The sequence below is a fragment of the Ranitomeya variabilis genome, chromosome 5 (genome assembly GCF_051348905.1).
Source record: "Ranitomeya variabilis isolate aRanVar5 chromosome 5, aRanVar5.hap1, whole genome shotgun sequence".
NCBI classification, from domain to species: domain Eukaryota; kingdom Metazoa; phylum Chordata; class Amphibia; order Anura; family Dendrobatidae; genus Ranitomeya; species Ranitomeya variabilis.
The window spans coordinates 599,813,873-599,885,961 of NC_135236.1; the positions used below are offsets into that span (position 1 = coordinate 599,813,873).

Sequence of the window (72,089 nt, forward strand, 5' to 3'; positions counted from 1 at the left end):
CCGCCCCAGACGTTCCAGGGCAGACATTACTTTATGTAATTGTTCTAGACAGTGATCCGCAGTTTTACCCACGATAAGGAGATCGTCGAGGTAGGGGATTACCAGAATGTCAGACTCATGTAGGTGAGCCATAACTTCAGCCATTACCTTAGTAAATACCCTGAAGAAGGTGATCTCGCACCGAAACATGCGTTGGGGAGTGAGGTCCGGTGACGCCTGTCTTTGCATTAACATGGGTAAATATTACTTCTTAACCCTTGCTTTTTTGTGGCCAATACGTTAGATGTTGTGAGGTCAAGTAAGTGAGCCATTATGGGTTATCTGGATTCTGTGAACTAGGTCTAGTGGTTGAGGCTGGTGTTGGTGTTATATATCCACTGGGATTTGCATAGTTCAGATGCTTTCTATAAAGGTACCGTCACATTTAGCGACGCTGCAGCGATCTAGACAACGAGCCCGATCGCTGCAGCGTCGCTGTGTGGTCGCTGGAGAGCTGTCACACAGACAGCTCTCCAGCGACCAACTATGCGAAGTCCCCTGGTAACCAGGGTAAACATCGGGTTACTAAGCGCAGGGCCGCGCTTAGTAACCCAATGTTTACCCTGGTTACCAGCGTAAACGTAAAAAAAACCAAACACTACATACTTACATTCCGGTGTCTGTCCCCCGGCGCTGTGCTTCTCTGCACTGTGTAAGCGCCAGCCGGAAAGCACAGCGGTGACGTCACCGCTGTGCTCTGCTTTCCGGCCGGCCGGCGCTTACACAGTGCAGAGAAGTGGAAGGGAGCCCTTTTTCTCTGGCTTTTTCCATTCCCTTTTGATAAGGTTCTGAACCTTGTCATTAAGCGGAAATGATTTACAGTTTTTCGGGTCTAGACCGCCAAACATTAGGTCTTGCGCTGAAAGCTCTGGCCTTTCGTCAGCCACCCCCATGGTGGATCTAACTGATTTAATCAGCTTGTCCATCTGGTCCAGCAGGAAGCAGAATCGATTAGAATCCTCTTCTGAAGAGGACGCCGACGAGACGGAGGTTTCTGAATCATTTTCCTTTCTAGGGCCAGTGGATGAATCGGAATCTGAGACGCTAGGCTCCCCTTCTTCTCTTGGAAGGCTCCCCCCGGGACAAGGATTTTAGAGAATCTTACTTCTTTCCTGATGATCTCTCTAAGGTTTGAAGTAAAATCAGGAGACTCTTCCGCCACCTATGGGAGCGTAAAAAAACAAAAACCCCTATGTAATTTAACTGGTGCTACCGCTACCCAATGTCCCATCGTTTTATTCCCTACCGTCTGTCGCACACACGACTGACAGCCTCTTAGGGTAGGCATCTAGCAAAGGGCAACCGCATAGTGCGCACTCCTTATTCTTTACTTTACCAGCGCATTTTTTCCCCTAAGGAAATAAACATAGGAAAAAACTGCATCAGGGCACGTTCACGAAGATCTCTTACCCAGGCAGTAGCGGTAGGTACCGGATTACTGGGGGAGCGAACCGGATCCTTCAGTCTAGATTTGCGACTGGGCTGGTTACTGCGTCCGTGGGTCTTCGGCTGGGGGTTTGCATGGGACCTTTCTGAGGCTCTGTCCTGCTCCTGCTCCAGCAGACCGATGGCAGCTGCTGGCTCATCCATAGCTGCAGATGGGCTCACAAGCAGCCCTGCAGCATTCTGTTCGGCTATATATAGCCCTTCCCCCGGATCCAGATTGTGTGCAGGTGTGTGGCCAGGGATCCACCCCTCCCTGTGTCTGTCACTGCCCCCCTATGGCCTCTGACCTCTCCCCACGCTGCCATCGTTGCATGAGGCCGCAGCACAGCGGCGTTTCTAGCAGAAGCCGGCCGGCGTTTGACTTCCTGTCCTGGCCCCACCCCCTGTGCATCACTTCTGGTACCAGACAGCGCGTACAGGAATGCGCCGGGAAGCCGGGGTACAGCGCCGTCGGCCGACCCCACCGCACGCCGCCACGCCATCGCTGCATGTGCCGCAGCCTAGCGGCGTTCGCAGCAGAAGCCGGCCTGCGTCCGACCTCCGGTCCCATCCCCTGCCGCGTCACTTCCGCCCGGAAAGAGCGCACAGGGATGTGCTGGGAAGCCTGGGCACGGCGCCGCCGACCAACCCCGCCACACACCGCCCTGCCGGAGGACGATGACCAGATGCAGGGGTAGTAGAGGCACCAGGAGACTGGACGGACCCCCGGGGGGGGGGGGGAGAGAGAAAATACTTACCTCCGCTGGCATCCGGAGACGGACCTCCTCTTGATTCCACTCCTCACTGCACCGCTCACTGTCGTGGAGCCCTACCCGGACCCACCGTGGCGCTTTTCCAGGGACCCGCACTGCCCGAGGTAGGAGACCCCCTCGCTACCTGAATTGGACAGCCAGCCTGGGTATTTACAGATGAAACTGCAGATACAGCTTATGTATCTGTAGGTTTCCTGTTCCTGAAGGGCGGATCCCCTCTCTCCGTGGTGCTGTCATGGACGACCGATAAAAGGGGCATTACCTGTGAGATATGCAGATCACAAGTGTAAACAGACAGTTCCTACTGTAAATTAAAGGGGTTACCACCAGTGAGAGATTAAGATCTATGGGCTGAATGGATCACCCAGAGAATCTGCATCCAGAGCATAACAGCTCATTTACATACAACAAAATAGATTTTTCAAGAATAAGACATCAAATTGCAGTTATCAAGGTATTAGTTCAAATTTCTATGACCTACATGCCCATATAAACTGCTTAGGATAGTGGCTCCTACAGAAATTCTGTAGGAATTAAGCAGCATTTAAAGCTTAGACAGCTCCAACCAAAGGTAGCATCACAACTTGTGATGCTAGGAAGACTAATATTTAACCGCAAGACACAAAAAAGCACAGTGAAGTCAAAAATACTCTGTTGTAAAAAAAATCACATTAATAAGCAAGTGCTAGTCAAAAGATGTAAAGAAAACAGGGTATTTAGTTGATACGTTTTTTTGCAAAAAAATGTATACTAAGCTGCTCCACCAAATCGCCAAGGTATACCCTTATAGAGCAGTCCTAACTAATGTATGCAATCCCTATCTGATGTATTTAAAACCTGATTATCTGTATAGTACCTGTATAAGCAGGGTTCAGAGAGAAAAAAATATACATGTGGACATGCAGGATGGAACAGCTTAACCCTCCGTCACATACAACTGATCTGACAGGCGCTTCTCTTTTACTTTCATTTCTCCTTCCTCACCAGATTGTGAGGAAAGCCCCTCCCTCCAGGTAGTCTCCTGTCTCTTGAAGGTCTGTGAAACCTGATATCACAGTTGGATTTCAGAGCTTCAGGGGAGAGGATATAGCTGCACAGATCTCTCAGGCTCATTGTATGTGAATACGTCACATTCAGTAAGGTTGGTATTTTATGTTTTTATTCATCACAATAGTTTATTTAGCTTGTTTTATGAATGTATAGCACAAAATGTGAGGATATTTCATAGAAATAAGGGAGATTTTATAAAAGAAAGTGTGCTGCTCAGGCATATACAGTAGTTCCCTAACATATTCCTTCTCTTTCTTCAGATTATCTGCTGAAATGGAGAGGAAAATGTACAATTTATCCAAACAACTTGATGTTGAGGAAGTAACAAACATGCTGTTAGATGATAGAGACCTCACACTGAATGAGGATTTAGGAGAGGAAAGTGAGATTGATTCTCATGATGAGGTGGAAGAATGTGTCCTGGATTCTGAAACAGAGCAAGATGGTGACAGTGGTGAGGATGAAGAAGTTGGATCATATTATATTGGAAAAGATAAAAATACTAAATGGAACAAGAAGCCATTCCAGAAAAAACGTAGGGAACCTTTAAACATTATTACTCACCTTCCTGCAGTAATAGGAACTGCACGTAATGCAAAAACTGCAGTTGAATGCTGGAACAGTATATTTACAGATGACATTCTGGACTCTATTGTCACATATACCAACCAATATATAGACATTATAAAGGACAAGTACATCTGCAACAGAACCATCAAGCCCACAGATGAAATAGAACTGCGTGCTTTTTTTGGATTACTGTACCTTGCAGGAGCTTATAGGGCAAATAGACAAAGTTTGGAGGAACTTTGGGGTAAAGATGGGGATGGAGTTGAAAAATGTAGCCTTGTTATGTCCATAAACAGATTCAAGATTCTAATTCGTTGCCTTCGGTTTGACGACAGAACTACCCGAACCGAACGCAAAACACATGACCGACTTGCTCCAATTCGTGATATATTTCAAAGATTTGTTGTAAACTGTAAACAAAGTTATTACCCTGGAGAGAATCTCACTATTGACGAAATGCTCCCTGGTTTACGTGGTAGATGTGCCTTTCGTCAATATATTCCATCAAAGCCAAACAAATATGGAATAAAAATGTATGCCCTTGATGATGCCAGTAAGACCTACACTTACAACCTGGAAGTTTATGCAGGAAAACAACCAGAAGGTCCTTACTGTGTGAGCAACAAACCCATTGATGTTGTAAAAAGACTGGCTGAACCCTTATTTGGATCGGGTCGCAATATTACAGCTGACAATTGGTTTACAAGTTGTGATCTGATTGATTATCTGAAAATTCAGAAGCTGTCATATGTGGGAACTGTAAGAAAAAACAAAAGGGAATTGCCACCACAGTTTGTAAGTGTGAAAGAGAGACAACAGTACAGCAGTATGTTTGCATTCCATAATGGAAAGGCTTTAGTTTCCTATGTACCACATGCCAAAAAAATCGTACTTCTTCTATCAACACTTCATGATGATGCTGCCATCGATCCTGGGACTGGGGCAGAAAAAAACCCGGAGATAATTACATTTTACAATGCCACCAAAGGGGGTGTGGATACAGCAGATCAGATGTGCTCCACTTTCAACGTCAGCAGAAACATCAAACGCTGGCCAATGGTCATATTTTTTGCTATGTTGAATTTGGGTGGTATAAATTCACAAGTGATTTATCTTGAAAACAAGCTTGAACCACTCCGTAGACGATTGTATCTGAAAAAATTGGCCCATGAACTAGTACTTGGAGAGCTACGCAGGAGAAGCGTGAAAACAATCGGTATCCCCTCTCGCCTTCAAGTTCAGCTCAAAAGGTTCCGCCCAGAAGATGATGGTGAAAAGTCACCATCTGCACCACCTCACAAAAGAAGGAGATGCACCACCTGCCAAACGGAAAGCGGAACCAGAAGGCTTTCAAATTATGAATGTCTCAAATGTCATAAAGCAATTTGCCTGACATATGCAAAAATGGTGTGTAATTCTTGCTATTTGCTCTGCAAGTGTGACTTTTCTGGGGAAACCTCAGCATCTACTTCTGATTGAATATGTTTTTAATAGTACTTAAGGTACCTTAAAATTAAGTTTGTGTTCAAAAATTTTCTTTGTACATTTTTTTGAGAGAGTCGAACTGGGGACTATTTGGCGGGAGTTTTGAAAAGTTTGTATTACATAGTTATTAGTTTTATGTTAAGTAAATGTTTTTTTTTGCAACAGATTATGTGTAGTCTCTTTTATTACATCCCTATGAAGGTCACTGATCACTTTTAGAGCACTGAAATTGCAAACATTAGATATTATAGGTATTTTTCCAGCAGGCGCCTGACAGGCACATTGTATGTGAACTCGTTAGTCCGAATATTGTATGTGACGGAGGGTTAAATGCAAATGACCCACAGAGGAGTGGTGGACTCCCCAGTCTTGTAGAAACAAGAGAACAATTATAGAACCAGAAACACATGGGCTACTTGCACACTGAACAAGTCTGTAGGAACCTGTTCAGACCACCAGAAAACTTGAAGACACAAAAAAGCACAGTGAAGTCAAAAATACTCTGTTGTAAAAAAAATCACAGTAATAAGCAAGTGCTAGTCAAAAGATGTAAAGAAAACAGGGTATTTAGTTGATACGTTTTTTGCAAAAAAATGTATACTAAGCTGCTCCACCAAATCGCCAAGGTATACCCTTATAGAGCAGTCCTAACTAATGTATGCAATCCCTATCTGATGTATTTAAAACCTGATTATCTGTATAGTACCTGTATAAGCAGGGTTCAGAGAGAAAAAAATATACATGTGGACATGCAGGATGGAACAGCTTAAATGCAAATGACCCACAGAGGAGTGGTGGACTCCCCAGTCTTGTAGAAACAAGAGAACAATTATAGAACCAGAAACACATGGGCTACTTGCACACTGAACAAGTCTGTAGGAACCTGTTCAGACCACCAGAAAACTTGAAGACACAAAAAAGCACAGTGAAGTCAAAAATACTCTGTTGTAAAAAAAATCACAGTAATAAGCAAGTGCTAGTCAAAAGATGTAAAGAAAACAGGGTATTTAGTTGATACGTTTAGTTGATAGGTTCCTACAGACTTGTTCAGTGTGCAAGTAGCCCATGTGTTTCTGGTTCTATAATATTTAACCGCTTAGCGCCGGAGCCCATTTTCATTTTGTGTTTGTTTTTCGCTCCTCTTCCCAGAGCCATAACTTTTTTATTTTTCAGTCAATATGGCCATGTGAGATTTTTTTTTTGGCGGGACGAGATATACTTTTGAACGACACCATTGGTTTTACCATATTTTACGGTGAGTACACAAAAATCTCCTTTACTCTGTCGCCTCATTGGGACACAGGACCATGGGACGTCCCAAAGCAGTCCCTGGGTGGGAAGCAATGGACGAATATTGCGCAGACAGGCCACTACACTTGGGGCACCGCCGCCTGCAGAACACATCTACCCAGGTTTGCGTCCACTGAGGACTGGGTATGAACCCTGTAGTGTTTAGTAAACGTGTGTAGGCTAGTCCAAGTGGCCGCCTTACACACTTGTTACACACTTGTGCCGAAGCCTGGTGCCAAATGGCCCAGGAGGCCCCTACCACCCATGTAGAGTGTGCCGTAATACCGGCTGGAAGAGAATTCTTAAGGCGGTAGGCCTCTTGTATGGTGGATTTGATCCACCTGGCAAGGGTAGCTTTGGAAGCTGGCAGACCCTTGCGGCCGCCTTCTGGAAGGAGGAAATGAGAATCAGACCTCCGGAAGGATGCAGTCCAAGACAAATATATACGCAATGCCCTGACAAGGTCAAGGGTATGCAGAGCCTTCTCTATTCTATGAACCGGATAAAAGGAAGGCAGAGAAATTTCCTCATTGAGGTGGAAATTCGACACGAACTTCAGAAGGAAGGATGGGACCGTACGGAGAACTACCTTGTTCTGATGAAAAGCTAGGAAGGGCCTTCTGCAGGAGAGTGCTTCAGTTCAGACATCCTGCGTAGCGAGGTGATTGCCACCAGGAAAACCACCTTCTGGGATAGAAGGCGGAGCGGGACCTCCTTAAGGGGTTCGAAGGGTGGTTCCTGCAATGCTGTCAGGATCAGGTTGAGGTCCCACGTTTCTAGTGGTCGTCTGTAGGGGGAACCAATCGGGAAACCCCCTTGTCACAGATCCCTACTCCGTGGTGTCACTTATTCGTCATGTGCCCGCTCTCACACGTGACTTGGGGTTGTGCCTGCAAGGGTTAATCTATCTCCCCTCTGTCCAGCATTCAACCTCTGTCCTATGCTGTAATGGGAGCATAAATCACACGACCCAGGCCACACACCCACCCGCTCATACACGCTGCCACCACTCATTGAATACACGGGCGATGAGTCCCAGAAAATAATAATACTAATAAAAATATGTCCATCACTCATAAGGCTCACACACCTTAGGCTATGGATTCTTTTAGAACATTCAAGGTTCAACTTGTTAAAGTTTTATGCTTTAATAACAAAAGGTTCAATGCTTACAATAAGAAAAAGGCATAAAAATATGGTAATAAAAAGACATGCAACTTATGCATAACAGTATAAAATAACAGGAGAAAAACTTACAGAAATCATCTAACTGGTAGTTGCTTCCTGCTCCCTGAGGGGGGGGGGGGGGTCTGGAGTTGGTGGAACACATCAGCTTCTCAGGCTGCCCTCACATGTGAACACAATTCTCTGTCTGCAGCCTAATTGTATAACTTTGGTCTGGAGGTCAGGTTAATATCATAATTGCTGGCTTGTTGATTGGCCACGGCCGCTCTACTAATGAATATATTATTTTCCTCTTGAGACACTTGTGACCAGGTTCCCAGGAATAGATCCCCTCAGGCCACAATTAGCATCTCCCCTCCAAGACCTAGAAGGTGCCAAAGGTTCCCTTTCATCTTGGCCCTAGCTAGACCTCCTGGCGAGATATGGAGACACAAGGTCTACTAGTCCCAAGGAAGTACCTGTTAACACCTAGGTGCGACTTGCCTTCAGGACAGATGTTACATTATCACTAGGCACACATAACCCTAGACATATGCCACTACACACAGATATATATAGATATTTCACCACACCTTCCTCCTTATGAACGTGCATGGGGGTTGACTTACAGGTCAGCTCCTGAGCACGTATCTCGTTCTGCCCCATCTTGGCGAGAAAGGCCATCAGCATTGCCATGATCAACACCCTTCTTGTGCTGAATTGTGAAATCATATAGCTGAAGTATCAAACTCCATCTAAGCAATTTCCCATTGTCCCCAACTACTCTGTTGAGCCAACTTAATGGGTTATGATCTGTGATCACGGTGAAGTTGCGCCCATAGAGGTATGGTTGCAGCTTCTGCAGAGCCCACACAATTGCCAAACATTCCTTTTCAATGGTGGCATAAGCCACTTCTCTGGGCAGGAGTTTCCTGCTTAGGTACAGAATTGGGTGTTCCTCTCCTTGTTGGTTCACCTGGCTGAGAACTGCACCTAGCCCATAGGTGCTGGCCTGTCTGCACTACAAACCGGCGAGTGAAATCTGGGGCCTGCAGGACGAGTGAACGAACCAATGCAGACTTTAGGGCAGAAAATGATTCCTCACACTTAGGACTCCAGGAGACAATTTTAGGAAGTCTCTTCCTGGTCAGATCAGTTAACGGTTTGGCCAGAGCACTGTAGTTTGGTACAAACCTCCTTGGCCAGATGCTTCAGCACTTTGCTCCATGTCATGCTCAATCAAGGAACATATCAGCCACTCCCTGGATCTGTCGGCTGTCTATTCCTCTCTGCTCACAGAGGCCAGTCAGAGCCGCTTTGCTCTGCTTCTTGTACTGGGCTGCCATATCGATGAACAGCCTTTGCCAAATAAAAGATAGAAAAGAAAAACGGGGAGGGGAAACTGTTTGCAAGTATGTCTAAGTAAGCACTGAGTTGAACCTTGAAGAACTGGTGCACTACTCCTTGCAAGGATACCAATTCTTTAGTACAGGGAATAATTGCTTAACCCATGCACTAATGCTCTAATAGAAATAATTCTATCCCACCGCTCTGCCAATTGTCACGGATCCCTACTCTGTGGTGTCACTTATTCGTCACATGCCTGCTCACACGTGACTTGGGGTTGTGCCTGCAAGGGTTAACCTATCTCCCCTCAGTCCAGCATTCAACCTCTGTCCTATGCTGTAATGGGAGCATAAATCACACCGACCCAGGCCACACCCCCGCTCATACACGCCGCCACCACTCATCGAATACACGGGCGATGAGTCCTGAAAAATAATACTAATAAAAATATGTCTATCACTCATAAGGCTCACACACCTTAGGCTATGGATTCTTTTAGAACATTCAAGGATCAACTTGTTAAAGTTTTATACTTTAATAACAAAAGGTTCAATGCTTACAATAAGAAAAAGGTATAAAAATATGCTAATAAAAAGACATACAACGTATGCAAAACCATATAAAATAACAGGAGAAAAACTTACAGAAATCATCTAACTGGTAGTTGCTCTCTGCTCCCTGGGGGGAGGGGGGGGGGGTGACTGGAGTTGGTGGAACACAGCTTCTCAGGCTGCCCTCACATATGAACACAATTCTCTGTCTGCAGCCTAAATTTATAACTTTGGTCTGGAGGTCAGGTTTCTGGACTGGCCCCTCAGGTTAATATCATAATTGCTGGCTTGTTGATTGGCCACGGCCGCTCTACTAATGAATATATATTATTTTCCTCTTGAGACACTTGTGACCAGGATCCCAGGAATAGATCCCCTCAGGCCACAATTAGCATCTCCCCTCCAAGACCTAGAAGGTGCCAAAGGTTCCCTTTCATCTTGGCCCTAGCTAGACCTCCTGGCGAGATATGGAGACACAAGGTCTACTAGTCCCTAGGAAGTACCTGTTAACACCTAGGTGCGACTTGCCTTCAGGACAGATGTTACATTATCACTAGGCACACATAACCCTAGACATATGCCACTACACACAGATATACATATTTCACCACACCCCTGAAGGAACGTCCTTACTTGCAGCTTGGTAGCAATGCGCCTTTGAAAGAGCACTGAGAGGGCTGAAACCTGGCTCTTAAGCGAGCCCAAGAACAGCCTGGCCTCCAGACCCGATTGGAGAAAACCAAGTAGTTTGGGAAGGGAATAAGGGAATGGGGTCTGGCCACGAGATTCGCACCAGGTAAAGAAAGCTTTCCAGGTACGGTAATAGATCTTGGCAGAAGCTGGCTTCCGTGCCCTGATCATGGTCCCAATAACGTCCGGCGAGAGCCCTGCCTGGGTTAGAACCCAGGTTTCAAGGGCCACGCTGTCAAATTGAGGGCCCCTGAGTTCTGGTGGTAGAACGGGCCTTGTGATAGAAGATCCAGGCGGTCGGGGAGGCGCCAGGGGGAGTCTGCTGTAAGTTGTACGATGTCGTCATACCATGTACGTCTGGGCCAATCCGTTGCGATTAGGATGGTTGGAACTCGCTCTTGCTTGATCTTCCTCACCACTCTGGATATCAGGGGTAGCGGTGGAAAAATGTACACAGAAGCTGGAACTGGGTCCAGTCCTGAACCAGAGGGTCTGCTCCGAGCGACCGCGGATCGTGTGTTCTGGCCATGAAGTTGGAGACCTTGGCATTGAAGTGGGATGCCATTAGGTCCACATCTGGGGTCCCCCAGCGATGGCAGATCTGACGAAAAATTTCAGGATGGAGAGACCACTCTCCCGAGTCTATTCCTGGTCGGCTGAGGAAGTCTGCTTCCCAGTTGTCCACACCCGGGATGTGGACCGCCGAGTAAACCGACCTTGTGTCCTCCACCCAGTGGAGGATGTGCGACACTTCTCGCATCGCCTGGGCGCTGCAGGCCCCCCCTTGGTGGTTCACATATGCCACAGCCGTGGCATAGTCCGACTGTATTCTGATGTGAGAGGCTGCTAGTAAGTGATGGAAGGGCCTCAATGCCAGGAGGATGGCACGAATTTCCAGGATGTTGATGGGCATGGCCGCTTCCACTGGGGACCACTTGCCCTGTGGTGTAGGTGCACCGCACCCCAACCCCTCAGGCTCGCATCAGTGGTCAGAACCTTCCATTGACCTGTGAGAAAGGATTTTCCCTTTGCTAGCGAGGTTGGCTTGAGCCACCAGTGCAGGGACCTCCTGGTTGACGTTAGCTGGAACTCCCTGTCAAGAGAAAAGGGATTCCTGTCCCAGGACTTGAGAATAGCTTTTTGGAGGCCTGAGGTATAACTGGGCAAATGGGACCATTTCTATTGCTGCCCCCATCCTGCCGAGGACTCATGGCAAACCAGAGAGATCGAGGGGGTTTGCAGAGGAGGGTGCGAACTCCTAGGCGGAGAGCCTTGGGAAGGAGCACTAGACCTCTGGAGGTATTGAATAGCATTCCCAGGAATGTCAGAGACTGACTCGGGGTTGGTGATGACTTTGGTAGGTTGACTAACCAGCCCAAGCAACTCACTGTCGATTGTGATTGAGACGCTGAGCTCGCAGTCCTTGAAGGTTGGAGCCTTGATGAGTAGATCGTCCAAGTATGGAACAACTACTATGCCTCTGGAGTGCAGGATGTCCATGGTGGCTGCCATGACTTTGGTAAACACTCTGGGAGCCGTGGCGAGTCCGAACAGGAGAGCCACAAACTGGTAGTGGTCCTGGTCGATTGCGAACCCGAGAAATCTCTGATGGGCAGGAGAAATTGGTATATGCAGGTATGCGTCTTGTATGTCTACAGAGGAAAGATATTCTCCCTTCTCCATGGACGCAATGATGGACCGGAGGGACTCCATGCGGAAGTGACGGACCCGTACATATTTGTTGAGTTGTTTTAGGTCCAGTGTGGGCTGCACACTGCCTTTCTTGGAGACTACGAATAGATTGGAGTAGAACCCTCGGAAGCGCTCGGCCGTGGGGACCGGTACTATGACTCCTGCTTGAAAAAGCAAGGAAACCGCTTGTTGAAAGGCATGAGCCTTGGCTGGTGGTTTTGGGGGAACAGAGGAAGAATCGGGCCGGTGGGTTGGAGGTGAACTCTCTTGTATCCGGAAGACACTAGTTCCCTGACCCACCTGTCTTCTGTAATAGGTAGCCAGACTTGATGAAACAGCAAAAGTCGGCCGCCTACGGGTGTGGTGTCTTCCAGAGTCCGTGAGTCATGATGAGGAGAAAGTCTGAGATTTTCCTCCTCTGGGCTTAGACTGGCCTGCTTTTGACTGCCAGGTCCTGTCCAACCTTTGCGTCGATCGTGAGTTGTCCCTGCGTGTAGAACGGTTACGATTTTGTGCTGTATGCGAGACGGACCAGCCCGAGGAGTTCCGAAAGGATCGGAATAGAGTTTGGTTACGCTTCTTGTAAGTGCGTTTAGGTTTAAGTTGGGGAAGAGAGGTACTCTTACCCCCGGTGGCGTTGGATATCATCGTGTCCAACTGTTCACTGAAAAGTCGCCCACTGAGGTAGGGGAGGTGCGTGAGGGACATCTTTGAGGCTGCGTCCGCTTTCCATTCCCGCAGCCAGAGGATATGCCGAATTGTGATGGCGTTTGATGGTATCCCCGCTACAGCCCTTGCTGAATCCAGAGCTGCATGAAGCATGTAATCTGCTACTGCTGCTATTTGAACCGCTTGGTCCGACAGCTCAGGAGCGGATGCTTGGAGGCCAGCTTGTAAATTTTGGCAGCCCAAACTGAAGCGAACGCGTGAGCCAGGAATGCCCCTGCAGCTTCGAAAATTGAACGAGCCATGCATTCTACCTGCAGGTCTGCTGCGTCCCTGAGGTTTGAGCTATCTGGCAGTGAAAGGAGAGTCTGTGTTGCTAGTCTAGAGACTGGTGGGTCCACTTCGGGTGGATCTGTCCATTCCTTGGTGTCCTTCTGCGGGAAGGGGTACCTCGCCTCCAGATATTTGCAATTAGCTAATTTTTTCTCAGGCTGGGAGCTGCTTTTTAAGGATCGCCTTAAACTCTGGGTGGTTAGAGAAAACCTTAGGTGGCTTCAGAGGTCCTTCAAAGGAAGTCTTGTGTTCTGGGGCCTCTGGTGGCGGATCAGAAATGTCCAGCACCCGATGAATGGAGACTATGTCCTCAACTAGGGCTGTATTGCTTAGGGGGGATTGGGATCAGGGACCCCTCCGTTTCCCTGTGAGTCGGAGTCACAGATGCCTTCCGAATCGTGTGTATCACTGAGGCATCCCCTGCTGGGTGAGCTGGGGAGGCCGCCTTCTCTGGTCTGGGATTGCGGAGATCTGGATTGTCTACCCCTGGAAGGGGACGGTCTAGATGACATGGAACTACGGTGTCTCTCCCTAGAAGGGGATTACCGTGTGCTATGGGACTTTACCTATGGGTCCGCTTGCGTCCTGACCTAGACGTGGATGTGCCAGGGTCGTCCTGTCCCTGAGTCAAGCTCTTCCTTTGCTGGGTAACGGTCATAGCCAAGGCATGACTGCAGAGCCTGAAGCAATGTGGAGGTTAGGTTATCTATAGACTGCATCATAGATTGCGACATCTGAGTTACCCATTCCGGCGTGGCGTTAGACACTGAAGCATTGGCAGGGGCTTCTTGGGGCTCCGACAGTAGTCTGGATGCAGTCCTGGCAGTGCAGGTACATGCTGCCACTGGGGAGAGCGGTCCTGCAGGCTGTGCAGAATGCATAATAGCAGTCCTGCCTGGTTCTCTTGGACCTTGAGCCCAGCATAGTGCACAGAGTGCAGAAGGGCTGGCTATGCAGAGGACCCTTCAGGGGTAGCTATGCAGAGGAACCTGTAGGGGAGCCTTATAGGGAATATGGATTCACAGCCGAGTAATAACCCCAGCTGTGATCTTACCCCACCAGTTTGCCCCTAGGTCCTGCGCCGAAGATCCACAGTTCTGTGCCCCTCGGAGACTGGCTGGCCTGGTCCGGCTGACCGGGAGATGCAGGGTTAATCTGCAGCAGAAATGGCCGCCGAGAAGACGAAGGGGGAGAAAGGGGGCGGAGAGCTGAAAAAGGCAGCAGAGCTGTGTAAAAACGCGCCCTTTCTGTCTCGATCCGCCCCCTCAATGACACTGTAGTGTCATATTTCTCATTCGGGGGAGAGGAGGCGGCGGCTTCAGCTAGGCCAAAGCTGGGGCCTAAATTAGATGCCTGATGCCCAGAAAGGCTCCAGGCTGGCACGAAAGTCCGGGAGGGGGTCGGATCTTAACCGGACCCCCTGGATTTAATGGCAGGATAGCGGTGGGGCTATAAGAGGAAGGGGGGGCCCGGTGAGGGGTCCCCCTGAGGCAGTATAGAGCTGGTGCTGCCGCAGAGACAGGGGCGCAAGGGGCACTGTGTCTATTGTGCCATGCCTGCCTGCACTCCCCCCCCGGCCCCGACAGGAGCCCGCAGCTGGGCTGGGGTCCCTGATTGCAGGCGCAGTGTGCTGGCCCATTGCTGGGAGCTGCTGAGTGCTGCCTGTACAGGCCCTGAGGCATCTCAACCTAATGCCCCCCAGAGGAGGTTTAGGGAGGGTGCTGCTGTGACCATCAGGGGGCTTTATCCTCGCCTCGACCTCAACCCAGAAACCAAAAAGTAATTGGGGAAGGAGGTGGGGTCTCGACTTCGAACCAGCACCCGAGGGACTGGGGAAGGAGCGACATGTGGAAATAGCCATCTTGACTTCAACCGGGCACCCCATAATAGGGGGCCGAGGAAGGAGCCATGCCGGGAGTCTCACAGGAGACCCACTTTTCTTCATCTGTAAACCGTCGGAAAAAAAAAACGGAGTAGAAAAAAAAATTTGGTGTGCCTCCTATGCGACACTAAGCAAAAACTGGAGAAGGCTGACGCCGTCCAGGGGTGTATAGTGCAGGAGGAGCCACGGTTAATCTTTTCCAGATTATGCATAGTGTCGCCTCCTAGTGGACAGCAGCATAACACCCATGGTCCTGTGTCCCCCAATGAGGCGACAAGAGTCAAAATTCAAAACTTTGTATTTAAAAAAAAAGCACCATTTTCCAATACCCGTAGCGTCTTTTTTGTGATCTCGGGTTGGGTGAGGGCTTATTTTTGCGTGCTGAGCTGACGTTTTTAATTATACCATTTTGGTGTAGATCCAATCTTTTGATTGCCCGTTATTGCATTTTAATGCAATGTTGCGCCAACCAAAAAACGTAATTCTGGTGGTTTGACTTTCTCGCTACGCAATTTACAAATCAGGATAATCCTTTATTGGTCAGGCAATCCTGAATTCGGCGATAAATACAGTACAGACCAAAAATTTGGACACCTGCTCATTTAAAGATTTTTCTGTATTTTCATGACTATGAAAATTGTAAATTCACACTGAAGTAATCAAAACTATGAATTAACACATGTGGAATTATATACTTCACACTTTTTTGTTATGTCTTATATTCTAGGTTCTTTAAAGTAGCCACCTTTTGCTTTGATGACTGCTTTGCACACACTCGGCATTCTCTTGATGAGCTTCAAGAGGTAGTCACCAGAAATGGTCTTTCAACAATCTTGAAGGAGTTCCCAGAGATCCTTAGCACTTGTTGGCCCTTTTGCCTTCACTCTGCAGTCCAGCTCACCCCAAACCATCTCGATTGGGTTCAGGTCTGGTGACTGTGGAGGCCAGGTCATCTGGCGTAGCACCCCATCACTCTCCTCCTTGGTCAAATAGCCCTTATACAGCCTGGAGGTGTGTTTAGGGTCATTGTCCTGTTGAAAAATAAATGATGGTCCAACTAAACGCAAACTGGATGGAATCGCTTGCAGCTGCAAGATGCTGTGGTAGCCATGCTGGTTCAGTATGCCTTCAACTTTGAATAAATCCCCAACAGTGTCACCAGCAAAGCATCCCCACACCATCACACCTCCTCCTCCATGCTTCACGGTGGACACCAGACATGTAGAGTCCATTCGTTCACCTTTTCTGCGTCGCACAAAGACGCGGTGGTTGGAACCAAAGAGCTCAATTTTAGACTCATCAGACCAAAGCATAGATTTCCACTGGCCTAATATCAATTCCTTGTGTTCTTTAGCCCAAACAAGTCTCTTCTGCTTGTTGCCTGTCCTTAGCAGTGGTTTCCTAGCAGCTATTTTACCATGAAGGCCTGCTGCACAAAGTCTCCTCTTAACAGTTGTTGTAGAGATGTGTCTGCTGCTGGAGCTCTGTGTGGCATTGACCTGGTCTCTAATCTGAGCTGCTGTTAACCTGAGATTTCAGAGTCTGGTGACTCGGATAAACTTATCCTCAGAAGCAGAAGGTGACTCTTGGTCTTCCTTTCCTGGGGCAGTCCTCATGTGAGCCAGTTTCTTTGTAGCGCTTGATTGTTTTTGCAACTGCACTTGGGGACACTTTCAAAGTTTTCCCATTTTTTCGGACTGACCTTCATTTCTTAAAGTAATGATGACCACTCATTTTTCTTTACTTAGCTGCTTTTTTCTTGCCATAATACAAATTCTAAGACTATTCAGTAGGACCATTAGCTGTGTATCCACCAGACTTCTGCACAACACAACTGATGGTCCCAACCCCATTTATAAGGCAAGAAATCCCACTAATTAAACCTGGCACACCTGTGAAGTGAAAACCATTCCCGGTGACTACCTCTTGAAGCTCATCAAGAGAATGCCAGGAGTGTGAAAGCAAAGCAAAAGGTGGCTACTTTGAAGAACCTAGAATATAAGACATAACAAAAACGTGTGAAACAACTGAAATTAAGTATATAATTCCACACTTGTTAATTCATAGTTTTGATGCCTTTAGTGTGAATGTACAATTTTCATAGTCATGAAAATACAGAAAAATCTTTAAATGAGAAGGTGTGTCCAAACTTTTGGTCTGTACTGTATGTCTATGTTTGATTTTTTTATTGTTCTATTTTGAATAAGGTGAAAGGGGGGGTGATTTGAACTTTTATATTTTTAAAATATTTTATTTTTTATACTTTTGGCATGCTTCAATAGTCTCCATGGGAGACGAAGCTGCCATACCGTGATCGGCTCTGCTACATAGAGGCAATGATCAGATCACCTATATGTAGCTGAATTAATCACTTGTCATGTATGAGCGCCGACCACTGGGCAGCGCTCGCAGCAGTCAGTGACAACCATAGAGGTCTCCAGGAGACCTCCGGTTCTCATGCCAACCCACCGGTGACCCACGATCACGTGACAGGGGTCACTGGTGGGTGGATTTCCAGCCCGATGGCTGGAAGCGCGTGTTAAATGCTGCTGTCAGTTTGACAGCGGCATTTAATGGGTTAATAGCTGTGAGTCGATTGTGATTCCTCCCACGGCTATTCCGGGCACATATCAGCTGTTCAAAACACCTGACATGTCCTGGAGCCCACATCAAAGGAAGAGAAGTGACATGTGCAGTTCTAGTATGGTGCATATCGCAAAGGGGTTAATTCTCAAATTATAAAAATTTGTGAACACTAAATTTTAACACTCAAACCAACTGTAGTTACATCTAAAATAAATGTTTTTATGCCACAATGTAAGCATGTGAATTTTCAAGTAAAATCGTTTTTATTCAACATTTACAATAGGATAGCTTGACTTTCTTGACAATATTGGGGAGTACAAAAAAGGAGAGATCCATTCCAGACAAAAAAAAAAAAAAAAAATAACTAGCAGTATAAAATTAGAAGGGTAACGAAACTGGAATAAATCAAGTTATTTTAGGTCTTTCAGAGTCTTTCTCCAATTCCAGAGTTCATCAATCATCTGCAAGAGAAAAAAAAATTAACACTAAATGGGAGAATTTTCATACATAGACACCAAAATAAAGTGTTGAAAATTGCTTGTTCCATTATGTGACTAAAATATTCTTGCTGCCTCACCTTCTTATTGTCCATTCTGAAGCAATTCTTCACGTAGTTTGAAAACTTTGCTTCGGCTTTTGGAAGAGACACGCCCTTAAGAGGTATAAATTAGAGACAAGTTAGTTTATCCATAGAGATGGACAGCAAAATAGAATTGTTTTAAAAACAAGAGTGTCACTCCTTTCAGATACTCCATTGCTGAGGCTCCAGCATTTACTGGTCCCCTGCCAGTATACGCCCTGCTTTATTAATGAAAAATTGACAAGTGATTGGCTGTAGCTGTCTGATCCATGCTGGGTTGTCATCCCTGAAGGAGGAAGGAGCCGGCAGGAACCAGAAGATCTGAACCTGAGCCGCTGGAAGATCAGCCAGGTTAGTATGGCTCTAAATTTCCTCTTTAGTAGTTTTGTTTAGCAGGTAAAGTTACGGAACTTTGAAAATCAGCATTAGGGGGATTTGTCATTCCTGTAGAAATATTACATGCAAGTTGCTCCTCCACACATGATTTTCCCATTTATTTTCCTGCCTTCAGCAGCACTGTATTAAAACACTTAATTGGAGTAATTGGCGTACAAATGCTGGCAGTGAAAGTATCAGCACCTGTCTTACTCTGGGCATTCTGCTTATTTGAACAATCTTCTGCAGCAGACTTGACAAATTCACTGCCCCCTGGTAGTATAATCAAAAGGGTATCAATAAAAACCTCAACTTGGCAAGGAAAAATTAAGCCCTCAGTCAACAACCAGATCACGAAAAAAGGAGACTAAATCTTGAATTTTTTTTTTTTTTTTATATACAAACTTTGAATTTTTTTCACCACTAAAAATGAGGTGACATTCCCTTTTATGAGAGTCTGGTGCTCCACTGGAGGGGTCTTCATGTGGTGCTCTGATTACATATTCAGCTGTATGAATCCGATAGCTGCTACTGCACAGACATGGCCGGCACTATTTTCAGACCTTTTTATTTTTAAATTTATGTATACCATCAAAAACAATATATTATATATGTGATCATGCTGCAGTGAAGGCGTTGCCACCTGCCTGCAGGTGGTGATTTAATTTTTTTTATATTTAATATTCATTATGTAAACTAGGGGGCAGGTGACTGGGCAATCAGTGACCTGTGCGAAGCCATACTGGTGAATAGCTAAGCAGAGCACCACAGGTAGGCCCCCTCACAGGCTGTCCCACGTCACAGGCATATCATTAACTGAAAAATAAAGATTAAACAACCACAAGACTGATTTAATCACCCAGGTATCATTTTAATCAGTATAACGGCGCCGACCTGACACTGTCTGTAGGTTACTGGGCACAATCCTGCTGACAGGTTCCCTTTAAGGTCTTATTCACATAACTGTAGCAGAAATTACTCATGTAATTATACTCCAGAAGAGCTTTTATCTTCTTGCGTGCTGGGGACACTACCTGCTCCTTGCCTGAATAGGGGCAGAATTTAGAAACATCGCTACAGCATAGGTTCAGCCACGGATGTAGCACATCGCTGCGCCTAGCATCTTTAGTGCACAAAGCAAACAGTTGATCATTGTGATCACTGCAGTTGTGAATGGATTAGAAATGAAGCACACTAGCAACATCCAAGTCTGGATTCACATTAAACCTGATTGGACTACAGAGACACCGCGTAGATGCCATGTACCTTGTCATGTGTAGCCTGCATTTTTGCCTTCATCGCATCAAAAGTAAGGGGTGTTTTGGGTGTCTTAGGAGATTGTTGCTTGTTTTCTTGTTTCCCTTTTTGTTCTGGTGTCTAAAAAGCAAAATTGAACAATTAAATATCGGTAGCATCTACATAAGCTACAAGGCAGAACCTAGAACTAGTGCACCTAATGTAATTAAACCAAGTAAGCATATACTACCATATTACATTTGTATTTGGATGCATTTTCATTTCCATGTGTTGGAGCCAGAGATGCAAGGGCAAACTATGGTCTCATGCTTCAGATGCATAAAAGGATGTAGAGAGTTCAAGTCAGGAGTCACAAGGCCAGGTTATCTTGGTGTGTACTTGGGACCACAACACTGAAGTAGGCCTTTTTGGGATAGAGGTTTGTCTGCAATGTTAAATCTACTAATCTACAAATATTATCTATCTCCTGAAGTGGGGACAACTATTAGACTGATACGAGTTCCATCACTGGGACTCCCACCATTTGCAAGAATGGGGAACTATTTTCTGATGTTTGGTACTGACCTGCAGCTCCTTCCTGCATCACTCAAGCACTGTCTGACAGGCTTAAAGCACAGCCCTGAATGCAGAGGAAGGACTGAGCCTGCAGCTCTCAGAGCACTCTGAAGTGCGTAAGTGCCATTGCTCACTGTTTCCGTACAGTACACCGACCATGCACAGGACCAGTGTCACCACCTGCTGGAGAGTCTCAGGACAGCACATGCCAGGGGAACAAACTGGGCAGTGATTTATTCATGAGATTGTATAAAAGTCTCAGGATGGTTTGTTTTGTGGAAAGCATGGGCAGATTTGCAGAGGTGTATGAGAAACCACAAGTAATGCCTCCTGTTAGAGGAAAGTTTAAGTAAAGCAACAGCCTGCTTTTGACAACCTAATCAATTTATTTTTTTTGCAGGAAAGATACTCTAAACTTGTCAAGTATTATTAATGTAGATCTCTTCATTGGGCAACACGGCTCAGTGGTTAGCACCGCAGCCTTGCAGCGCTGGAGTCCTGGGTTCAAATCCCACCAAGGACAACATCTGCAAGGAGTTTTTATGTTCTCCCCGTGTTTGCGTGGGTTTCCTCCAGGTTCTCTTGTTTCCTCCCACATTCGAAATACATACTGATAGGGAATTTAGATTGTGAGCCCCATCAGGGACAGCAATGATAATGTGTGCAAACTGTAAAGCGCTGCGGCTGATAATTTACGTAATCACTACTTTTTCTACATCCGTGTGAGAGACCAAGTTTGGAATCGGTGCAATGTCTGGATTGACTGCTGGATTCATTGTAGCACTTAGCAATCTGCCATGGACCTTGGAAGTAAGCACACAGCCTCATCAGGCACTAAAGCCATGTAGTCATGTATATAGCTTGTATTGTGAAATCTGGTTACAGTTCCATTATCTTTAACTATGGAAGCGAGCACAATTCAAACCACTTACTTTTGGAGATTTGGCTGGAGTGGACGGTTCAGAAGCTTTTCCATTGTGACTGGACTTTTGAGCAGATTTTACTTTAGTTACTGGAGCAGGCTGTAAACAGATAGTTAACAGTTTACATTTAAAATTTGTAGTAAAATCTAGACAGTTATTTATTAAAAAGGTGGATAAGCCCAAGTAACTGCTGAGTTATCAGTTAGATATGGCAGTCATATGACTGTTGCCATGTTATGGAATGAGCATAGACATGTCGACCGTTAAACCTGCAGTTTACTAGCTTTTACTTTCTGCTTTTCAGTGCATTGCCAGGGGCATCGGCCGCCTTTGCCGACAGAGCAGCAGCCAAGTGTGCAGTTATTAGACAATAGTTTTATACTGAGGAGGACTGCCTCTCCAGCCACAATTATTTCTACAGCACATCTTGTGGCTGGGCATGGTAACCCTGGAGCAGTTCTATAACTCTGATCATTGTTAGTCCCCACAATTGTTAACTTATGTCAATCTCTGACGCACCCAGGCGCATCAATACCTCCACCCATCGGCGCACCCGTGACGTGATCTTGGTTTGCCACTGGGTTGTCGTGACAGCTGGGGGTCAGCTGCTGACCCCTGTGCGCGCCATTACGGCAACCTGCCTGTGGCCATAATACGAAGGAGACCTTGATTATTGCTATGTGCAGTGATGCTGTGGCATCACTGCTTGTAGTACAAGCGATTGGACGAGCGCATCTTTAAGTTCTTTAAGGGGCTAACCAGAAAAAGCAAAAAAAAAAAAAAGTTTAAAAATAGAAATTCACATGAGGTTTCGCCTCATTTAAAAAAGTCAGATCAAATATAACAATTAATCCAATCGGTAAACACTGTAAACTGGAAAAAATGTAAGAACGAAAAAATTATTTTAGCCTCAATTTTTTCATTTTCACATGGGCAACAGGATAAAATGGATCCTAAATTTTGTTGGGCAATTTCTCCTGAGTACACCAATACCTCACATGTGGGGGTAAACCACTGTTTGGGCACATGGTAAGGCTCGGAAGGGAAGGAGCGCCATTTGACTTTTTGAATGAAAAATTATCTCCATCGTTAGCGGACACCATGTCGCGTTTGGAAAGCCCCTGTGTGCCTAAACATTGGAGCTCCTCCACAAGTGACCCCATTTTGGAAAGTAGACCCCCCAAGGAACTCATCTAGAGGCATAGTGAGCACTTTAAACCCCCAGATGCTTCACAAATTGATCCGCAAAAATGAAAAAGTACTTTTTTTTCACACAAAATTTCTTTTAGCCTCAATTCTTTCATTTTCACATGGGCAACAGGATAAAATGGATCCTAAAATTTGTTGGGCAATTTCTCCTGAGTATGCCGATACCTCATATGTGGGGGTAAACCACTGTTTGGGTGCACGGCAAGGCTCGGAAGGGGAGGCGTGCCATTTGACTTTTTGAATGGAAAATTAGCTCCAATCGTTAGCGGACACCATGTCGCGTTTGGAGAGCCCCTGTGTGCCTAAACATTGGAGCTCCCCTACAAGTGACCCCATTTTGGAAACTAGACCCCCCAAGGAACTTATCTAGATGCATAGTAAACACTTATAACCCCCAGGTGCTTCACAGAAGTTTATAACGCAGAGCCGTGAAAATAAAAAAATAATTTTTCTTTCCTCAAAAATGATTTTTAGCCCAGAATTTTTTATTTTCCCAAGGGTAATAGGAGAAATTGGACCCCAAATGTTGTTGTCCAGTTTGTCCTGAGTACGATGATACCCCATATGTGGGGGTAAACCACTGTTTGGGCGCACGGCAGGGCTCGGAAGGGAAGGCACGCCATTTGGCTTTTTGAATGGAAAATTAGCTCCAATCATTAGCGGACACCATGTCGCGTTTGGAGAGCCCCTGTGTGCCTAAACATTGGAGCTCCCGCACAAGTGGCCCCATTTTGGAAACTAGACCTCCCAAGGAACTAATCTAGATGTGTGGTGAGCACTTTGAACCCCCAAGTGCTTCACAGAAGTTTATAACGCAGAGCCATGAAAATAAAAAATAATTTTTCTTTTCTCAAAAATGATTTTTTAGCCCACAATTTTTTATTTTCCCAAGGGTAATAGGAGAAATTGGACCCCAAAAGTTGTTTTCCAGTTTCTCCTGAGTACGATGATACCCCATATGTGGGGGTAAACCACTGTTTTGGCACACGTCGGGGTTCGGAAGGGAAGTAGTGACGTTTTGAAATGCAGACTTTGATGGAATGCTCTGCGGGCGTCAGGTTGCGTTTGCAGAGCCCCTGATGTGCCTAAACAGTAGGAACTCCCCACAATTGACTCCATTTTGGAAACTAGACCCCCAAGGGAACTTATCTAGATGTGTAGTGAGCACTTTGAACCCCCAAGTGCTTCACAGAAGTTTATAACGCAGAGCCGTGAAAATAAAAAATGTGTTTCCTTTCCTCAAAAATATTTTTTTAGCCCAGAATTTTTTATTTTTGCAAGAGTAACAGGAGAAATTGGACCCCAAAAGTTGTTGTCCAGTTTCTCCTGAGTACGCTGATACCCCATATGTGGGGGTAAACCACTGTTTGGGTACATGCCGGGGCTCGGAAGGGAAGTAGTGACGTTTTGGAATGCAGACTTTGATGGAATGGTCTGCGGGCATCATGTTACGTTTGCAGAGCCCCTGATATGCCTAAACAGTAGAAACCCCCCACAAGTGACCCCATTTTGGAAACTAGACCCCCCAAGGAACTTATCTAGATGTGTGGTGAGCACGTTCAACCCCCAAGTGCTTCACAGAAGTTTACAACGCAGAGCCGTGAAAATAAAAAATCATTTTTCTTTCCTCAAAAAAGATGTTTTAGCAAGCAATTTTTTATTTTCACAAGGGTAACAGGAGAATTTGGACCCCAATATTTGTTGCCCAGTTTGTTGTGAGTACGCTGATACCCCATATGTGGGGGTAAACCACTGTTTGGGCACACGTCAGGGCTCGGAAGGGAAGTAGTGACATTTGAAATGCAGACTTTGATGGAATGGTCTGCGGGCGTCACATTGCATTTGCAGAGCCCCTGATGTGCCTAAACAGTAGAAACACCCCACAAGTGACCCCATTTTGGAAACTAGACCCCCGAAGGAACTTATCTAGATGTGTGGTGAGCACTTTCAACCCCCAAGTGCTTCACAGAAGTTTATAACGCAGAGCCGTGAAAATAAAAAATAATTGTTCTTTCCTCAAAAATTATGTTTTAGCAAGTAATTTTTTATTTTTGCAAGGGTAACAGGAGAAATTGGACCCCAACAGTTGTTGCCCAGTTTGTCCTGAGTATGCTGGTACCCCAAATGTGGGGGTAAACCACTGTTTGGGCGCACGTCGGGGCTTGGAAGGGCGGGAGCACCATTTGACTTTTTGAACGCAAGATTGGCTGGAATCAATGGTGGCGCCATGTTGCGTTTGGAGACCCCTGATGTGCCTAAACAGTGGAAACCCCTCAATTCTAACTTCAACACTAACCCCAACACACCCCTAATCCCAACTGTAGCCATAACCCTAATCACAACCCTAACCCCAACACACCCCTAACCACAACCCTAACCGCAACACAACCGTAACCCTAATTCCAACCCTAATCCTAACCCTAATCCCAACCGTAACCCTAATCCCAACCCTAACCACAACTGTAACCCCAACACACCCCTAACCCTATCCGTAACCCTAACCACAAGCCTATTCTTAACCCTATTTCCAACCCTAGCCCTAATTCCAACCCTAACCCTAAGGGTATGTGCCCACGTTGCGGATTCGTGTGAGATTTTTCCGCACGATTTTTGAAAAATCTGCAGGTAAAAGGCACTGCGTTCTGCCTGCGGATTTACAGCAGATTTCCAGTGTTTTTTTGTGCGGATTTCACCTGCGGATTCCTATTGAGGAACAGGTGTAAACCGCTGCGGAATCCGCACAAAGAATTGACATGCTGCGGAAAATACAATGCAGCGTTTCTGCACGGAATTTTCCGCACCATGGGCACAGCAGATTTGGTTTTCCTTAGGTGTACATGGTACTGTAAACCTGATGGAAAACTGCTTCGAATTCGCCGCGGCCGATCCGCTGCAGATCCGCGGCCGATCCGCGGCCGATCCGCTGCGGATCCGCGGCCGATCCGCTGCGGATCCGCGGCCGATCCGCTGCGGATCCGCGGCCGATCCGCTGCGGATCCGCGGCCGATCCGCTGCGGATCCGCGGCCGATCCGCTGCGGATCCGCGGCCGATCCGCTGCGGATCCGCGGCCGATCCGCTGCGGATCCGCGGCCGATCCGCTGCGGATCCGCGGCCGATCCGCTGCGGATCCGCGGCCGATCCGCTGCGGATCCGCGGCCGATCCGCTCTGTGTGCACATGCCATAACCCTACCCCTAACCCTAACCGTAACCCTACCCCTAGTTCTAACCCTAACCCTAGTGGTAAAAGAAAAAAAAAATATTTTCTTTATTTTATTATTGTCCCTACCTATGGGGGTGATAAAGGGGGGGGTTTATTTATTATTTTTTTATTTTGATCGCTGTGGTAGAACCTACCACAGCGATCAAAATGTACCTGTAACGAATCTGCCAGCCTGCAGATTCGGCGGGCGTACTGAGCATGCGCCCGCCATTTTCCAAGATGGCGGCGCCCAGCGAGGAGACGGCCAGACACCGGGAGGATCGGTAAGTATGAGGGGGTGGTGGATCGGAGCACAGGGGGGGGGGATCGGAGGACGGGGGGAGCGGACAGGAGCACGGGGGAGCGGACAGGAGCACGGGGGAGCGAACAGGGGGACGGAGGGGGGTACCTGACAGAACGGACGACTGGGGAGGAGATCGGGGGCGGTGGGGGGGGGGGGGCCAGTACATGATTTCCAGCCATGGCAGATGCTATTGCAGCATCGGCCATGGCTGGATTGCAATATTTCACCATTTTCATAGGTGAAATATTGCAAATTGCTCTGATTGGCTGTTGCACTTTCAACAGCCAATCAGAGCGATCGTAGCCACGTGGGGGCAAAGCCACCCCCCCCTAGGCTGAAGTACAACTCCCCCTCTCCCTGCAGATCGGGTAAAATAGGAATTAACCCTTTCACCCTATCTGCAGGGATGCGATCATTCCATGACGCCGCATAGGCGTCATGGGTCGGGAAGGGGTTAAAACACTAGACATGCTCGGTATCACCGTAATGGTACTGATGAGAACCAGAAAGCGAGGTCATTTTTACCACAAAAATTACACTTAACATGATTCCTAAAAAACTGTCAGAATTGTGTTGGATTTCACAATTTCACTCAAATTATTTTTCTCGTTTTCAAGTACATCATGTGGTAAAATGAATGGTGTCATCCGAAGTGCAACTTGTCCCACAAAAAAAAAAAAGATTATAAAGTACTTTACACGCAAATGGAAAATTATATTTTATTTGTAAGGCCAAAAAATATTTTTGTAACATTTCAGCCCTACAACATGGGCCTTTTCCATACTGATTGCAAGGAACAGACAAGGTTCCATATAATGTGGTGCACGGGGAAAGGCAGTATCTGCGTAATGTTGTGCATGCCTGCCTTTCACAATGCCACATTAAGAGCCCTGCCTATTCCTTGCATTCAGTTTGAAAAAAGCCCATGAAAGGCCGAAATGCTCACTTGCTATGAGCGCCACCTGCTGGGCGGCACTCACTGCTAACCGGCTATGACAACCAAAGGGGTCTGCTGCAGACCCCAGATTAACATGTTAAACTATTGTCAACCCACTGTCATGTGACACGGGTGCCGATGGGCGGGATTAGTGACATCCTTCTGGCACGAACATGTTAAATGTCAATGTCAGATTCACAGTGGCATTTAATAGGTTAACAGCCGCGGGTGGATCACAATTGTTAGGGGCACATATCAGCTGATAAAATGAGCTGACATGTGCCGGAAGAAGGGTGGGCTCATCGCCTCATCCATCCTATATCCAGACTTATCAGTGCAGAAGTGAACAATGTACGGCACAACCGATGAGATTACTGTCAAATGTAAAGGAAAATTCCAGTCTACTGCCACTGTTTGTAAATCAGTTTCCCCATGTTCATAGCTGAACATGCACAAAACTGTAGACCATTACAGTACAGCGTCACCGATCTAATTCATACTGCAGCCCGTCCTAGTCACACGTCAGGATGGGCTCCAGGCTGAAGAAATACAACTCCGAGACCAGCGACCCAGAGCACAGCTGTCACATGATGAAATCTCCCTCGCTGAGCACAAATGGGTCATCTCCAGCTTCATCCTCCTCAGTTTTTCTGTTGGGCACAGTCAGTCTCTGTGCATGGCTATCAAGCTGTCAGAGGAGGAGGAAGCTGGAAGATCACCCTGCCAAGGATAAAGTGCGTTACAACATTTCACATACAGCAGGATGAATTATACAAGGCGCTCCCATCAAAGCAATACAAATGTTACATCTTAGAAAGAGTAAGTCTTAAGATGAAAATAAAAATAGCTAAAAGGATGGTCAAATTTAATTCTTAAATACTTTTAATTGTGCAAATCACTCATTTTGTCTTGGGAGGTAATATAGCTAAAATGTCTGCTGCTTTTACAGAAGCCTGCCTCATCGTGTTAACAGGACAGGTGCCTGTGAGCTGGTGCAGTGGGAAGCTTGCTCCCCTTCAGGTTTAGGAAGATGGGCTCCCAGTGGATATTCTGTTCTAATACAGGAGACATACTGAGGCAAGAGGCTAGCCACTTCTGCCACCCTGTCTTTCTGAACGCCAGCTAGTGGCTGCTGTGAGCTAGAGATGGGGTGATAGCAGCAGGGCTCAGGCAAGTTTCTGTCAGTGTAATAAAGAGGTCATTGTAAATCTACTGAAATACCCAAATTACCAAATTTTAGCTTTTCAACTTCCTTTTACATTAAATCTGGCAAATATAAAGGTGCATGACAGTCACCAACTTCTCCAGTGTCCCAAGGTATAATTTATTAAGTCTATCTTAAATTCCATATAAATTGTAAATACCTTTTTAACTGGAGTTTCTTCTTCATCTTCCTCCTCATCCCTTAAAAACAAATAAATGTTAAGATCAGACTAAAAAAAGCCTTTATTTCAAGTGATTAGCAGTATACCAAAATACAGCAGGTCGCTGCATTATGGAGGGAAGGTAGAAGAGTGCAGCCTGGAGTCATTATGATGTACTCCAATATTACGTAGTGCACCTCAAAGCAAGCATATAAGAATGAGAGTCATTACAGTAGCCTGGCCATAAAAATATGGTTCAATGGGGCCTGAGATCTGCTTTACATCAGTACCTTTCATATGCCCCAATTCCCCACCTTTGCTGCCGAAATATCTTCGTAATCTCTCAGTTTTCGTTTCTCAATCACCCCAGTCCGATGGGCGGGGCCTAATCGCTGATTCTCCCCACCTCCGGCTTTGCTCTACGAATCTTCTTTCCTGCTGGTGCGTAGTTTTCTGCGCCTGCGCATTCCAGTGGCATCTCGCGCGTGTGCAGTATGTTTTGCCCAACTTTGGGCAAAGCATTCATCTCATTATTGCACATGCGCCAGCATTTTCCTTGACATTCTGTGCCCTGGAAGTCTTTCTATGCTTCCGGGGCACAGAGCATAGGGTCAAAAGCCGGCGCATGCGCAATAATGATTTCATGCTTTGCCCACAGTTGGTCAAAGCACACTGCGCAGGCGCTATTCACAGATCTAGTTACGTCTGACACGCCGAGGAGCGGGGGGAGAGACAGTGATTAGGCCCCGCCCATCAGACCAGGGTGACTGACATACGAAAACACATTACTAAGGTATTTTGGCAGCAAAGGTGGGGAATCGGGGGATATGAAAGGTACTGATGTAAAGCTGAGCTCTGGCCCTATTGAACCATAATTGTATCTCATATTGAAAAAAAAAAAAAACAGGGCGACAGGTTCCCTTTAACTCCATGAATGTGTGCGCCCTCAGCTAAAAAAAAAAAAAAACACAGGCAGCACTTGGGCAGATCACCTGGATTGCTTCACACCACTATTTGTAATCTCAAATAGCAACATTTTATATTGTAAACACAAACAACGGATCTGCTGGAAAACATGCATTTTAACCCCTTCACCACCTTGCAATTTTCTGCTTTTGATTTTATTTCTTCCCAGAGCCCAAACTTTGATTTTTACCATCAATATGGCCATGAGGACTTGTTTACGGGATGAGTTGTACTTATGAATGACACCATTGATTTTACAACAGTGTACTGGAAAACGGATAAAAAAATAATTTAAGTATGACGAAATAAAGAAATAAAAAGTGCAATTCCACAATTTTTTTTGGTTCTTTTACCATGTTCACCAAATTCTAAAACGATTCTACGATTCCCCAGGTCAGTATGAGAACTCAGATAAACATGTATAGGTTTTTTTTTTTTTTTTTTTTTTTTTTTTTAACTTAAGCGGTGAAAAATTTCTTTAAAGTTTGGAAGAAAAAAGAAAAATTCTCTTACGGTACGTTCACATTTGCGTTGTGCGCCGCAGCGTCGTCGGCGCCGCAGCACGCAAACAAAAACGCAGCAAAACGCATGCACAACGCTGCGTTTTGCGCCGCATGCGTCCTTTTTTTAATTGATTTTGGACGCAGCAAAAATGCAACTTGCTGCGTCCTCTGCGCCCGGACGCGGGCGCCGCAAAACGCAAGTGCGACGCATGTCCATGCGCCCCCATGTTAAATATAGGGGCGCATGACGCATGCGGCGCCGCTGCGGTGCCCGCCGCTGCGGCGCCCGCCGCTAATGTGAACGTAGCATTATGTCGTTATTTTCCAAGACACGCAACATCTCCATTTTTTCGTGATCTGGGGCTGGGTGATGGCTTTTTTTTGAGCGCCGAGCTGACTTATTTTGGGGTAGATACAATGTTTAGATCGGTCGTTATAGCATTTTATTGCAAGGTTGTAGAGACCAAAAAAACTTCAGGTAGTCCGATTTTTCTTTTATTGTTACGCCAATTACAGATCTGATTAATTTACTTTATATTTTGATAGATCGTGTGTTTCTGAATGCAATCATACCAAATGTGTATTTTCTTTAATGGGGCAAACGGGGTACGATTTTAACTTGTTTTATTTTTTATATTTAAAATTTTTTAGTACTCTAAACTTGCTTCAATCGTCTTTAGGAGATGAAGCTGTGATCATCTGATCACCTTATGCGACACACAGCGGGGCTTCAGCACTATTGAGGATTCACAATAACTGGCACAGGGGTCTTCAGCAGACACCCTGCTGTTGTGGCATCCCATCAGCTCCCCATCCTGTGATCACATGATGGGCGGATTTATGACACACTTCCAGCGAGCGCAAGTTAAATGCCCGCAAGTTAAATGCCGCTGTCCATGATTGACAGCGGCTTTTAACTGGTTAACAGCAGCAGGTGGATCTCTGATCTGCCCGTGGCTGTTAAGAGGCACACGACCGCTGATGAGATCATCTGTAATGTGCAGGGCAACATTTGGACTCAGCGTCAGAGCTTGCATCAAAGGCATTAACATGACCTTGGATGTACCTATACGTCGAATGTAAAAAAAAAAAAAAAAAAAAAAAGATTTTTTTATAATGACATTTGGGAGTGTTAGTAGATCATCTGACTTGTTTTCTGGTTGTTAACGTGGAAAAAATTGAAGTAAATTTGTGACAATACAATTGCATCCAACTTACCATAAACTACAAAGGAAAAAAAAAAAAAAAAGATGAAAACGCAGTAAACTGCTATCCTGTAAGATTTGTGCACAAGTGTATAGTATGTGAGGCGACTACCCAATTAACAAGTTTCTCCCCCAGTATATTCTATGTAAACATACTTATTTGATTTTTTTGATAGTACAAGCAAATACATGGAGTATGCCAACTATAGTATGGTGATTATCCACAATACCACACTGCTTACAGGGTCGATCTCAAACAATTGGCGGGCTATGAGCAGTCGCAACAATAAAACACACTTAGCTTATGTTCAATCTTAACACTCAAATATGCAAAGTACTTTTAGGAATTATGATACTTACTCATCATCGTCATCATCGTCGTCATCCTCATCATCGTCGTCATCATCATCATCTTCATCCTCCTCATCTAATTTTAGCTTTTTCTATTTAAATTAAACAGGTGGTTAGGTTTTGTAAAAGCACAATAGAATAGAAAGGCGACTAAAAATTGAACACCATCATACCTGTGGGACCTTAGATGGTAAAGCAGCAGGCCTTTTCATATTCTTTGCCGCTTCTGCGTTTTCTTCCTCCTCTTCATCATCCTCATCTGATGAGCCCAAGTCTTCTAATGCTGAAAACAAAGTGCTAAACCCATGAAGAAAACCCATTTTCTACACAACTAATCCCAAAACATTAGGAACTTCAAACAATGACTCCTGCTGCACAATTGTGAAAGTTGGCAGCACTTTAGGATTTCATGCAAACCTATTTCGATTGTTAAAAATTGTCAATTTGTTCAGATTAAAGAATAAAATGCAGTTTTGGTCAGAATAGAAGATTAACCCCTTTACGACATCAGGCGTAATAGTACACCGACCTTCGGACTCCCTCCTCCCCTTTGATGTGGGCTCCAGCAGTGAGCCCACATCTTTCCTGGTACATGTCAGCTGTTTTGAACAGCTGACATGTGGCCCGGAATAGGAGCAGGTGGAATCACGATCCACCCGTGGCTATTAACCCATTAAAATGCCGCTGTCAAACGCAGACAGCAGCATTTAACAAGCGCTTTTGGCCACCAGGCCAGAAATTCACCCACCAGTCGCTTGTCACCGGTTCATTGGTATGACAACCAGAGGTCTCCTGCAGACCTCTATGGTTGTCTCATAGCAAGTAATTTGGCATCACCTGTATGGTGATCTGATCATTGCCTACACGTAGCAGAAACGATAGAGTTGTGGCAGCTTCTAGCCTCACATGGAGACTATTAAAGTATACCAAAAGTAAAAAATGTTTTTAAAAATATAAAAAAAAGTAAAAAGTTCAAATCACCCTCTTTCGCCCTATTCAAAATAACAAAAAATAAACAAAAAAACAAAACCAAACCTACACATTTGGTATCGCCAGTCAGAATTGCCCGATCTATCAATTAAAAAAGGATTAACCTGACCGCTAAACGGCGTAGCAAGAAAACAGTCAACACCAGAATTACTTTTTTTGGTTGCTGCAACATCGCATTAAAATGCAATAACGGGGGATCAAAATAACGTATCTGCAACAAAATGGTATCATTAAAAACGTCCACTCCGCACGCAAAAATTAAGCCCCCACCCAACCAGAAATCAGGAAAAATGGAGATGCTACGGGTATCAGAAAATGGCGCAATATATATATCTTTTTAACAAAGTTCGGAATTTTTTTTCACCACTTAGATAAAAAACCTAGACATCTTTGGTTTCTATTAACTCGTAGTGACCTGGAGAATCATAATGGCAGGTCAGTTTTAGCATTTAGTGAACCTAGCAAAGAAAGCCAAACAAAAAACAAGTTTGGTATGGCACTTTTTTTGCCATTTCACCGCACCTGGAATTTTTTTCCCCGTTTTCTAGTACACGACATGGTAAAACCAATGGTATCGTTCAAAAGTACAACTCGTCCCGCAAACAAGTCCTCATATGGCCATATTGACCCCAAAAAAAAAAAAAAAGGTATGGCTCTGGTAAGAGGGGGAGCAAAAAATTATAAAAAAAACAAAAACCTCTGGTCGTTAAGGCCACTTTCACACTAGCGTCGGGCCCGGCCCGTCGCAGTGCGTCGGGCCGAGGTTACCGATGCTAGCGTTCTCTGCGCCGCACAACGGGGGCAGCGGATGCATTTTTCCAGCGCATCCGCTGCCCCATTGTGAGGTGTGGGGAAGTGCGGGGACGGAGTTCCGGCCGCGCATGCGCAGTCGGAAAAAGCGGACCGTTGGGAGCAAAAAAGTTACATGTAACGTTTTTTGCTCCCGGCGGTCCGCCACAACACAGCGCAACCGTCGCACGACGGTTGCGACGTGTGTCAATCCGTCGCAAATGCTTCGCTAATGTTAGTCAATGCAGAAAAAACGCATCCTGCAAGCACTTTTGCAGGATGCGTTTTTTCGGCAAAACGATGCATTGTGACGTATTGCAGTTAACGCTAGTGTGAAAGTAGCCTAAGGAGTTAAAGGGGTATTCACAAATTAGAAAATTCTACCCCATCTATACGAAAGGGGATAACGTCCTGGTCGCTGGGGGTTCAACTGCTGGCACTGCCGATCCAGAGAACCAAGCCCGTGTGAATGGCACAATAGTCGATCATGCACAGCTCTGCTCCATTCATTTTTATGGGTGAGCTGAAGCTGAACCAAGAGCTCCGCTATTTCCACCGCCCCTTTTAAAATGAATGGTGGAGTGGCAGAGTGCCTGATCGACCACCGCTTAATCCACAAGGGACTCTCTAGAACCTTCGCCTTCAGTATTGGTGAAGGTCACAATAGTCGACACCCCAGAGATCGCAAAAGTTATTCTTTCATAACTTTTAATACTGAGAAAAACCTTATAACACGCGTTTTGCCCAATGATCATTTTCTGTATCTAGACCAAGTCAGCATTTTAGACTAATTTCCAGTGATAATTCAAGTGAGAATGTAATTTGTTAATTGAAATTTCATATCCCTTTGTCCAAAGGAGGAAAAAATATTGCAAGCTACTTACCAACAAGATGCTGCCCACTAACATATACAGGACCAGATCCAGACTTCAGCCGCAAAGTCACAGGGGGTGTAATTTCAAATCCACCAAGAGAAACCTAAAACAGTTTACAAATTATTATGACTTTCACTGTAGGATTAGACCAGCAACAGATTTAATGATGCCCCTCAATTATATAAGCAAGCTCACCAACCCATTGATAAAGAGCACATCTACTTTATTACAGTGCAGGACTCTATGGTATAATTGTGTTTCTAAATCAAGATCTTTGCTGTTCACCCTCAGAACAGGCCATGTCCTGCGTTCATAGCTAGTCTTCAGTGCAGGAGCAAGTACTGTAATGTGCCATGATGCTTGCTCCCATACTGTAATAGAGAAAATAACAAATCTTTGTGTAACTTCTTTAATAAGCAATTCTTTCTGGTGAAATCACATTTCCTTTTTTAGAAAAATAAAGGTTTGGGACCTGCAAGCTGCCTTGGACCCACGAGCACCTGCCAGCACATTATGTTTGCGTATGTTTGGTATGTATAAATGACAAAATTTTCCAGATTAACTCATTTAACCATTAATATATAAATATATGTGTAGTCAATACACAGGACTTGGCACATGACTTATTCCTTCCAAAGACCATATTAAGGACTGGGGGAACTCCTTACAGGTGGAAGAAAGGCGATTCTGACAGCTAAACAGGAAAGGGTTCTTTACAGTTAGGTCAGTCAGACTGTGGAAAGCAGACCACAAGAGACAGTAATGGCAGACATCATAACAGCTTTTCAAAAAGGGCTGGATGATTTCCTCATTGACTATAACCCACAATGTTATATGTAATTTAGTGACAAAATGTACAATTAGTGCAGAAAGGTTGAACATGATGGACCAAAGTCTTCAAACTATGTAACATCTGTAATAAGTGGAATAACTGGAATTCCACGCCTTAACACGTCCAATTATCCACCAACCTTCGGATCCTTCAAACGGAACCTGAAAACCCATGTCTTCAGGAAAGCCTACAGCCGGCAATTACCATTCTGCCGCCTCACCACCACCCGAGCTGCCGCCTCACCAACCACCTGAGCTGCAACACCCCCGAACTTCTGTCTCTTCCCCATTATCCCACAGAATGTAAGTCCGCAAGGACCGGGTCCTCTCCCCTCTGTACCAGTCGGTCATTGTAAACTTGTTAACTGATAACGTTATCTATAACCCTGTATGTAACCCCTTTTCTCATGTACAGCACCATGGAATTAATGGTGCTATATAAATAAATAAGGCTACGTTCACATTTGCGTTGTGCGCCGCAGCGTCGGCGCCGCAGTGCACAACGCAAACAAAAACGCGGCAAAACGCACGCTAAAACGCTGCGTTTTGCGCCGCATGCGTCCTTTTTGGCCGAAAGTTGGACGCAAAAAAAATGCAACTTGATGCGTTTCTTGCTTCCAACGCTTGCGGCCATGCAGCGCAAAACGCAGCACAACGCATGTCCATGCGCCCCCATGTTAAATATAGGGGCGCATGACGCATGCGGCGACGCTGCGGCACCCGACGCTGCGGCGCTGACCGCAAATGTGAACGTAGCCTAATAAGTCACAAAGCAGCAGTATTTAAATTATATTGTTACTGTGTCCTCAAAAAAAAAATTTTAAAAAAAAAATGTATCCCTTTATCAATAGGACAGTAGATATCTTGTTGATCACTAGGGTCAGCTCTGTGGCACCTCTAAAAATACAAGCGGTGGACCCACAAGAACAGCGCTAGAGACCCATCCTGAATGGAGCGGAATAGTGCACGCTTTGCCTGTGCTCCCTTGTTTATGGGACAACCAGAAATAGCTGAACACCTCTGCTCTATTCAGGACAGGGCCCCTTTCTTGGGAGTTCCAGAGCCCCGATCTCTGGAGATCCAAGCAGCAGAAGCCCCATTCAACATATCCTTTAAATGAGCTTGACTTTTAGGAAATAAGCCTGTAAGGCAAAATGATCTTTTACCAAGGTCTGAAAAACAATTCCAGAATGCCTTCAACTGGTACCATGAAGGATTTTCTCTGCATTCACCCAAATATTCTAAGATAAACACAAATCCCAATGTTTTGACAATCATATGACTTATTAGATTAGTTGCTGGAAAACTGGGCTCTCAAAGCTAGTTTCCAAGAACTAAGCAAAACAGTCATACCCACTTGCCATTTTGTGAAAAACAGACGACCATTTAAGAGTTAGGGTGTCATTAAATATACTAATATAGTTTAAAATATGAATCTATACACTTTAATGACCAGATACTCTTTATACACCAATACCCACTGTTGGCTGGACAGATGGTCTCAGGGACGCAAGAACGATCTTCAACTGTTTTCCTTCATAGTTCATTCCTTCTGCCTCAACAATGTGTAGTTCATCTTTAGTGCCGGCACCTAAGCTAACCTGAAAAGCAAATCAAGGCATATGTAGATTAGGGATAAGGCTTTGGGCACTTGTTACGCTCTGTGTACATTACCCTTATGTAATGACTTGGTACTGTATACATTACATGCATCCTTGAGAGGCACCTGCCACTCATGTCCACATGTTTGGAAACAAACTGGCTATTCCAAATTTGGAATTTATCTCTGGTTATCCATAGGATAGGGAATGACTTATTGATTGATGGCTGCTGGGACCTCCACCAATGAAGAGAACTGAGGCTCTGCAAAAGCACTGTGTGAGTGATGGTTGATCAAGCCACATTGCTACTGAAGAGCAGCTGAACACTGCACTTGCCCATCTTTAACAGGCGTAATAAGAATGAATGGAGTAGAGGTGTGCACGATCAATCACCTCTCGCATGGTTCTCCACGAATATATATTTATTCTAACCTTCCCAACTGATGGCTGTCCATGCATCTTTCCCTGCACTTGCAGGCTGATTTAATTAGCCATCAAGTGACTGTCAATCACAGACACTGGCACTTGAACCACACAGACAGGAAATTAGTCTGATCCGCCCATCAGCATGTCTGTCATGTGATCAAGGAGCACTGATGAGTTATGTCAGGCGGGGGTCTGCTGAAGAACCCCATGCCTGTTATCACAATCATTTTGTGAATGCCGGCTTGTGGCCAGCGTTCATAGGAGATTGATCTAAACGTATGCATGAAGTGCCTCCGACAGCCATTTTCTTAAGGCCCACTGCCAGGACACCCCCTCCTAGTAGCCCAGGTTACGTAGCAATGCCCCACTCCTGCCGCAAACAGCTTTTTGCAGCAGCGACCCTGCCTCCAGAGACTAGGCTACACTGCGGCTTCCCGTAGTAGGCTAAATTTAGACTATAAGATGGGCCCTGCACTTGACATTAAACATTTTTTATCTTCCTCCTTAATTTGGGGTGCGTCTTTTTGTCCAGTGCAATTGTTAGTCTGCAAAATATGGTATATATGTTTCAATTTCTTAATTTTTCACATTTTTAAGACAAAATAAGAGAAGTGATGTTAACTCCATTTTTTAAGCTTTAAAGGGAACCAGTCAAAGACATGCCCCCCCCGGACAAAGTACAGGTGTGAGGGGCAAATTATAAAAATGAATATTTCAGCGTTGGAAGGGACCCCAACTAAAAGAGCCACCTTGACAAAATGCAGCATTAGTGCTGCACAAGGTGGCTCTTAGTTAAAAACGCCTGGGGGAAGGGGGTGACAGGTTCCCTTTAAACATTTTTTATTTTTTAGTCTCCTTTGGAAACTTGAACCTGTAATCATTCAATCACTTATACAATATGCTACAATACCAAAGCATAGTATTATTGATATTGCACCTCTCCTATGTAGCTCAGCCTGCTACCAAGCTTAACAGTTTAATGCTGCCATCCGTGGTTGATTTGAGCTCGCTCTGGTTGCTGCTGTTATGATAGGAGATACTCGCTGTGTAACACATGGAGCATCTGCCTAAAGGTACCGTCACACTAAGCGACGCTGCAGCGATAGCGACAGCAATGCCGATCGCTGCAGCGTCGCTGTTTGGTCGCTGGAGAGCTGTCACACAGACCGCTCTCCAGCGACCAGCGATGCCGAGGTCCCCGGGTAACCAGGGTAAACATCGGGTTGCTAAGCGCAGGGCCGCGCTTAGTAACCCGATGTTTACCCTGGTTACCAGCGTAAAAGTTAAAAAAACAAACAGTACATGCTCACCTGCGCGTCCCCCAGCCTCTGCATCCTGACGCTGACTGAGCTCCGGCCCTAACAGCACAGCGGTGACGTCACCGCTGTTGCTTTCACTTTCAGTTTAGGGCCGGCGCTTTAGTGTCAGGAAGCAGAGGCTGGGTGACGCGCAGGTGAGTATGTACTGTTTGTTTTTTTAACTTTTACGCTGGTAACCAGGGTAAACATCGGGTTACTAAGCGCGGCCCTGCGCTTAGTAACCCGATGTTTACCCTGGTTACCAGTGTAAAATATCGCTGGTATCGTCGCTTTTGCTGTCAAACACGGCGATACACGGCGACCTAGCGACCAAATAATGTGCAGCCCTTCTAGCAGCGACCAGCAATTTCACAGCGGGATCCAGATCGCTGCTGCGTGTCAAATACAGCGATATCGCCATCCAGGTCGCTGCAACGTCACGGATTGCTGGCGATATCGCCTAGTGTGACGGTACCTTAAGGGTACCGTCTCACAGTGGCACTTTTGTCGCTACGACGGCACGATCCGTGACGTTCCAGCGATATCCATACGATATCGCTGTGTCTGACACGCAGCAGCGATCAGGGACCCCACAGAATCGTACGTCGTAGCAGATCGTTTGGAACTTTATTTCGTCGCTGGATCGCCCGCCGTCATCGCTGGATCGGTGTGTGTGACACCGATCCAGCAATGTGTTCGCTTGTAACCAGGGTAAACATCGGGTTACTAAGCGCAGGGCTGCGCTTAGTAACCCGATGTTTACCCTGGTTACCATCATAAATGTAAAAAAAAAAACAAACAGTACATACTCACATTCCGGTGTCCGTCAGGTCCCTCACCGTCCGCTTCCCGCACTGACTGACTGCCGTAAAGTAAAAGCAGAGCACAGCGGTGACGTCACTCACTCACTGCTTTTACTTTACGGCCGGCAGTCAGTCAGTGCGGGAAGCGGACGGCGAGGGACCTGACGGACACCGGAATGTGAGTATGTACTGTTTGGGTTTTTTTACATTTACGATGGTAACCAGGGTAAACATCGGCGGCCCTGCGCTTAGTAACCCGATGTTTACCCTGGTTACCCGGGGACCTCGGCATCGTTGGTCGCTGGAGAGCTGTCTGTGTGACAGCTCTCCAGCGACCACACAACGACTTACCAACGATCACAGCCAGGTCGTATCGCTGGTCGTGATCGTTGGTAAATCGTTTTGTGTAACGGTACCTTTATGTAGAATGGGCTCAACTTCTGAGCCTGCTACATACAGCCACTGTTATGTAATATGTCATGGTACAGAAAGCGTTAAAAGTTATATATATCTTGGAAAGGTTTGTCGATTTCACAGGAGAGCTTGTGGTGCTCCTTTATTTTTTTCCGTTCCATGAAAAGTAGAAGACTGACGCAAAATGCACTAGGGTGTGCATAAATAGGCTTGGAAAAAAAAAAGACTGGGGGCAGCGCTTGTGTCTACATGCTGGGTATCAAAGGCACTAACCATGGACTGTTGCCAGATACGGTTTCTGATCAGAGCCAACAACAGATAACTGTCATTCTGCATATTATCCTGCTGACAACACGAGCATCCACTGGAATGGACATCAGATATACTCAGTAGATCAGGGAATAGCCCAGCCCAAAACAAAGATCACAGATGACACTTCGTTTCAGGGTGAGGAAGAGGGTGCGGCAGTGACCGCAGCTTCTCCCCAGATGATGCTTTAGTATCTCAGCATACAGTGGGATTCTCAAAAAAGTCATCAAGAGTAGTTTGAAAAAAAAACAAAAAAAAAACCTGTAGTTCAGGAAAGACTAATTATAGGAAAATAAAAAATAGATTAAATTATGGCATTAAAGCAAACCTGTCATTAGGAATTTACCAAGTAAGCCTACAGGCATGGTCAGGTTGGAGCAGTTAAACTGACTAAAATGTTACCTGGGTTGAAGAAATCAGTCTTGTGGTTGTGTAATCTGTTTGCAGTTTTCAATTAATGAGATTTTCTTGCTTTGGGGCAGGGTTTTTTTTTTTTTTTTAAGGTACTTGTAGGGCTCTGCAGATTAAGAGCATCACTTGCAGATAGATGGAAAGGCAGCGAATGCATAGTATTTAAAATAGGGGCAAGTCACAAGGATCAGTGACCTGTCACTTAAGCCCTAAAGGATGACAATGAGCCAAAGCAGCAAAAAAAAAAAAAAAGACCAGCTCACAGGCAGCCCAGAAGCAAGAGAATATAACTGGAAAATGCAAACAAATTAAACAACCACAAGACATTTTAATCAGTGTAACAGCGCCAACCTGCCAATTCCTGTAGTTTACGTAGCAAAATCCTGACGACAGGTTCGCTTTAAATAGATACATTTTCATTTTAAAAGCCCAATTGTGTTTCAGTTCGTCTTTTAATAAATCGTTAGCAGTAACAAAACAGTCAGGATTAAGGGTAAAAACCATGTACCATAGGTGATCGAAAACAAAAACAGACCTATATTTGTTCATTTTTTAATGATTATTTGCCAGCAAATAACTGTATTCAACAACCAAGCCAATTTGCAAAAACACTTATCGCCCTTTCCATATCTAAAAGTCTATCGGATGTTCCTTTCCTTTACTGAATCAAACATTTGAGACCACTACATAGTAACCCATTCACATCCTTGCACTGACTATAGTTGTATTACATTACAAATTTAAAAAGGAAAAATCGCTTTGAGGTAATCAACTCATACGTACCGTTCTCAATGACAACTGATGCTCACTTTCGTTGTCATCCACTTTAAATGCATACTCCTTTTTGTCTGCCTTGAGTTCACACCCTACAAAGGAAAGAAGTCGGTGAAACAGCGTTTGTACTCTGAAGGACACAGCCAGCATTTGCCTCTAATTGCAGCTATGAGCTATTATAACACTAAGGCTGCTTTCACACTAGCATCGGTACGGGGCCGTCGTGCTGCGTCGGCCCGACGTATTGACGCAAACTGTGAAGAAAATGCCCGACGTTGGCAGCGGAAGCAGTCAAGACGCTTCCGCTGCTTCATTGTAAGGTACGGGGAGGAGGGGGCGGAGTTTCGGCCGTGCATGCGCGGTCGAAAATGGCGGTTCCAACGCACAAAAAAAGTTACATGTAACTGGCGGCGGTGCGCCAAAACACGACGCAACCGTCGCACGACGGTTGCAACGTGTGGCACTGCGTCACAATGCGTCGGTAATGTTAGTCTATGGGGAAAAAACGCATCCTGTAGACAACTTTGCAGGATGCGTTTTTTCTCCACATCGATGCATTGCGACGTGCAGTGCACGACGCTAGTGTGAAAGTAGCCTAAGGGAATGGATCTTCACAAAATTGTTATTTTTGAGCAATTGATAAAATGTAAGGTGGTAGAGGGGATATCCGGGACTTTGTGAGAAACAGAAAATGTGCCTAAGGCTACTTTCACACTAGCGTCGGGCTCGGCCCGTCGCAGTGCGTCGGGCCGAGGTTACCGACGCTAGCGTTGTATACGCCGCACAACGGGGGCAGCGGATGCATTTTTCCAGCGCATCCGCTGCCCCATTGTGAGGTGCGGGGAGGTGGGGGCGGAGTTCCGGCCGCGCATGCGCGGTCGGAAAAAGCGGACCGTCGGCGGCAAAAAACTTTACATGTAGCGTTTTTGTGCCGACGGTCCGCCACAACACGGCGCAACCGTCGCACGACGGTTGCGACGTGTGTCAATCCGTTGCTTAATGTTAGGCTATGGGGAAAAAACGCATCCTGCAAGCACTTTTGCAGGATGCGTTTTTTCGGCCAAACGACGCATTGCAAAAAACGCTAGTGTGAAAGTAGCCTAAGCACTAAGAGGCAGGTTATTGCTACTTACTTGCCTGGTGCTGTTCTTCGCCAGCACAGAGTGGTCACAGACGCCAACGATGGTGGCAAGTTTATTGTAGTCAGGGTGGGGGAATAGGATTTGAGGGCACAGTTTGGGGAACGAAGAATGGATGTATGCAGACAATATGGAGAGGAGGAGAAATTTGAGGACAGTATGAGGAACAAGGGGTTAGATGGGGCATGGGTGCAGACAGTGTGGCAAGTGGGGGGATTGGTGTGAACTCAGTATGGGGAGCCAGGGGGGAATATATGAGGACAGTATGAGGAGCGAGGGGAAGAATGTATGCAAACAGTATAAGGAGAGAAGGTGATGGGATTGGTGCAGAAAATATGAGAAGTCGGGGTGGGGTATGTGTGAGTAGGCAGTATGGAGACAGAGGGGCTAAATATGTGAGAACATGAAGAGGGAGAGGGAAATGTATGAGACTATTGAAGAGAACAGTGTGAGGAGACAGTATAGTGGTAGAAAAGTGTGAGTGGGCACAGAATAGAGACTGCGTAGCATGGTGGGACAGTGTAAGGGCACAGCCCGGAAGGGACAGTGTACCAAGGAAAGGGGAACGTAATGAGGGGACCTAGTATAGAGACTGGGCCCTACAAGTGAGTGGGGAGGGACACTGAAAATGAGGAGTGTGGAGGGCATGCACCATAAGAGGGATAGCGTGGGGGTTATATTTTGTGGAGGGGATAGAGTGAGGGCCAATTATTCAGGGGCTCAGAGTAGTAGGGAAGATATTTTTATTAAGGAACATTATAATGACACTGCTATTTTCAAGGGCATCGTGTGGGGTTGTGCTGCAGAAGACCAGAGAAGATGGAAGTCTGTAGAGATGAGCTGTGAATGTGAAATCTCGTCATGGAGTCTGGACAAGAAGAAAAGAAAGAACTACTCCAATGAGAGAACATCTATAAGGCATAATAAACAGGAGGAAGATGAGTATGCTGTCACTCTTCTTGGGGGCCTCTGACCTGGACAGCCCTATGTGAGCTCATTCTCATGCTGATGCACTTTGTCCTCACCTACAACTTGTATTCAAAGATTCTTTTTATTTGCAGAAATCGCGGCACAGCCATGTGTACGGTCTGCACGGCGTCATATGCCAATCTCTTCCTCGGCTCATGGGAGAGATACCTCTTTGAGGAAGCAGACCATGTGCTGGCTAAGATATATGGACAACATTTTGATTTTGTGATAGTACGGTGCAGCAGCTCGCACTGTTTATGGATCAACTTAATATTAACACTCACAATATCAGGTTCATCTACATATATAACACCAAAAAAAATTGGACTTCCTGGACATCACTCTGGGGATTGACGACAATCATTCCATACAGACAGATGTCTACAGGAAGCCTACCTCTGTCAATGCCCTGATAAATGCAGACAAACCTCACAACCCAGCCACCAGTACGGCCATCCCAGTTGGACAGTTCCTAAGAATGAGGCAGATCTGTTCTTGAATGATAGTTTCGAGAATAAGGCCAGTGATTTACTAAGGAGGTTCACCCAACGAGGCTATAGCCAGAGATGCATCAAGCATGGCTATAACAGGGCACATCACATGCCTTGGAATAACCTCCTGTACGAAAAGAAACCCATAGGGACGACCAATGATAAAATCAGCTTCGTATTGACTTACAACCATGAGAAGAAAAGTATGCGTGATTCTTGCTAAAACATTGGGCATTTCTGCAGACCAATCCTCCCCAGCCCTTTCCCCCTTAATGACCTCTAGGAGATCGAAAAATCTAAATCTCCTAGTTATAAGCCATTATGTTCCAGCCAAAGTCAATCTCTTTGGTTCAAGAGGACCTTGGGATGTTTCCCTTGCAGCCACTGTTTTGCCTTCGCCAACGTCCTCTGCAGCTCCACCCAGTAGATGGCCATAAACAAAATGAGATCAGGCACATTTCATGTTGTAGTACAAACATTATCTACTATGCTACATGTTGCTGCCCACTGATATATATAGGACTTACATCTAGAGAACTAAGGGTATGAGTAAAGGAGCATGTGCAGGACCATTGGCACTGCCAAGACAGTGGCCGATTCATTTGAACTTAAAACAAATCCACAACACTTCAAGGCCCATCATGACCAATTCAAGATCATACATGGTCAGGGGCATTGACATTGCTCATACTGGTATTAGAGGTGAAAATGTTACAAAAAAACTGTTGTCCCAGTGGGAAACCAAGTGGATTGTCACATTTGGAATGCCAACTCCAGATGGCTTAAATTATTCTCTGCTTCTCATTTTCATAAACAAGCATGTTCCCCCCTTGTCTGCCTTGTAACTACCCCATCCCTCTAGCCAAGGCCTCTTGGTTTTTATTATGTATGTAAATGTATACATTTGTTTTATGTCCTGTCTTTAGAACCTGCTCTTACGATTCCACGATCGACCTCTGCGATTCCCGATATTGAGTACTTTCACCGGCAGCTCGGATTTGACTACATCCTGCAGGACCCTCAATAAATGTAATACCAATGTTTGTCACACTTTGTTAAGCACGGTTTTGCACTTTCCATGCACCATGTGGCTTTATATTTATAGGTATTTACTTGCGTGTTGCAATCTACCTTTAACTGAGGCATTGGCTCCAGGATCTTTTGCCTTCAACTGAAATGCAAACTAGTCGTGTCCCATGCTGGCGCTCCAGAGTCTCCATGCCTGCCAAGCATGACCAGGAGCTACAAAATACTTTGCGCGCATGAGCGTCTGGACTTCACAGCCTAGGTGCGCTCCCTGTGCGCAATGACCACGATGCGTATGTGCCAATAAAGCACTGTCAATTGCTGCCCGCAGCTCACGTGACCCAGTAGTAGGGAAATAAGAAGGTCCTTCCTGGTCTCCTTAGGATTATCTCCTTGAGAAAGCGACATACAATACACAAAACTCACGCTGGGGTACTCCTTTCAGCCTGAGTCTCCATCATTTGGGTAAGAGGTACTTTGCTTTTAGTGTGCACATATCAGCATTCCCATATGGTTAGAGACTAACACTTAAGGTACCTTCACACTAAACGACTTTGCAACGATAACGATCCGTGACGTTGCAGCGTCCTGGATAGCGATATCGTTGTGTGACACGCAGCAGCGATCTGGATCCTGCTGTGATATCGCTGGTCGTTGCTGAAAGTCCAGAACTTTATTTGGTCGTCAGATCGGCGTGTATCGTCGTGTTTGACAGCAAAAGCAACGATGCCAGCAATGTTTTACAATGGTAACCAGGGTAAATATCGGGTTACTAAGCGCAGGGCCGCGCTTAGTAACTCAATATTTACCCTGGTTACCATTGTAAATGTAAAAAAAAAAAAAAAAAAACAAAACAGTACATACTCACCTTCTGATGTCCGTCAGGTCCCTGGCCGTCTGCTTCCTGCACTGACTGAGCGCTGGCCGGCCGTAAAGCACAGCACAGCGGTGACGTCACCGCTGTGCTGCTTTTGCTTTACGGCCGGCGATCACAGTCAGTGCGGGAAGCAGACGGCCAGGGACCTGACGGACATCAGAAGGTGAGTATGTACTGGTTTTTTTTACATTTACAATGGTAACCAGGGTAAACATCGGGTTACTAAGCGCAGCCCTGCGCTTAGTAACCCAATGTTTACCCTGGTTACCCGGGGACTTCGGCATCGTTGGTCGCTGGAGAGCTGTCTGTGTAAGGCTACGTTCACATTTGCGTTGTGCGCCGCAGCGTCGGCGCCGCAGCGCACAACGCAAACAAAAACGCGGCAAAACGCACGCTAAAACGCTGCGTTTTGCGCCGCATGCGTCGTTTTTGGCCGAAAGTTGGACGCAAAAAAAATGCAACTTGATGCGTTTCTTGCGTCCAACGCTTGCGGCCATGCGGCGCAAAACGCAGCACAACGCATGTCCATGCGCCCCCATGTTAAATATAGGGGCGCATGACGCATGCGGCGCCGCTGCGGCGCCCGACGCTGCGGCGCTGACCGCAAATGTGAACGTAGCCTAACATAGTAATTAAGGTTGAAGGAAGACTTTAAGTCCATCTAGTTCAACCCATAGCCTAACATGCCCTAACATGTTGATCCAGGAGAAGGCAAAAAAAAACCCATGTGGTAAGAGTAAGCTCCACCATGGGGAAAAAAATTCCTTCCCGACCCCACATACGGCAATCAGACTAGTTCCCTGGATCAACGCCCTATCAAAGAATCTAATATATATACCCTGTAACATTATACTTTTCCAGGAAGGTATCCAGTCCCCTCTTAAATTTAAGTAATGACTCACTCATTACAACATCATACGGCAGAGAGTTCCATAGTCTCACTGCTCTTACAGTAAAGAATCCGCGTCTGTTATTATGCTTAAACCTTTTTTCCTCCAGACGTAGAGGATGCCCCCTTGTCCCTGTCACCGGTCTATGATTAAAAAGATCATCAGAAAGGTCTTTGTACTGTCCCCTCATATTTATACATTAACATAAGATCACCCCTTAGCCTTCGTTTTTCCAAACTAAATAGCCCCAAGTGTAATAACCTATCTTGGTATTGCAGACCCCCCAGTCCTCTAATAACCTTGGTCGCTCTTCTCTGCACCTGCTCTAGTTCAGCTATGTCTTTCTTATACACCGGAGACCAGAACTGTGCACAGTATTCTAAGTGTGGTCGAACTAGTGACTTGTATAGAGGTAAAATTATGTTCTCCTCATGAGCATCTATTCCTCTTTTAATGCATCCCATTATTTTATTTGCCTTTTTAGCAGCTGCCTGACACTGGCCACTGAATATGAGTTTATCATCCACCCATACACCCAGGTCTTTTTCATTGACGGTTTTGCCCAGAGTTTTAGAATTAAGCACATAGTTATACATCTTATTCCTTCTACCCAAGTGCATGACCTTACATTTATCCCCATTAAAGCTCATTTGCCATTTATCAGCCCAATTTTTGTGATTTTTAGACGCCGCCGTACTTCCTGCTGGGTTAAGCAGGTAACCTTTAATTGGGAATTTTTATTACTAGTTATATTGGCTGCCATGGGATTTTCTTGTGTAAATACTGATGAAAAAAAGTCATTTAGCATATTGGCTTTTTCCTCATCCTCATCCACCATTTCACTCAGACTATTTTTAAGGGGGCCAACACTATCATTTTTTAGTTTCTTACTATTTATGTAGTTAAAGAATATTTTGGGATTATTTTTGCTCTCTGGCAATGAGTCTCTCTGTCTCAATCTTTGCTGCCTTGATTTGCTTTTTACAGAATTTATTTAATGCCTCCTCACTACCTACTTCCTTTAATTCTCTAAATGCTTTCTTTTTGTCCCTTATTGCGCCCCTTACAGCTCTATTTAGCCATATTGGTTTTCTCCTATTTCTAGTATGTTTATTCCCATACGGTATATACTGTGCACAGGTCCTATCCATGATGCTAATAAACGTCTCCCATTTTCTTTGTGTATTTTTATGCCTCAGGATATCGTCCCAGTTAATTGCACCAAGATCCTCGCTCATCCGTTGGAAATTTGCCCTCCTGAAGTTTAGTGTCCTTGTCCCCCTCTACTACACATCTTATTAAAGGAGACATGAAAACTTATTATTTTGTGATCACTATTCCCCAAGTGACCGCCAACCCTTATATTTGCTATGCGGTCTGGCCTGTTGGGTAATATTAGGTCTAGCAGTGCCCCCCTCCTTGTTGGGTCCTGAACCAGTTGTGAAAGGTAATTGTCTCTCATAGTTGTCAAAAACCGATTACCTTTGCTGGAACTGCAGGTTTCTGTTCCCCAATCTATTTCAGGGTAGTTGAAGTCCCCCATAATAATGACTTCTCCTTGAGTCGCAGCTTCATCTATTTGCTTTACGAGGATATTCTCCATTGCTTCCATTATTTTTGGAGATTTATAACAAACCCCTATCAGTAATTTATTATTTTTTCCCCCTCCCCTTATCTCCACCCACAGGGACTCTACAGTAGGGCCGCGCTTAGTAACCCGATATTTACCCTGGTTACCATTGTAAAAGTTAAAAAAAAAAAAAAACAGTACATACTCACATTCTGATGTCTGTCACGTCCCCGGCATCCACAGGGTTACGCGCTGCTGCTCAGAGCTTCCTGCACTGAATGTGTCAGCGCCAGCAGTAAAGCAGAGCACAGCGGTGACGTCACCGCTGTGCTCTGCTTTACTGCCGGCGCTGACAGTCAGTGCAGGAAGCTCTGAGCAGCAGCGCGTAACCCTGTGGACACCACAGACATCAGAATGTGAGTATGTAGTTTTTTTTTTTTTTACTTTTCAATGGTAACCAGGGTAAATATCGGGTTACTAAGCGCAGCCCTGCGCTTAGTAACCCGATATTTACCCTGGTTACAAGTGAACACATCGCTGGATAGGCGTCACACACGCCGATCCAGCGATGGACAGCGGGTGATCAGCGACAAAATCAAGTCCTGGACTTCTAGCTCCGACCAGCGATATCACAGCGGGATCCAGATCGCTGCTGCGTGTCAAACACAACGAGATCGCTATCCAGGACGCTGCAACGTCACGGATCGTCGTCGTTCTCGCTGCAAAGTCGCTTAGTGTGAAGGTACCTTAAGTCTCATTTTTATTTGTTAGGAGCATTAAAGGGGCTGTCCCATTTGTGATGAGTCTGCAGCCATTCTATGTGACTGCAGGCTTCTGAACTCCGTGCACGCTGTCCCGTGCAGACTAAACATGCGTGGCCTCACTCAATGAAAATGAACTGAGTGAGGCCGGCCACATCTAGTCAGAATGTAGCCAGAAGTAAACAATTTCCATACTTGTGCTCACATAACCATCCTCTTACCACCAACAAGGGAGAATTCTAAAAGTGTGCAGTGCATGCGGTGTGAGGATCCAGAAGTCTGCAGTCACAGTGACTGCAGACTCATCTCAAACCTGGACAAGCTTTTGAATTATAAAATGATGCCCTGCAGCATGTTCAATCCTAACAGCTTGTGAGCCTCACTGTCAGGATTTGTCTCCATTTGCAGGTGCCATCAGTCATCACATGGCTACTTCATACTATTGTTCATACCTATGGCCAAGTGACAAAGCTCAGTTTTTCACTGGAAATTGAGAAAATAAGGGAAAGCAGCTCCTCAGCAGGTGACAAAGTACCAATTGCATATGTGCTTGAGGGGCACAACTGAATTCTTACCCCACATGCTAGAATACCTAGAGACACCTCTGCCCCTATAGATCCCCAAATATTTATATTGCTCTGCTATAGTGAAGTGAGGATGGCCCTGTGGGAGTCATCGCTGGGGCATCTGAGCCTCCTCTCTGATCCAAATAGACATCCTTGGGCTCATATGTGGATGATGTATATCAGGGGTGGGGAATCCTTTTTCTACCAAGGGCCATTTGGATATTTATACCATCCTTCAGGGGCCGTACAAACTCCGCCCACACAGTACATCCTGACTGGCACTGGTTTCAGGACGTAATCTTTCATTGCATGCCCTTCAGTGTTCAGTAGTGAACACTGCGTGTGTGCCAACAGAGCAAGAAGAATTTAATGAGCTGGTTGTAATCAAAATACAGCTCCCTGCCCAACAATGCAGTCCCTGAGAATCTGTCAGGGGCCTGATAAAATGTCATCGAGGGCCGTAAATGGCCCTGGGGACTGAGGTTCCCCACCCCTGATGTATATGGAGTTATCCGCATCACGCAGTAAAATCTTGTGCCTACACAGTAGCACCACTGGTCCGGGCAAGATCATTTTGCAATGCCTCACTGCAGGCAGGGAAAAGGAAAACTATGCATGTGCCAAAAGATGTCATTTTGGCTCCGGCGGCCCCAGGGAAAGTGGGTCTGCTAGGTTACCTTGGAGGCGCAACATTACTTTGCGCTATGTGGCTGATGTAGAACATCGAGGCTGAAGGACAACGATTAGGAACAGCGAGGACGCCCATCAGAGTATCTGCATGTTCACAGTGCAGGAGCAATTAAAGGTATTTTTCAGGGTATACTAGGGGAGTCAGAAAATATACACTTGTTTTGCAGGAGCTGATAAAGGTGGCGGCAATTGTTGAGTGGCTAAAAAACTGGTGAAATTCCCTTTAACAAAGGTTTGTCAGTGGAAAACCCCTTTCAGGGGAACTATTAACTAGAGCTATGGTGCCCAAATCAAGGACATCAGAGTCTGGGTACGGGGGTGATTAACAAACACTGAAGAGCGAGCCACGGACTATTGGGAGAAATCCAGGGCTGGTCCAGTGCGGCCCCCACAGACTCCTGCGTCAGTCAGTGGACAGGTTTTTGTCCCTGTGAACCATAAAGCAGAGCGGAGCCGGCAGGGCTGCACCACTAGCCACAGCCCCCCTATAGCCACGGCCCTCCTACAGCCAGCCACGGCCCCCCTGTAGCCACGGCCCCCCTGTAGCCACGGCCCCCCTGTAGCCACAGCCCCCCTGTAGCCACGGCATACTGGCTGCAATCACTGGCCGGCACTCCTGCACTTGTGCTTCCCCTGCACCTGGCCCTAGTGGAGGCCCCGCATGGTCCCTTCAGGGCAGCGCTTATAGGAATCTAGCCAGGAACACGAAGGGTAAATACCATGGAACCAGTGGCAGGCCGCAGGCCCAGGGTGGGCAGCACGCGTGGTTCACCTACCTGGGCAGATAAAGGAGCACAGCGCCCACCCGCATATAGCGCCATGCCCGCCCTCAGGAGCGGACGCATGGCTACTAACACGTGGTGCACACATGGCGCCTTCTCACGTCAGCGACCTACCGCAGCCCTCCCCGTACCTGCCGATGGCCTACATGTCACCACCCCAGGCCATGTGTGTAGCCACAATCGGTGGCCATAACTAGTACAGAGAGGAAAACAAAGGCGGAATACCGAAAAGGAAGTTCTGTGGGCGCAGGGGAGTCATGTTGTCCATATCCATGCTGTCTTCCATCACTGTTCCAGGAGCGCCGCGCACAATGGACGGTCTAATGAGAACAAGCGCGGGGCAGGCGGCGCCTTATATAGATATCGGGCTCTCGCGATATCCGGCACTATGGGGGCGCCGAATCGAGACTGCCCAATAAGCTGCGCTCTGATTGGCTGATTGGATCTTTCTCACTGCGGGTCGTGTTTCGTGTTGCGTTGTTCTGTTGGTCTTGTCCGTAGTAGTGCGCAGTGTGTGTGCTGGTGCTGTGTGGCGGCTGTGCAGCTCAGCGAGCGGAGGCACCGGAACACCGCACCTATGATTAGCGGCAAATCTGCGTTTAGCCCCTCCAGGACCGGGCTACTGTTATGTTCTCTCACCTTTCAGGCTGCCGTCACACTAGCAGGATTTGGTCAGTATTTTACATCAGTATTTGTAAGCCAAAACCAGGAGTGGAACAAATAGAGGAAAAGTATAGTAGAAACATATGCACCACTTCTGCATTTATCACCCACTCCTGGTTTTGGCTTACAAATACTGATGGAAAATACTGACCAAATACTGATTGTGTGACAGCAGCTTTAGCCTTCGTTAGTTTTCCTTCCCCTTAGGCCGGCGTCACACTCAGCGTATGTAAATACGGTCCGTATTTTACGGCCGTAATACGCAGAAATGTTCCCAAAATAGTGATCCGTAGTCAGGGTGTGTCAGCGTATTTTGCGCATGGCATCCTCCGTATGTAATCCGTATGGCATCCGTACTGCGAGATTTTCTCGCAGGCTTGCAAAACCGACATCTAATGGATTTATGTGCTCAAATGTTCAGTAAAACATATATACAGTGTGTATATATATATATATATATATGTCATTGAGACACATATATATATATATATATATATTCTGTATTTATATTTAAAGGGAACCTGTCACCCCATTTTTTCCGTATGAGATAAAAATACTGTTAAATAGGGCCTGAGCTGTGCATTACAATAGTGTATGTTGTGGACCCCGATTCCCCACCTATGCTGCCGAAATACGTTACCAAAGTCGCCGTTTTCACCTGTCAATCAGGCTGGTCTGGTCGGATGGGTGTGGTGACATCGCTGTTCCTTCCCCCAGATCTTGCTTATTTTTCCGTTGGTGGCGTAGTGGTTTGCGCATGCCCAAGGCCCGAATCCACTTCATAGGTGTGGAAAAAGAGAGCGATCTGCGTTATTCCCCTGGTGATCGGTAGGGGCGGCCAATTTCCTGAAGCCCCGGGCAGCAGAGTGCTCCATCTGCGCACGCACGGCCACAGGAAGATGGCCGCCCCCACCGATATTTTTATCTCATATGGAAAAAACGGGGTGACAGGTTCCCTTTAATTCAGCGCGATATATGTGAGAGACCGGTAATTCAATTGCCGGCTTTTCATTTCTCCTTCACAAACCCGACAGGATATGAGACATGGTTTACATACAGTAAACCATCTCATATCCCTTTTTTTTTGCATATTCCACACTACTAATGTTAGTAGTGTGTCTGTGCAAAATTTGGGCACTGTAGCTTGTAAAATAAAGGGTTAAATCATGGAAAAAATTGGCGTGGGCTCCTGCACAATTTTCTCCGCCAGAGCGGTAAAGCCAGTGACTGAGGGCAGATATTAATAGCCTAGAGAGGGTCCATGGTTATTGCCCCCCCTGGCTACAAACATCTGCCCCCAGCCACCCCAGAAAAGGCACATCTGGAAGATGCGCCTATTCTGGCACTTGGCCACTCTCTTCCCACGCCCGTGTAGCGGTGGGATATGGGGTAATGAAGGGTTAATGTCACCTTGCTATTGTAAGGTGACATTAAGCCAGATTAATAATGGAGAGGCGTCAATTATGTCACCTATCCATTATTAATCCAATAGTACGAAATGGTTAAATAAACACATTATTTAAAAGAAATTTAACCCCTTCACCCTGAAGCCTGTTTTCACCTAAGTGACAGGGCCAATATTTACAATTCTGACCACTGTCACTTTATGAGGTCATAACTCTGAAATGCTTCAACGGATCCTGGTGATTCTGACATTGTTTTCTCGTGACATATTGTACTTCATGATAGTGGTAAAACTTCTTCGATATGACTTGCATTTATTTGTGAAAAAAACAAAAATTTGTCGAAAATTATGAAAATTTAGCAATTTTCAAACTTTTAGTTTTTATGCCCTTAAATTACACAGTTATATCACACAATACAGTTAATAAACAACATTTCCCACATGTCTGCTTTACATCAGCACTATTTTGGAAACATAATTTTTTTTTTGTTAGGGAGTTATAAGGGTTAAAAGTTGACCAGCGATTTCTCGTTTTTGCAACAAAATTTGCAAAATCATTTTTTTTTACGGACCACCTCACACTTGAAGTGACTTTGAGGGGTCTATATGACAGAAAATGCCCAAAAGTGACACCATTCTAAAAACTGCACCCCTCAAGGTACTCAAAACCACATTCAAAAAGTTTATTAACCCTTCAGGTGCTTCACAGGAATTTTTGGAATGTTTAAAAAAAATTGAACATTTAACTTTTTTTCACACAATTTTTACTTCGGATCCAATTTGTTTTATTTTACCAGGGGTAACAGGAGAAATTGGACCACAAAAGTCGTTGTACAATTTGTCCTGAGTACGCCGATACCCCACATGTTGGGGTAAACCATTGATTGGGCACATGGCAGAGCTCGGAAGGGAAGGAGCGCCATTTGACTTTTCAATGCAAGATTTGCTGGAATTGAGATCGGAACCCATGTCGCGATTGGAGAGCCCCCGACGTGCCTAAACAGTGGAAACCCCCACAAGTGACACCATTTTGGAAAGTAGACCCTCTAAGGAACTAATCTAGATGTGTGGTGAGCACTTTGAACCTCCAAGTGCTTCACAGAAGTTTATAATGTAGAGCCGTAAAAAAATTTCATATTAATTTTCACAAAAAAATGATATTTTTGCCCCAAATTTTTTATTTTCCCAAGGGTAACAGGATAAATTGGACCCCAAAAGTTGTTGTGCAATTTGTCCTGAGTACGCTGATACTTCATATATGGGGATAAACCACTGTTTGAGCGCATGGCAGAGCTCGGAAGGGAAGGAGCGCCGTTTGACTTTTCAATGCAAAATTGGCTGGAATTGAGATCGGAACCCATGTCGCGTTTGGAGAGCTCCTGACGTGCCTAAACAGTGGAAACCCCCCACAAGTGACCCCATTTTGGAAAGAAGACCCCCTAAGGAACTTATCTAGATGTGTGGTGAGCACCTTTAACTCCCAATTGTTTCACTAAAGTTTAGAATGTAGCGCTGTGAAAATTAAAAAATCATTTTTTCTTTCCACAAAATTATGTTTTAGCCCTCAATTTTTTTCCCCAAGGGTAACAGGAGAAATTGGACAACAAAAGTTATTGTCCAATTTGTCTTGAGTACGCTGATACCCCATACATGGGGGGCAACCACTGTTTGGGCGCACGGCAGAGCTCGGAAGGAAAAACAGCGCCGTTTGAAATGCAGACTTAGATGGATTGGTCTGCAGGTGTCATGTTGCATTTGCAGAGCCCCTGATGTACCTAAACAGTAGAAACCCCCCACAAGTGACCCCATATTGGAAACTAGACCCCCCAAAGAACTTATCTAGATGTGTTGTGAGAACTTTGAACCAACAAGTGTTTCACTACAGTTTATAAGGCAGAGCCGTGAAAATAAAAAATATTTTTTTTTCCACGAAAATGATATTTTAGCCCCCACGTTTTTATTTTCCCAAGGGTAACAGGACAAATTGGACCCCAAAAGTTGTTGTCCAACTTGTCCTGAGAACGCTGATATCCCATATGTTGGGGGGAACCACTGTTTGGGCGCACAGGAGAACTCGGAAGGGAAGGAGCACTGTTTTAGTTTTTCAAAGCAGAATTGACTGGAATTGAGATCGGACGCCATGTCGCGTTTGGAGAGCCCCTGATGTGCCTAAACAGTGGAAACTCCCCAATTCTAACTGAAACCCTAACCCCAACCCTAACCCCAACCCTAACCCCAGCCCTAACCCTAGCCCTAACCCCAACCCTAACCCCAACCCTAACCCCAACCCTAGCCCTAACCCTATTGGGAAAATGGAAATAAATACATTTTTTAAAATTTTATTATTTTTCCCTAACTAAGGGGGTGATGAAGGGGGTTTGATTTACTTTTATAGCATTTTTTTGGCGGATTTTTATGGTTGGCAGCCATCACACACTAAAAGACGCTTTTTATTGCAAAAAATAGTTCTATAATTTATCCATATTTTGGCCCACAAAGTCATGTGAGATCTTGTTTTTTGCGGGACCAGTTGACGTTTTTATTGGTACCATTTTCGGGCACATGACATTTTTTGATCGCTTTTTATTCCGATTTTTGGGAGGCGGAATGAACAAAAACCAGCAATTCCTGAAATTCTTTTAGGGGGGGGGGGCGTTTACCATTCCACGTGTGGTAAACTTGATAAAGCAGCTTTATTGTTCAGGTCAGTACGATTACAGCGATACCCCATTTATGTAATTTTTTTATGTTTTGGCGCTTTTACACAATAAAAACAATTTTATATAAAAAAATAATTGTTTTTGCATCACTTTATTCTGAGAGCTATAACTTTTTTATTTTTCTGCTGATGATGCTGTATGGCGGCTTTTTTTTTGCGGGACAAGATGACGTTTTCAGCGGTACTATGGTTATTTATATCCGTCTTTTTGATCGCGCGTTATTCCACTTTTTGTTCGCCTGTATGATAATAAAGCGTTCTTTTTTGCCTTGTTTTTTTTTTTTTTTGTCGTGTTCACGGAAGGGGTCAACTAGTGGGATAGTTTTATAGAGCGTGTCGTTACGGACGTGGCGATACCAAATATGTGTACTTTTATTGTTTTTTTAATTTACATAAATAAATGGATTTACTGGGAAATGGTTTTTTCTTTTCTTTATTTGGGGATTTTTTTTTTTTTATACATTCTATATATTTTTTTTTTTTACTTTCTACCATTGTCCCAGGGTGGGACATCACTGTATTAGATCAGATCGTTGATCTGACAGTGTGCATAGCACTCTGTCAGATCAGCGATCTGACAGGCAAGTTCAGGAGGCTTTCCGGCGCCTGCTCTCAGCAACTCTCAGCAGGCGCCGGCTAGCCAGGTCATTTCATGACCCGGAAGGAGTCCCGCGGCCATCTTGGATCCGGGGACTCCTTCCGGATCACCGGAGCAACGCGATCTCATCGCGTTGCTCCGGTGGGAGAGCGCAGGGAGCCCCCGTCCCTGCACAATCCCCCTCTATGCCGCTGTCACTACTGACAGCGGCATCAGAGGGGTTAAATGCCCCTAATGTCTAATGTAGTGCCGGCAGCGCAGTACTAGTACGGCACATGTCACGAAGGGGTTAATGAAATAAGGATGCAGGGTGTTGTAATATTTTATTATACTGGTAATCCACCTGAAGACCCTCTTCCTGTAAAAAAGGTAACAAAAAATCAACAATATCCCATAACTTCCGTTGTTCTGTCAGTCCCACGATGTAAATCCATCTGAAGGGGTTAAATCATTTTACAGCCAAGAGCTGTGCTAATGCAGTGCTTGTGGCTTTAAAACCCCGGGGAATGAATGGAGTGCAGGGGAATGCCCTGTAGTTACCTTGAGTCGTGGTGATGCACCCTCTGCTGGATGTCCTCATATGAACTCGAGCGTGGGAAAAATTCCCAGGCTTGAGTTCATATGAGGACATCCAGCAGAGGGCACATCACCGCGACTCAAGGTAACTGCAGGACATTCCCCTGCACTCCATTCATTCCCGTATTTTTACAACCACGAGCACAGCTGCCTTAGCAGAGCTCCTGGGTGTAAAATGATTTAACCCCTTCAGATGGGTTTACATCGTTGGACGTTCCAGAACGCCGGAAGGTATGGGATATTGCTGATTTTTTATTTTACCTTTTTTACAGAACGAGGGTCTTCAGGTGGATTAAGAGTGTAATAAAATATTACAACACCCTGTGTCTTTATTTCATTAAAGTACTTTGTAATAATATGTGTGTGTTTTATTAACCATTTCGTACTATTGGATTAATAATGGATAGGTGTCATAATTGACGCTTCTCCATTATTGATCTGGCTTAATGTCACCTTACAATAGCAAGGTGACATTAACCCTTCTTTACCCCATATCCCACCGCTACACGGGAGTGGGAAGAGAGTGGCCAAGTGCCAGAATAGGCGCATCTTCCAGATGTGTCTTTTCTGGGGTGGCTGGGGGGCAGATGTTTTTAGCCGGGGGGGGGGCAATAACCATGGACCCTCTCTAGGCTATTAATATCTGCCCTCAGTCACTGGCTTTACCACTCTGGCGGAGAAAATTGCGCGGGAGCCCACGCCAATTTTTTCCGCGATTTAACCCTTTAATTTAATAGCTAGTGCGCCCAAATTTTGCACATACACACTACTAACATTAGTAGTGTGGAATATGGAAAAAAAAAAAGGGATATGAGATGGTTTACTGTATGTAAACCATGTCTCATATCCTGTCGGGTTTGGGAAGGAGATAGCAAAAGCCGGCAATTGAATTACCGGCTTATATGATATCTAGCGCTATATGAAATGTGAGACATTTCATACAGCAGCCTTAGGCTGCCGTCACACTAGCAGTAGTGGGTCAGTATTTTACATCAGTATTTGTAAGCCAAAACCAGGAGTGGAACAATTAGAGGAAAAGTATAATAGAAACATATGCACCACTTCTGTATTTATCACCCACTCCTGGCTTTGGCTTACAAATACTGATATAAAATACTGACCAAATACTGCTAGCGTGACGGCAGCCTTAGGCTTCTTTCACACTTCCGTCGTTTGGCCTCCGTCGCAATGTGTAGTTTTGGGAAAAAACGCATCCTGCTAATGTGCCCGCAGGATGCGTTTTTTCCCATAGATTTGTATAGCCGACGGATCGCGACATATGGCCATATGTCGCGTCCGTCGTGCACTGGATGCGTCGTGTTTTGGCGGACCGTCGTCACGAAAAAATGTTCACGGGAACGTTTTTTCATACGTCGGGTCCTGCATTTTCTACCGCGCATGCGCGGCCGGAACTCCGCCCCCTCCTCCCCGGGACTTTATAATGGACAGCGGATGCGTTGAAAAACTGCATCCGCTGCCCACGTTGTGCCGAATTTTCACAACATCCGTCGGTACATCCCGCCGACGCATTGTGACGGCCCCGTACCGACGGAATTGTGAAAGAAGCCTTAGGGTACCGTCTCACAGTGGCACTTTGGTCGCTACGACGGTACGATCCGTGACGTTCCAGCGATATCCATACAATATCGCTGTGTCTGACATGCAGCAGCGATCAGGGACCCCGCTGAGAATCGTACGTCGTAGCAGATTGTTTGGAACTTTATTTCGTCGCTGCATCTCCCGCTGACATCGCTGGATTGGTGTGTGACACCGATCCAGCGATGCGTTCGCTTGTAACCAGGGTAAACATCGGGTTACTAAGCGCAGGGCCGCGCTTAGTAACCCGATGTTTACCCTGGTTACCAGCGTAAACGTAAAAAAAAACAAACAGTACATACTCACATTCCGGTGTCCATCAGGTCCCTCACCGTCTGCTTCCCGCACTGACTGTGAGTGCCGGCCGCAAAGCAGGGCACAGCGGTGACGTCACCGCTGTGCTCTGCTTTTACTTTACGGCCGGCACTCACAGTCAGTGCGGGAAGCAGACGGCGAGGGACCTGATGGACACCGGAATGTGAGTATGTACTGTTTTTTTTTTTTTTACATTTACGATGTTTACCCTGGTTACCCGGGGACTCCGGCATCGTTGGTCGCTGGAGAGCTGTCTGTGTGACAGCTCCCCAGCGACCACACAACGACTTACCAACGATCACGGCCAGGTCGTATCGCTGGTCGTGATCGTTGGTAAATCGTTTAGTGTAACGGTACCCTAAGGCCTCTTTCACACTTCCGTCTTTTAGCTCCCGTCGAAATCCGTCAATTTTTGAAAAAACAGGATCCAGCAAATTTTTCTGCTGGATCCAGTTTTTTCTCATAGACTTGTATTAGCGACGGATTGTGACTCATGGCCATCCGTTTTATCCGTCGTGCACTGGATCCGTCGGAAAATTGCTGTCCGTCAGGCGGGGACAACGCACAGAGGAACGTTTTTTCTGTACGTTGGAAAATCGCTCAGCGACGGATCCTGTGCTGCCCGTCATTGGCTATAATGGAAGCCTATGGGTGCAGGATCCGTCGCTGACTTTCAAAAGCAAGAATCCAGCGACCGGTTCAGTCTTTTGAAACTGAGCATGCAAAGAGGAAGAATTTACAGTCAGGGACATTCTCGCTCGCTCTCTTTTTACTATTGTTGCTGCCTATGCAACATCAATAGTAACAAGATATAATGTTACAAATAAAAAAATCGCAATATTCTTACCTTCCGGCGTCCCGCGCAGCGTTACCGATGCTCGCGTCAGCTGGCGTTCCCAGTAATGCATTGCAAAATGACCCGATGACGTCACAGTCTCACGAGACCGCTACGTCATCAGAGGTCATTGCACGCAAGGCATTACTGGGAATGCCAGCTGCCGGGAGCATCGGTAACGCTGCGTGGGTCACCAGAAGGTAAGAATATTGCGATTTTGTTTTATTATTTTTAATCTGGGTTGTGTTGTGTATGCGTTTTCACAGCGGAAAACCGCTGCAAAGACGCATGCACAACAGGTGCACATAGCCTTGACGGGTCCGTCCAAAAATCGGGCCCAGTGCACCCGTTTTTTTCAATCTGCACAGGATCCGTCATTTAAACATTTTGACGGATCCTGTGCAGATTGTAAAAACGGAAGTGTGAAAGAAGCCTTAGTCGTATGACGGCTGGTTTGTCGCAGGTCCAGTGGCAGCGTCCAGTGACGCTATTCACTTTACCATTTAATGTACTGAGACACTGGAAAAACTTGAGTGGGGGGACTGAGTCGCACTGTGCACTAGTCCTACAGGCGGGTTCCCCAGCACCTTCTCTCTGCCCGCTGACAGGTCTCTCCCTATACCTGCACAGCCAGAGGCCTGTAAGTCACTGTCGGCGGGCGGAGAGGAGCTGCTGGGGACTGAGCTGCACTGTGCACTAGTCCTACAGGTGGGTCCCCAGCGACTTCTCTCCGCCCACTGACAGGTCTCTCCCTATACCTGCACAGCCAGAGGCCTGTCACTGTCGGCAGGCGGAGAGGAGCCGCTGCAGAATGAGCCGCACTGTGCACTAGTCCTACAGGCAGGTCTGCAGCGCCTTCTCTCCGCCCGCTGACAGGTCTTATACCTGCACAGCCAGAGACCTGTAAGTCGCTGTCGGCAGGTGGAGAGGAGCTGCTGGGGACTGAGCTGCACTGTGCACTAGTCCTACAGGTGGGTCCCCAGCGCCTTCTCTCTGCCCGCTGACAGGTCTCTCCCTATACCCGCACAGCCAGAGGCCTGTAAGTCACTGTTGGCGGGTGGAGAGAAGCTTCTGGGGACTGAGCCGCACTGTGCACTAGTCCTACAGGCAGGTCCCCAGCGCCTTCTCTCCCCCGGCTGACAGGTCTTACACCTGCACAGCCAGAGACCTGTAAGTCGCTGTCGGCAGGTGGAGAGGAGCTGCTGGGGACTGAGCTGCACTGTGCACTAGTCCTACAGGTGGGTCCCCAGCGCCTTCTCTCTGCCCGCTGACAGGTCTCTCCCTATACCCGCACAGCCAGAGGCCTGTAAGTCACTGTTGGCGGGTGGAGAGAAGCTTCTGGGGACTGAGCCGCACTGTGCACTAGTCCTACAGGCAGGTCCCCAGTGTCTTCTCTCCTCCCGCTGACAGGTCTCTCCCTATACCTGCACAGCCAGAGGCCTGTAAGTCACTGTCGGGTGGATAGGAGCTTCTGGGGACTGAGCCGCACTGTGCACTAGTCCGACAGGCAAGTCCCCAGCACCTTCTCTCCGCCCACTGACAGGCCTCTCCCTATACCTGCACAGCCAGAGGCCTGTAAGTCACTGTCGGCGGGTGGGGACTGAGCCGCACTGCACTAGTCCTACAGGCAGGTCCCTAGCGCCTTCTCTCTGCCCGCTGAAAGTGACTGATAAGCCTCTGGCTGTGTGCATATTGGGAGAGACCTGTCAGTCACTTAGAAGCCTAATTGGCCATAAAACAGTAGGTAGGTCAAATATAAATCAATAGAAAAAAGAAAACAACCCCCAAATAGCTCAATTCCAAGAATGAAAATTGTATTTAGTTGACAAGAGAACGCCTTAAAAACGGTAAAAACCCATTTATGGGGATACTGAACCATGGAAAAGCAGGACAGGGAATACACAATAACCTTTCACAGATTCAGTCCTGGCTGAGAATTCTAAGGCTTCGTGCACACGCTGTGGACTACTCTGCGGATTTTTCCAGACTGATTTTGGTAAATCCGCAGGTAAACTCCACTGCGGATTTCCTGCGGAATTACCACGGATTCCAATTATGGAGCAGGTGTAAACCGCTGCGGAATCCGCACAAAGAATTGACATGCTGCAGAACAAACAACGCTACGTTTCCGCACGTTTTTTTACGCAGCATGTGCACTGCGGATTTTGTTTTCCATAGGTTTACATGGTACATGGTACTGTAAACTCATGGAAACTGCTGCGAATCCGCAGCAGCCAATCCACTGCAGATCTGCAGCGAAATCCGCATCATGTGCACATAGCCTGAGTCATATATAACAGATTGTATACATAATCCTAATTATTAGACAAAAAGTAAAGGCCTACAAATTAAATAACAGAATGCTGTGATCCGTTTAGCCAGGGGCAGACACTAACAGCTTGGTGCCCCTGTGAAAAAATATGTCTTGGGATCCCCGCAGCCTTGGGCTCTGAGCAACAGGCAAGATTGCCTTCATTATCACTGCCCTGTAACCAGGAGTGTACATACAGTTCACAGGGCACCAGAGCAAAAGTTCTATTTGGGCCCCCCCACACCTCTAAATATAAAGCTCTGGCAAAAATGAAGAGACCACCACATCAAAACCTTGTCATGGGCAGCCCAATCTCCAGACCTGAACCCCATTGAAAACCTCTGGAATGTAATCAAGAGGTTGATGGATAGTACCAAGCATCAAACAAAGAAGAATTTCTTAAATTTTAGCGCCAGAAGCAGTGTGAAAGACTGGTGGAAAGCATGCAAGACGCATGAAAGCTGTGATTAAAAATCATAGTTATTCTACAAAATATTGATTTCTGACCTCTTCCTGAGTTAAAACATTAGTATTGTTGTTTCTAAATGATTATGAACTTGTTTTCTTTGCATTAGGTTCTGAAACAACTGGTTTTTTTTAATCTTGGCCATTTCTCCTTTTCAGAAAAAAAATACTACATTTATGGCTTTGAAATCCGGAGATATGTTGTCAGAAGTTTATAGAATAAAAGAACAATTTACATTTTACTCAAAAATATACCTATAAAAGATTAAAATCAGACAAACTGAACATTTGGTCTCTTATATTTTGCCAGAGCTGTATATATTTTGTTACTGAGATGGAGACATTTATCTCCATTAGGATTCGGTTCTGCTGAGCCCAACCATGTACCAGTTTCCACCCATTCGCTCCTCATTTGTTTTGTTGTGTATTTCCTGTTTTGGAGACATATTGCTTTAAGTTTCCAGTCTTGACACTTTGCTGTCTTCCTTGGTCTACCAGTATGTTTGCCTTTAACAACCTTCCGATGTTGTTTGTATTTTGTCCAGATTTTAGACACAGCTGACTGTGAACAACCAACATCTTTTGCAACATTACCTGATGATTTACCCTCTTTTAAGAGTTTGATAATCCTCTCCTTTGTTTCAACTGACATCTCTCGTGTTGGAGCCATGATTCATGTCAGTCCACTTGGTGCAACAGCTCTCCAAGGTGTGATCACTCCTTTTTAGATACAGACTAACGAGCAGATCTAATTTGATGCAGGTGTTAGTTTTGGGAATGAAAATTTACAGTCTGACTTATAAAAATGAACTAGGGCTGGATTGAGCCAGACTTCTCAACACCACCGAATGATAGTAGCGTAACAAACTCAAATCCAGTGTCTTTTTTGGGGAGGTTTATTCCCATGCACCTCTTCACACCCACACATGGGTATATGCTTCCTGATTTTGGCTATTTGCTGTTGTCCTCCTCCTCCTCATCTTCCACCACATACCACCAGGGTGACCGTGGTCCGTGATGCAACACCCACATAATTTTTTAAAAGGGTGTTTATGATGCCCATAAAAAAAATTGGTATACAGTATGTTCATGTATACCCCAGGGGTAAATGTTTGTCAGCCCATACACTTAGTGCATGGGCATTACAAGTCTAGGAGACCCACTCCTTTCTAATGGGAACATTTTTTTTATGAGGCCCTCCTCCACGTCTCTTCCAAGTGCCTCCAAATTTTTGTCAGCCCTTGCATTCACTGCATAGGCAAACACTATGGGAGACCCACTTCCTAATAATGGGAAAAAATTTTTCATGAGGCCTTCCTCTACATCTCTTTAAAGGGGCATTGGTGTGCCTCCAAATTTTTGGCAGCCCTTGCGTTAACTGCATAGGAAAACACTATGGGAAACCCACTTCCTAATAATAGGAAGATTGTTTTCAGGAGGCCATCTGACCTCTACGTCTCTTCCAAGGGGCATTGGAGTTCCTCCAAATTTTTGGCAACTGTTGCTTCACTGCTTAGACAAACTCTATCTAAGACCCACTTCCTAATAATGGGAACATTTTTTCATGAGGCCCTCCTCTACGTCTCTTCAAAGGGGCATTGGAGTGCCTCCAAATTTTTGGCAGCCGTTGCTTCACTGCATAGACAAACTCTATCTAAGACCCACTTCCTAATAATGGTAACATTTTTTCATGAGGCCCTCCTCTACGTCTCTTCATAGGGGCATTGGAGTGCCTCCAAATTTTTGGCAGCCCTTGCATTCACTGCATAGGAAAACACTATGGGAGACCCAATTCCTAATAATGGGAACATTGTTTTCAGGAGGTCCTCTGACCTCTACATCTCTTCCAAGGGGCATTGGAGTTCCTCCAAATTTTTGGCAGCCTTTGATTCACTGCATAGCAAACACTATGGGAGACCCACTTCCTAATAATGAGAACATTTTTTCATGAGGCCTCCTACGTCTCTTCAAAGGGACATTGGAGTGCCTCCAAATTTTAGTCAGCCCTTGCATGCACTGCATAGGAAAAAACTATGGGAGACCCACTTCCTAATAATGGGAACATTATTTTCAGGAGGCCCTCCTGTACGTCTCTTCAAAGGGGTATTAGGGTGCGTCCAAATTTTGGGCAGACCTGCCACTCACTGCATACGCAATAACAGTATAGGAGACCCACTGTTTAAATAATGGAAACAACAAAGCATAGCCGGCTGATGGCTCTCTTAACAATAGTGAGGGCCGATTGCTGGCCCTTTAAGAATAGTAAAAGCCGCCTGATGGACCTATAAAAATGGACTTTGTGACTTTCAGAGTCCCTCCTTCATAAATCATACAGGATGTGTCTGATGATGTGTCACACACTACATGGCCAAATAAAGTTGTAAAATATTAAAATGACATTTCCCAGTGAATGCATTTGTCTTGGTTGAAAGCAATGCTAGAAACTCGCGCTAGTCTCTCGCATCAATACCCGGCACGGCTGTTGGCACTTGGGACTAGAGCGTTCAGCTGCATAGAAATACATGCAGCCGCACACTCCTGTCCCGAGTGCCAGCGGCAGTGCCAGGTATAGATGCGCGAGTTTCTTGCATTATTGCACTTGCAAGTGTGACCCTGGCCTAAAGTTCAAAACCGCATAAAAAACGCTATGTGTGAACACAGCCCAAGGTGTGGAGGAGAATTTTTGTTATTTTGCCTTACATACAAGTCATTACCCTGGAAAGGATGTTCCTTAACATATTTCCCAAGGAAAATCCATTTTAGTTTTGTTTATGTATGTTTTATTGTGAGTCTGTAGAAGTGACTTAAGACCCTGACAACAGTGTTCAAAGCAGTGACCTGGGAGTCAGAAATGCTTCCAGGGGTCTTTTCCATGCAATTCCCATGTCATTTGAGCACTGTTCCCATTGATTTCCATAATTTCTAGTCCATGTGCAGACCGCAGGGGGTGCCGCCGCAAAAATGCTCAAGTTTCCCATAGACTTACATTGAGCTCGTTGCTCGAGTCGAACACACAAGCATTCCAATTTGCTCAATCCGCATTTTAGTTCTTGCCCATCACTAAGCACAATCCCTTAACCACTTCACCCCGAAGCCTGTCTTCACCTTCCTGACAGGCCAATTTTTTCAATTCTGACCAGTCACTTTATGAGATAATAACTCTGGAACGCTTCAATGGATCCCACTGATTCTGAGACTGTTTTTTTGTGACATATTGTACTTCCTGATAGTGGTAAAATGTCTTTGATATGATTTGCATTTAACTGTGAAAAAATCAGAAATGTGGCGAAAATTTTGCAGTGTTTAACCCCTTTCTGCCATTAGACGTACTATCCCGTCGAGGTGACGTGGGACTTAATTCCCAGGGATGGGATAGTACATCATAGGCGATCAGCCGTGCTCACGGGAGGAGCGCAGCCAGGTGTCAGCTGATTATTACAGCTGACATCCGGCACTATGTGCCAGGAGCGGTCACGATGTGATTGCGTTCTGAGCGTCTCCTCCACCCCCCTCCCTCCAGGCCCTGGATCCAAGATGGCCACGGGGGGCCTTCCGAATCCTGCAGGGAGGTGGTTTACAAGAGCCTACTGAGAGCAGGCGCCGGCAAGCCTTCAGCACTGCCTGTCTGATCTGATACAGTGCTGTGCAAAGTGTCAGATCAGCGATCTGACACTATACCATAATGTCCCACCCTTGGACAAAGTAAAAAAAAAAATATTTACATGTGTAAAAAAAAAATAAATCCTAAATAAAAAATATATATATATTGTTCCAATAAATACTGTAACGGGGTCTGCTGTGCTGGAGTACCTCTTTCAGTACCACCCCGTGGTTCAGGAGGTCCACTCTGCTTTGGCTGGATTCTGAATGAAGGACGCTGACTGGAATTCCTTGATTACATGGGCGCATATAAAATATCAATGCTTCTCCACGTATTTCCAGTGTGACAACTCTTTACTCACAGAACACAGAATATATATCACAACAGATACAGAGGGCAGGCCCATTCAAAAGCGGCAGGCCAGACATACATTACAATAGCCGCAGGTGGCCGGAGCCTGCTGCTATTTACTGTGGGAATTACAAAGGTGGGGGTGGTCAGAAGGGGGATATCTTGTCCCCTCTGCCCAGGGGAGCAGCCTGTGGGCTGATGCATTAGGGACATATATCTCACATGGAACCTATTATATATACAAATAACTGCATAACATTCTGGGTGCTGGGGGGTTCTGTAACACGGCTCCCCTTTTCAGCAACGCGATCGGCATACACAGTCTGATCCTTAACAGATAGGTTTGGGGATGACCGAAGTTTATGGGGTTGGTACAAGTTCCGTTTGTCGACTTAGTCCATCGGCGTTACCATTTTGTTTGCCGGGTCTGTAGTGGATGGTGAAGTCCAGAGGTTGTAGGGCTAAACTCCACCGCAGTAATCTGGCGTTGTCTCCGGAGACCCGATTAAGCCAGACTAGGGGATTATGGTCCGTTAGGAGGGAAAACTGTCGTCCATACAAATATGGTTGTAACTTTTTGAGTGCCCATACTACTGCCAGGCACTCCTTCTCGATGGCCGCATAGCTTACTTCACGGGGCAGTAGTTTCCGACTCAGGTAAGCTACTGGGTGTTCTTGGCCGTCCGGCCCGACTTGGCTCAATACTGCCCCCAATCCAAACATAGAAGCGTCTGTGTGAACAAGGAAACGTTTAGTTGGATCGGGTGCGGCCAATACAGGGGTATTGGTGAGGGCGTCCTTTAGCTGGCGGAAGGCTTCCTCACACTCTGGGGTCCAGGTTACCTGGCGGGGTTGGTTCTTACGTATCAGATCAGTGAGGGGCTTGGCTACGCTGCTGTAATTGGGGACGAATTTCCTGTAATACCCCGCTGTCCCTAGAAACGCCATGACCTGGGTTTTAGTGCGTGGGGTGGGCCATTTGGCTATGGCCTCAATCTTGGCTGGTTCTGGTCGCTGTTTCCCACTTCCCACCCAATGCCCTAAATACTGAACCTCTGTTTTGCCCACGTGACACTTGTTTGGGTTCAGGGTGATTCCGGCCTTGTGGATCCTGTCTAATACTGTCTCTAGGTGATTTAGATGCTCTTCCCATGTCGCGCTGTAGATGGTGATGTCATCCAGGTAGGCACACGCATAGTCCTGGAGACCATCCAGAAGCCGGTCAGCCAGCCTCTGGAAGGTCGCAGGGGCATTCTTCATCCCGAATGGCATAACTCGAAACTGGAATAAGCCGAACGGGGTGACAAATGCAGACTTAGGAATAGCGTCAGGACTAAGGGGAATCTGCCAGTAGCCTTGGCATAGATTGATGGTGGTCAAATACTTTGCCCCTGCCAGTCGGTCTAACAACTCATCCACACGCGGCATGGGATACGCATCCGTCACCGTTTTCTCATTGAGCCTGCGATAGTCTACACAAAACCATGTAGTCCCATCCTTCTTGGGCACTAACACTACGGGGGATGCCCAGGGACTATCTGATTCTTCAATGACCCCTAAAGGCAACATCTCTCGTATATCTTGTCGCATCCCTTCTCGTACAGACTCAGGGACGCGGAAGGGGGGTTGTCTCAGGGGGGTCTGATCCTGGGTCTCAACCTTGTGTTGTGCCAGGTGGGTGTACCCCGGTCTCCCTGAAAACATCCTCTGTCGCTGCCTCAACAACGCCTCTGCCTGCTGTCTCTCCCGGGGACCTAGGTCTTCACCCCAGTGTACCTGGTCCCATGTTTTAGACTGAGTCCTCTCCCCTAAGACATCAGGCAAGGAGAGTCCGGCTACATCCTCTGCTTCAGGTGCACAGATGGCCACTACCTCTTCAGGGCGCTCCCGGTAGGGCTTCAGCATGTTCACGTGGAACATGCGGATAACCCTGGGGTCGTCACAATCGGCGACATTATAGGTGATGTCGGCTATTTTCACCACTACCTGGTAGGGCCCCTGCCATGCAGCTTGGAACTTGTTCTGCCTAGTGGGTTCTAACACCAGGACCTTCTGTCCTATCTCAAAGGTGCGTTCTCTGGCCCTCCGATCGTACCATATGCGCTGACGCCGTTGGGCCACCTGCAGGTTCCCACGTACAGCCTGGGTCAGCTCCTGTAGGCGGTCCTGGAATTCCAGCACATAGGGTACAATAGGTACCCCTTCTATGGTGCCCTCCCCTTCCCAGTGTTCTAGCACTAAGACTAGGGGTCCCCTTACCTGCCTCCCGTATACCAGTTCAAAAGGGGAGAACCCTGTGGATTCTTGGGGTACCTCCCGATAGGCAAACAGAAGGTGTGGCAAGAATTTCTCCCAGTCCCTATAGGTCCTGGTAAAAGTCCCAATGAGTTGTTTCAACGTTCCGTTAAAGCGTTCACACAACCCATTGGTTTCCGGGTGGTACAGGGCGCTCCTAATGGACTTTACGCCGCACAGCTTCCACAGTTGGTTGGTCACCTCTGCTGTAAACTGGGTACGCTGGTCCGAGATAATCTCCCGGGGAAATCCAACCCGTGAGAAAACCTGGAGCAGGGCAGCCGCCACCGTCTCTGCCAATATGTTAGGTACCGCAACCGCCTCTGGATACCATGTGGCATAATCTACCACTGTCAATATATACCTTTTCCCTGACGGACTGGGTTTGGCTAACGGCCCTATCAGATCGACCGCTCCTCGGCTAAATGGTTCCTCCACAATGGGGAGGGGGCGTAATTTGGCCTTGCATCGATCTCCCCTCTTGCCAATGCGCTGGCAACTGTCACAGGTCTGGCAGTACTGACGAACATCATAGGTTACCCCCGGCCAAAAGAAGTTTTGTGTCAGATGATGCCTGGTGCGACTGACGCCGAAGTGCGCGGCCAAGGGTATGTCATGAGAGATTCGTAGTAACTCCTGCCTGAACTTCTTGGGAACTACCAGCTGTCGTTTTATAGTGGGGCTCGTCCCTGTGTGGTGCTGCTCGGTAACCCGGTAGAGGAGTCACTGCTGCCATACAAACTGCTCCCCTTCCAGTACCCCTCTCCCCTCCTGTGCCTTCCCACGATATCTCTCCAATGAAGGATCCTCAAGTAACTCCTTCTTAAATTCAGCTGGGGTGGCCCAAGAAATGTGTCTGGCTATGGGAATACGTGTAGGGCTGGGGTGTCTTACCTGGGCCTCCTCTGAGTGTGATTCCGCCTCCGCAGCTCGAGCTTGTCTCTGGGTGGTCACAGGATATGTCTCAGCCAGAGGGCTGACCGAGAAGGCAGACAACATAGGCCCCAAGTCATTTCCCAGCAAGACATCTGCAGGCAATTCCTCCATCAAGCCGACCTCAACCAGGCCATCCCCGACTACCCAGTTCAGGTGAATCCTGGCAGTGGGCAGCCGATGTATGGCTCCCCCTGCTACACGGACTGCCACTGTCCGGTCCGTCTTCTCTTGGTCCCAGACGAGATGAGACTTCACAAAGTTGCTCCGGAATCTCTTAGTCCCTGCATACGTTTCTCATTAACCCACACGACCTGTTGATGCTGTTGTTGATTATCTGCCCGGGGTCTACTTCATGCAGCACTTCCTCCATCTCTTCCATCCCCTGGTTAGTCATAGCCCCCAATGCCGGATCACCTTCGCCTTAGTAGCAGTGTACAGCGGCCCGGCTGAAGGTAGCGGTTCCCGCCTTTGGCCACTGGGTACGCTGAGATCGGTTGGGACATTGTCTTTGCAGGTGGCCCAGCTGATGGCAGGTGTGGCATCACGCCCCAGGGGGACTGTGGTAGGTCGGGTTTTGAGCTGGTCCCCCGACAATCTTCTGTGGTTTGGGGGCTTCCAGACCCATGGGAGGACCCCTAGTGATCATCTTTGATCCGGCCGACTGAGACCTCCTGGCATTATGGTGTTCGTCGGCCAGACGAGCGGCCTCCTCAAGCGTCGTTGGTCATCTGTCCCGAAGCCATTCCTGTGTCTTGGGGGTTAGTCTATTAAAGAATCACTCTAACAAGAAGAGCTGGAGGACGTCCTCCTTAGTGGTTGCTTGGCTCCCTTGTACCCACTGTAGCAGTGACCGCCGTAATTTACAGGCCCATTCAGCGTGGGTATCGGTTACCCATTTTATAAGTCCGCGGAACTTTTGGCGGTATGCCTCTGGTGTCAGCTCATATCGGGCCAAGATCACTTCTTTGATCCGCTCATAGTCCATACAGTCCTCATCAGGTACCGTGTAATACGCATCCGCTGCCCGGCCTGTCAGCTTGCTGGCCAGAATCTGAACCCGTTCCTCCGGCTTCACTTGATGAAGGGCACACTGCCGCTCAAAGTCCTGCAGAAAGCCATCAATGTCTTCCTCTGCCTCCCCCAACTGTCGGAAGGCATTATACTGGATCTTTTTGTGGCTTACTGTTGAAGGTACCTGGGCGGAGGCCAGAGCTCCCCCTGCTCGCTGACTCTCCTCTCTCTGCTCTGCCATCTCCATCTTGGCCAGCTCCACTTTGGTCCGCTCTGCCATCTCCATCTTGGCTAGCTCTATCCTGGTCCACTCGGCCATCTTTTCCTTCAGATCAGTACGCACATAAAGCCATCACCTCTTGTATGATCTCTACTGCAGGGTTGGGGCCATAGAACGCCAGTCTGTTCTTTACCTCCCTCTGGAATTCAGTCTCCTCCACGTTCACATTGGGGGGCGCTGCACTGTCGTGTTCCATGATGGCTGCTATCAAATCTGCTTTTGTTTTGTTGCTGGCGATTAACCCTCGAGCTTCCACCATGTTTTTTAATGTAGTCCTCTTTAACTTCTGGTAGTTGTTTTCCATTCATTCCTTTCCTCCTGTAGATGGGGTATCACATCCCGCTGTCTGCCACCAGTGTAACGGGGTCTGCTGTGCTGGAGTACCTCTTTCAGTAGCACCCCGTGGTTCAGGAGGTCCACTCTGCTTTGGCTGGATTCTGAATGAAGGACGCTGACTGGAATTCCTTGATTACATGGGCGCATATAAAATATCACTGTTTCTCCACGTATTTCCAGTGTGACAACTCTTTACTCACAGAACACAGAATATATATCACAACAGATACAGAGGGCAGGCCCATTCAAAAGCGGCAGGCCAGACATACATTACGATAGCCGCAGGTGGCCGGAGCCTGCTGATATTTACTGTGGGAATTACAAAGGTGGAGAAAGGTGGGGGAGGTCAGAAGGGGGATATCTTGTCCCCTCTGCCCAGGGGCGCAGCCTGTGGGCTGATGCATTAGGGACATTTATCTCACATGGAACCTATTATATATACAAATAACTGCATAATATATTCTGGGTGCTGGGGGGTTCTGTAACAAATACATTTCTTTATGTAAATAAAAAAAAACAATAAAAGTACACATATTTAGTATCGCCGCGTCTGTAACGACCCGACCTATAAAACTGTCCCACTAGTTAACCCCTTCAGTGAACACCGTAGAAAGAGGCAAAAACAATGCGTTATCATACCGCCGGACAAAAAGGGAAATAACACTGTTATGATCCTAGTGGCAAGGATCGAAGGTCGAACTAGCTAAGTAACTGAACAGAAGACTAGCTCTGGGGAAGTGGTAACTAGATTGACCGCAACCTGATCCTGTCCGCAAACAACTATAGGTAGCCGTGGAACGTTACCTGAAAATCCTAGACGTCTCTTCACGGCCTGAGAAACTGACTATTCCTGGAGGGAAAGAAAGTCCTCTCTTGCCTCAGTGGAATGACCCCAAAGATATAGAATAGCCCCCCACAAATATTAACGGTGAGTTAAGGGGAAAGCACAAACGCAGAGATGAAATTAGATTTAGCAAATGAGGCCCGCTAATACTAGATAGCAGAAAATAGGAAGGGAACTGTGCGGTCAATAAAAAACCCTATTCAAAATATCCACGCAGAGATTGCTCGAGCCCCCGCACCAACTAACGGTGCGGGGGAAGCAACTCCGTACCCCAGAGCTTACCAGCAACAAGAAATCACATATTAGAAAGCTGGACTAGACTCATCATAAACAGAAATCATATTGCAGGCAGATGAGCAAAAAATATTCAAACAGAACTTAGCTTATCCTGAAGAGG

At 46.3% G+C, this 72,089-nt stretch overlaps 1 protein-coding gene across 1 annotated transcript; it reads right to left on the reverse strand.

Moving 5' to 3' along the window:
* Nucleotides 1-17,783: 17,783 nt before the first annotated feature.
* Nucleotides 17,784-50,935, reverse strand: NPM1 (nucleophosmin 1). The gene is made up of 11 exons (XM_077266028.1): nt 50,781-50,935; nt 40,804-40,886; nt 36,240-36,359; nt 33,937-34,030; nt 31,447-31,556; nt 31,283-31,365; nt 28,249-28,288; nt 21,243-21,332; nt 19,765-19,875; nt 18,121-18,195; nt 17,784-18,004 (listed from the first exon to the last, which is right to left on the reverse strand). Exons 1-11 carry the CDS (start codon nt 50,839-50,841, stop codon nt 17,954-17,956), a joined length of 918 nt encoding a protein of 305 aa, XP_077122143.1. The 5' UTR covers nt 50,842-50,935; the 3' UTR covers nt 17,784-17,953.
* Between the last annotated feature and the right edge of the window lie 21,154 nt (nt 50,936-72,089).

Bases quoted from the DNA above. Each gene is read 5' to 3' on its own strand.
- NPM1 (XM_077266028.1), bottom strand. From the start codon at position 50,841: ATGGAAGACAGCATGGATATGGACAACATGACTCCCCTGCGCCCACAG. The intron at 31,557-33,936 runs GTAAGTAGCTTG...CTTTGTTTTCAG, and splicing joins TAGTGGGCAGCATCTTGTTG to CATTAGAAGACTTGGGCTCA. The intron at 18,196-19,764 runs GTACATGGCATC...ATACCTCTTAAG, and splicing joins TGCAGGCTACACATGACAAG to GGCGTGTCTCTTCCAAAAGC.